At 52.5% G+C, this 63427-nt stretch overlaps 1 protein-coding gene and 1 pseudogene across 1 annotated transcript; one reads left to right on the top strand and one right to left on the bottom strand.

Annotated features, from left to right (window-relative positions):
* Nucleotides 1-14396: 14396 nt before the first annotated feature.
* LOC136570434 (serine/threonine-protein kinase pim-1-like) lies at nucleotides 14397-48219 on the bottom strand (annotated as a pseudogene).
* Nucleotides 48220-48404: 185 nt separating this feature from the next.
* LOC136570433 (olfactory receptor 14J1-like) lies at nucleotides 48405-49337 on the top strand. The gene has a single exon (XM_066570908.1). The coding sequence runs from the start codon at nucleotides 48405-48407 to the stop codon at nucleotides 49335-49337; it is 933 nt and encodes a 310-aa protein (XP_066427005.1).
* The last annotated feature ends 14090 nt before the right edge of the window (nucleotides 49338-63427 follow it).

Below are 63427 nucleotides of genomic sequence, written 5' to 3'. Positions count from 1 at the left end.
GATCCGCTGGGTAGCAGAATTCTTTACTGCTAAATGCCATTTACAGACCATTCTTTTTACTGGTGTACTGTACCCCTTAATACTAAATTAATACTAAATTTAGTTTGTGGCTAACTTTTTTCACTGAATCTATGAATAGGTTCTTACCTCGGGGTATCTCTAAATGGTCTTGTTCTCTTATTGCTTTTACTGTCTCTTTCTCTTTGACCTGATGTACCAGGCTTGCTTCAGTAGCATCACATTCAAGCACAACCAGGTTTCTCCTACAGGGCACTCTCCCAGGAATTGCTGCCTAAAAGTGGTGGTATTCTGGACTATCCAATACATTGGGGGAGGTTAACACAATTCGGGTTAGAATTGGTGTGGACTCTAGACAAGGAGCTCACTTCTTCCTCCTCAAAGAGGGGTTGGTAGCACTCACTGCACGGCTCTCTTGGGCTCCCCAGAGCACCACCAGCAATTAGAGCCATCATTACTGCTCTTCCCAAGAATCTGGTATGGGTCATCTGGCACGACCGGCCCACCCGGCCTTGCCTCTTGGGGAACTTTACCAAGAAGAAGCTTCCAAGCTCTTTAGAGTCCCTTCTCCCCGCTTCTCTGGTTAAACTTCTCTTGGTCCATTCCTTAGTAATTTTGGTTTCTCTTAGGGGAGTGGTCTGTAGAGGATTAACCTGGAGTCTTTGGAACTAAATTGGGGGAACTTAACCAGAGTTACTTATTAACAGTCTTTAACGTTTTACAAACTTATTTTAAACACAGAGCTGTCTTATAACACTTTAAGATAAGGTATGGTTCTGATACCAAACTCTTTTCTTATTCAGTTCATCAGTCTTTTGGGCTCTTCCTTTTGAGAGTCAACTTTAAGTCTTTTGGTCCTTTTATAATGGTATACTCAGGTGAATTAACTCGTGATGTGGTTGACTCCTGTCCTGAGTTAGGGGGTGAGTCATGTGGAATCTAGTCCAATGTTAGGGGGTGAAACTGACATTGAATCCGGCCCAATGCCAGAGGGTGAGTGGTGTGGAGTCCGGTCCAATCCCAGAGGGAGAGTGGTGTGGAGTCTGGTCCAATGCCAGGGGGTGAAACTGATGTTGAATCTTGGTCCAATTCCAGGGAGTGAGAGTGGTGTGGAATCTGATGATGTGGGTCCAACGTTTTCCTCTGGTCCGCAGAGTCGAATTAGCAATGAGGAGTACCTGAAAGGGGCTTTCAAATATAGGCATTAATGGTCTACTATGATTTTCTCAAAACCCAATTTCTTGGGTTAATGTTATGTATAATTTGTTAATTTCCCTTTTTCCATAGCTTGCATGTTTCTCTCATCAATTTCTGCCTACTCTGTTTTTTGCAAGGAGTTGTATTTCTGTTAGCTAACTTAACTCCCAAAGGGCTGTCTTGGGGGTATCTTTTCTAGCATGCTTTTATTCTCCCATTTTTCTCGGCATCTAACTTACTGGTTTGCTGTTCAATTTTCAAGATCTTATCTATTCATCCCCTGCCTCTGTTTCTCACTTTCACTAACAGCTGAAATACCACTTTTCTTTCAACCCCTTGCATCTAAAACAAACTTTTTCCCCACACTGCTTTTCAACACAATACACCTCCCTCCAAGGAGATGTGGTAAAACTTACAATGCACAATCCACATTACCTATACTTTAATTCGTCTACATTCACTCACTTTTATTTCTCATTCACCTTCACACATTCCTTCACACCCTCAAGACACAAAGTGGATCCTCATTGCCAGAAAATCACGGGTCCCTGTGGCCCCCCCCTCGCCTTGGGGTTGGCCTCCAGCTCTCAGTATCTCCGGGCCTTCTGGAAGGGCCCTGGCTCTGCTGCCTCCGGTGCCCGTTCACCTGTGAGGCTGCCTGCGTGTCACTCACGCTCTTACAGCTACGGCCCCCTCACACACCGGGGAACACTGGTCTGGTTTGCAGGTCACACACACTCTTTCTACTGCCCCCTTCCTACCTGCCCGGGAAGTTGAGGCTGACTTTGTTTGTGACTCACTCTCACACACACAAGACAACAATAAGGTTGTTTGACTTTCACATCACTTATTACAAGTTTAGTGCTACTGTCCAGTCCTAGTGCTATTGGATATCCTTCTACCTAGCTGTCTAACCTCAGATGTTTTTGGGTATTTTACTATACTTTTTGGTACTTTGTTGAGACAGGACTTATCTGCTCCTGTATCCAACCAAAAATTCAAATTCTTCATTTAGTGGTCCCACCTCAATATTTACCAAGGGCTTTTCTAGATGTTGCATCGGGTCCCCTAAAGTGTAAAGCCCCTGACACCCTTAATCATCACCTCTAAGAACCCTCTCCAAGGCTTCTTATTCCCTGGCTATTGCCTCATCGAGACTGAGCTTTCTACAAAACTTCCTGACGTGTCCTGCCTCTCCACAATAATAGCAGTGTCATTCACTCAAAGGGACTTGAGGTCTCTCTATCTCTCTTGTACCTGACAATCCTGGCCTATCTTTGCCTCCTCCTGGTGGTGGACCCACCCACCCCACACTTTCTTTAGCTATGGCAACCATGATCTTGGCCTTGGCCTTTGCTTTTTCTCAGTCTCTCCTTAAATACACTTTCAATGCTTCTCTTAATAACTCATTTCTGTCCTTCTCTTGCCAATCTTCATTTTTTTCTAGTTTTCTCCATATATCTGGCCAAGATTTGGTAACAAATTGGACTTTTAGTAGCACTTGACCTTCTGTGGTGTCTGGGTCTATTCTAGAGTACAATTGGAAGTTCCGCTTTGGGCGATTAAGCCAAGCAGCAGGAGCTTCATCCTTCTCTTGTGCCCCCTCAAATTCAGTATTAGTTCTAATACTAATTTGGTATTAGTTCCTTTGGGAAATGACTCTTTGATCCCTCATATTATCAAAGACCTATATTCCATCATGGCCTTCCTCCTTTCCTCCTGGTTAGGGTTCCAGCTGGGATCTGTCAGTGGCAATTTCTGTTCACCTGATGGCACTTGGGGTCCCGGACAGTTCTCTTTCTCCCAAATTCTTATGCCAGCCGCCCTAATCATCTGGACCTCTTCTGGGGAAAATGATATCTTTAGAATGGAATTCATCTCCCCCCCAAGTGTAGATATTTGGGCCTAAGAATTGATCCACTTGGTTGGCTATGCCCACTGGGTCCTCAACTAAATGCCCTAACTCTTTCTTGAATCTTCTCACCTCAGAAGCTGTTAGAGGAGCATTCACAAAGCCAACACCTCCCACTACTCCTCCCATAGGAACTTCTCTGAGGGGAAAAAGTCTCTTTGCCTTGGAGGTCTTGGATCTGGTACTACATTACGGCCCATCTTCAGACGCCATGCTACTAGTTTGAGGGATATCAGGGTTACCCTGAACTTTCTGCAGATCAGCAGGTGTATTTGGTGATAGCTGTTTACCGGGCAAGGTGACATTTGTGTCCCAACTAGGAGGAGGTAAAGGGAACTTAGTATCTGAAGATGAGGAAAAGGCAGAAGTGCTTAATGCCTATTTTGCCTCAGTTTTTAGTGGGAAGATGACTTGCCCTCAAGACACCTGCCCACCTGGGCTGGTTGATGGTGACAGGAAGCAGAATGGTCCCCCCTTTATCCAAGAGGGGGCAGTCATAGAACTATTGAAATGCTTGGATACTCATAAATCTATGGGACCAGACGGAATCCACCCCAGGGTGATGAGAGAGCTGGCAAATGAGCTTGCAAAGCCACTCTCCATCATTTACCATCAGTCCTGGCTCACTGGCGAGGTTCCGGATGACTGGAAGCTGGCCAATGTGATACCCATTCACAAAAAGGGTGCAAAGGAAGATCCTGGTAATTATAGACCAGTCAGTCTGACCTCAGTACCTGGTAAAATAATGGAACAGTTTATATTAAGTGCCATCACGCAAAATTTACAGGATGGCCAGGGTATCAGACCCAGCCAGCATGGGTTTAGGAGGGGTAGGTCATGTTTAACCAACCTGGTCACCTTTTATGACCTGGTAACCCGCCTAGTCGATGCAGGTAAGGCTGTAGATGTTGTTTACTTGGATTTCAGCAAGGCCTTTGACACTGTCTCCCACAGCATACTCCTAGACAAGCTGGCAGCCCGTGGCTTGGACAGGAGTGCTCTGTGCTGGGTCAGGAACTGGCTGCATGGCCGGGCCCAGAGAGTGTTGGTGAATGGTGCTGCATCCAGCTGGCAGCCAGTCACCAGTGGTGTTCCTCAGGGTTCTGTGCTGGGGCCAGTTCTGTTTAATGTTTTTATTGATGACATGGATGAGGGTTTAGAGTCCTTTATTAGCAAATTTGCAGATGACACTAAGCTGGGAGCGTGTGTGGATCTGTTAGAAGGACGTAGGGCTTTGCAGAGGGACTTGGAACGGTTGGAGGGATGGGCAGAATCCAATGGGATGAAGTTCAATAAGTCCAAGTGCCGAGTCCTGCACTTTGGCCACAATAACCCCCTGCAACGATATAAGCTGGGGACAGTGTGGCTGGACAGTGCTCAGGAGGAAAGGGACCTGGGGGTGCTGGTTGACAATCGGCTGAACATGAGCCAGCAGTGTGCCCAGGTGGCCAAGAAGGCCAATGGCATCCTGGCCAGTATCATGAACAGTGTGGCCAGCAGGAGCAGGGAGGTCATTCTTCCCCTGTACTCAGCACTGGTGAGGCCACACCTTGAATATTGCGTCCAATTCTGGGCCCCTCACTTTAGGAGGGACGTTGAGATGCTTGAGCGTGTCCAAAGGAGAGCAACGAGGCTGGTGAGGGGCTTGGAACACAAGCCATATGAAGAGCGACTGAGGGAGCTGGGGTTGTTCAGCCTGGAGAAAAGGAGACTCAGGGGTGACCTTATCACCCTCTTCAACTTCCTGAAGGGTAGCTGTGGTGAGCTGGGGGTCGGTCTCTTTCTCCGGGCAACAACAGACAGAACAAGAGGACACAGTCTCAAGCTGCGCCAAGGGAGATGCAAGCTAGAAATAAGGAGGAAGTATTTTACAGAAAGAGTAGTCAAATACTGGAATCATCTACCCAGGGAGGTCGTGGAGTCACCATCCCTCGAAGAGTTTAAAAAAAGATTGGATGTGGCACTTGGTGCCATGATCTAGTTGAGGTATTAGAACATGGGTTGGACTCGATGATCTTAAAGGTCTCTTCCAACCTAGAATTTCTGTGATTCTGTGATTCTGTGATTCTGTGACAGCAATAGGAGGGGGAGAAGAGTTTGGGTACATTTTAAGTGGAGCTGGAGAAGGGGTGGAGAATGCAGCAGGTGGAGTAGGCAGGCACTTGTGGTGGTGCAGAAGGAACTGGAGAAGCCAAAGGGGGTGGTGAGGGAGTGGTTACTAGGGGAGATACTGGGTCTACCATAGGGGAAGCCTAAGAGGTAGAAGGAGGAATTTGAGCAGGCGGTAATGAGATGGCAGCCGGGGGAAGAATCGGACCTGCCATTTGAGGTGCCCAAGGAAGAGGATTATAAGGTGGAGGGGCTGGAGGCAAATAATCCAGGGGGTCCCATCTTTTACCAATTCCAGCATCCTCTCCTTCATTCCCCTCTTTCTTCTTCTGTACCTTACAAATTCGCACCCTTCATCCCCAATAGCGTTCTTTAACCAGCAAGCTACATACAATAATTGCTCAGGATCGGTATCTCCTCGAGCTGTCAGACAATGACTCAGTTGTTGGCTCATCCACTTGTCCCTTGTCCCACACCAAGGCCATCCTCCTTGCACCTCTAATTCTGGCCAGACTTCTACACAATAGTGGATCATCTTCACCTTATCTAATCCCTCTGTGGCCTCTATAGAATGCCATTTCTCTAACAGTTCCCCCAAGGGGCTATTGGGAGGTATATTCCTCAGTCTCTTGCCTGTCTTTTTACTATTACACCCTCCAATTTTTCAGGTCTCAACAGAAAAAAATCCCAAAGGTGCCTCTACTGACAGGTAATCTCAAGAAAAATTTATTTGCCTGATGCTCAGGACTTTACACTGAAACAACTGCCTGATCTCTAGATTGCCTAACTTTACTAATGCCAGGTCTTATATCTATCAGGACTTGAAAACACGAAACCCTGGCGTAAGAAGCCGGTTTGTGCCTGACTCCCCTCTGTCAGGAAAAACAACTGCTGATTTCTAGTTTGCCTAACCTTCCAAATGTCAGGCCTCACCGTATCAGGACTTAAAAACAAACCCCAGCTTCCTTCACTGGGATTTGTGCCTGACCCCTTTGTCAGGACTGAATTTGCCTGCAGGGCTTGTGAGCTTGCCCGAACCCTCCTTGGGACTTGCAATCTGCCTGACTTCCCTCTGTCAGGACTTTTGGGGGTGCGTGGCACTCATACAACTATTTCCTCCGCACGCCCCGAGGGGGGGCCCTCTCTCCCCCTTAGGGGACGACTCACTCACGCTGATTCCATGCGCTTCCCCCTGTTCCCGGCCGGGCCCTTCGCAGGAGTCCGGAAACGCAGCACTGAGGGGTCCACTCTCGCTCCGAGGGCCCGGCCCTCGTCTCACTCACACACACACTCGCTCCTCTCCTACTCCCGCCACCGGATTTCTCACCAGTCCGGAGCTCCTCAGCGTCACTGGTCCCTAGCCGATCTCTCTGGTCCTGATGGCCAGCTGTCCTCGAGGTCCAAGATGGCCAGTCCCGGTGTCCTCTTCTGGCGTGGGTATCCCGGACAAACCCCCAGCTGAAATAAACAGGGCAGGAGACTTTTTCTCCTTTTAATGCCTTTATTAAAAGTGATCAGCTCAAGATTGGGAAGCTCAACAGGTCTGCAGTCTCCATCATCTCTCCCAGGGTGACTCAGAGGAGGAGGATCTGCGCAGCTTTGTCCATTAGGGGCAGAGCTGGGGGTCCAGTCCTCGTGGGAGCCTTTTGGGCATGACCCAGATGTATGATCTCTACAGCTTCTTTCTCTCTCTCTGGGTCCCGGTTTGAGAGGATTTTCTGCTCAGGGTGAGGGGCAATGAAGGTTTTCAGCATCTCTGCAGGCCCAGCACTCTGTTCCTCACATCCAGACATCAATCCAATTTCCCAGCTCTATATTGGCTCGTTGTTTTGGGGGTCTTTTCAGTAAGTTTGGATTAGTAGCCTCTCATGGCATGCTGGTCCTGAGGCTATTTTTCATGCTCCCCCGCCTAAATCTCGTCGCTTCTCCTCACTGTCTGGGGAGGTCCCCTCCCTTCACTGTCTTGGGAGAGGAGCCATTAACTTAGCCCTAGCCAGGGCCTTTACTGATACAGAAAAAAGAACCAAATAATGACAATGACTCATAATTATCATAACAAACAGGTAGCACTTTAGCAGCAACAATGGCTTGACTAGGTTTTGTAACTTTTTTCTCACAAAAAAATTGGCAGATTTTTTGCCTATAAACACTCCTGAGCCTCTTCTCCAGACTGAACAAACCCAGGTCCCTCAGCTACTCCTCATGGGCCATGTTTTCTAGAGCCTTTGTGAGCCTTGCTGCCCTTCTCTGGCCACACTCAGCCCCTCAATGTCCTTTTTCCCAAGGGGCCCAGAGCTGGACACAGCACTCGAGGTGTGGCCTCAGCAGTGCCCAGCACAGAGGGGCAGGCGCTGCCTGCTCCTGCTGCCCACACTGCTGCTGATCCAGGCCAGGTGCCATTGGCCTCTTGCCCCCTTGGGCACACTTTGGCTCACCCTGAGGCGGCTGGTGACCTGCAGGATGTGCCACTTGGCCTTGTGGAACCTCACGCCCTTGTCCTCGGCCCATTGATCGAGTCTGTCCAAGTCTCCCTGCAGAGCCTTCCCGTCCTCCAGCAGATCCACACTCCCACCCAACTGGGCATCTGCAAATTTACTGAGGGTGCTCTCAATGCCCTCCTCCAGATCATCAATAAAGATGTTAACCAGGACCGGCCCCAAAACAGAGCCCCGGAGAACACATTTCAATGCAGCTCAGTTTGCATAGTCTGCAGTTGGAGGCTGCAATGCCCCCACAACAGAAAGAGCTGCCATCCCTTGGCATTGGCCACACACACAGGTGCAGGAAAAAAACCTTTTACTAGGTGAATATGGCTGACAGAACTGAGCTCTCAGGCACACCCTCCCTTTCCCTAATGACCCTGAACTCAAGAAAAGGGATTTCACCTTCCAGCTCTTTGCACCATTGGATCCTCACACCATCAGAGCTCCACCAGCCTCTCTGATCCTTTTGCGCCTTCTCCCCACTCAAGCTGATGAGCAGCTTTGATAAGAAAAAATGCAGTTCTGCTGCCAACAAGGTGAGCCAATTTGCAAATGCAACTTACCCTGCCAAAAACAGCTACTGCCTTTTTCTTTCAGAGGTGAGTCATCAGAAGGAATGAAAATATGTTGCATTTTAAACCAAAGAGGAAAAGAAACGAAAGCACTCACAGAGGATTTGGTAAAGCCAAGAGATGCCAGTGTGGCTTATCCTGTTGGCTGCTCAGTTATTGCAGCCCTTTGCTACTTTACCATTTGTCTTGTTTGGAGATTGTGCTCAGATCATTCAGTTATGGGTGCAGGAGAAATTTAAAAAATCATAGCTGATTGCAAAATAATACAACTTAGGAAAATTTAAATAGATTGTGAAGTATTTACATCAGGGTGATGACAGTTACCACATAGAGACCAAAATAAGCCCTTTTAACAAAACTTCATTTCTATCCTTGTTCGTCAAGCCCTACTATCCATTTCTTTGGCTGATGTAGTATAATGTCAAAATACTCTTCAATATCTTGTATTGTTTATACTTTGCAACACTTCTGTTGTGTTTTCTAAAAGCCCTGGGTATGTTTTAGATTGAAAAAAGATCTATTATTTTGGTAGCAACACTGCAGTTCTGTGTTTCCTTTTGGTACTCAGCTGAAGAAATAAAGAAAAAAAAGAGCAGAAAAACTTGCAGAGGTGGATAGTAGATCACAAGGAGCACAGGTACAGGAGATGAGTACATTACTACTGCCACTGCTTAAGAGCATCTCTCACAAAAAGCAGACTGGCTACACTGTCCCAACTCCATCATTTCAACTCGCCGTGACTTGTTTCTTGCTTTGCAAAGCTGAGCTGATCCATTTTTACCTAATATGAATAACAACTAGTAATACACACTTACAGTTCTCTTGTATTACTGCAACAGCACTAGGTGCCCTTCGAATTTTTTAGGGCAATTGTAATGCCACCCCTGAATTTAAACAGGTTCAAGATATTATTTGTAGCTTATTCTTGAAGGTAATTTGTAGCAAAAGTCAAAAAATTATTGCAGATGTTCAGTAACTGGACTGTTACGTGTATGAGATGCACACGATGATTTAAGTACTGCTTCATTCTGTGTGACTCCAGGCTTTGAAAAAGAGTAATCCCACTTGGCATTTGGACTCCCTTTGGTATCAGGAATTATGGATCCAGAGTAACTTGTTAGAAGCTTGTGAAAAAATGTCTCTGAAGTTTACAGCAGAGCTGAAGTGTACAGAAGGATGAGAATTCAATGAATAATTCAATGAATACTAAGTTTGAAAAGCATATCCAGTTATCCTACTGGCTATGTCCAGTTACTATCCACTGTTACAGTACAGTAACAGTGCACAATATTACCAGGAAAATTGTGAATGTCATCTTCAGACCGATCTATTAACACATTTATTTTTGATCAAAGTTATTTCTACAAATTACCAAGCTGTTTTGCCTTTTTGAGGCTCTCGCTTTTTTTGTGTTAAGTATTTACATGTATAACACAGGTGGATCCTCTGTCTTGGTTTGGAAAGACAGGTGTTTGCTAAGGAAGGCAGGAGCCTTTCTTGAAATGGAAAAATGTAAATCCCTTCCTTCTGAATTGTCATAAATTTTAAATTAAGGGGGGGGGGGTCTCAGGAAAAAATATGGGAGCAGGAATAACAGTTCTTTATTAGGAAAGAAAAAAAAAGATAAAATAAACAATGCAGTAAACCAAAACAGCACTGACAGAGTCAGAATACAACCTGACACCTGTGGGTCAGGGTGTTGGTAGCAGTCCAATTGGAATTGTGGCTGCAGCCCTCCTGGAGTGTCAGGTGTGGTTCTGTTGGAGCAGGGATCCTGTAGAAAGGTGTAGTCTTCCTCTGAAGATCCACTGGAAGAGGCAGCTGCTGTTCCTCTGGGAAATCCAGAGGAGAAGCTGTGCTGGTGTTCCAGAATGTCAAGATTATATCTGGGTAGGAATGCTTGGCTCCTCCCTCTGGGCGGAGCATCTCCCAATGGGATGCTGTAGTTCTTATCAGCCATGCAGTGACATTCAATAGCCCATTATCAGCAGATATCTCCCCTGGAGGGAGGATTGGCTGTGGAAGAGATAAGGAAAACTGCCCAATTAACAGAAGACAACTGGCATACAGGTGGCAAATAGAATACATACTGCTTGGCAATCTTGTATATCCTGAATCTGATCAAGGAACCAAAAAGGAGCTTTTAGATTTTCTAAGCTGAGGTCTGTCTTGCCTGTTTCTGAAGCTGCAGTCCAAGAGCAGTGACAGAAAGGTTGCTGCTCTGGGAGCATGCTTCTAGCTTGAATTTAGGCCTGAAGGCATTGTACCAATTTACAGCTCTTACAAGAGCTCTGTCACTGCACAGAATTTCCATAGGCATTACAACACAAAGAACTCCCTTTCCCCCCACAAGCTCTTGATGCAGCTTTCTGTACCACCCTGGTTATGTCCTCAGGGAGGGGCCTTTCTGCAAAAGGAGAAGGAGACTCTTTAGCATAATTGTGTTTTCTGTGGAGTGTTTTATCATAGTCTATTAATATTCCCTTTTCCTCAGTTCCATAGCTGCTTACTAGTTTCTAACTCATTGATTTTATTAAACCAACTAAGCATGCTGCTGTATTCTATTCTACTCTCCCTGTATTCTTTTCTACTCTCCCTATGGAGGAAAAAAAATTGCCCATAAAACCTATATGCAACAACTGCCTCAATCCAATGAAATGCAAGAGGAAACAAATGCCCAAAGAGCAGAAATCCCCAAACATGTCACATCCAGTCACGGAGAAACTCGTGGGACAGAGCCATGTGGCTGGAGTATGTGTATTGCACCCTGTATTGTTAATTGACTGATGTTGAGTATTTCAGCAGGTAACTTCCAGGGCTTCCAGGACTGTCCTGGTGGCTGTGATCCCAAATTACTCATCCGTAGCAAGTGAACAAGAACAGCCTCTAGGAACAAGGGCGTTTCTGAGGCTCTTGCTTGCTGTGGCGGCAGGGTGGCCGTGGTAAGGGTGCCACAACCTTCCTGAAGAGCCTCCTAAGAAGGACAGCTCAGGGGCACAGGCACATCCTCCTCCCAGACCAGCGTGTGATGTTCAGCTTCCTTCTTCAGGTGACACGGAGAAAAAAGGCTGGAGCTCTGCATGGCATTCCACAGAGAAGAAGCCTTTATTAAGAGCAGGGCACTCTGCAGAGGGAGCCAGGGACAGAAACTCTCTGAACCACGGAAAAACAGGATTATATAGGGAAGGCAAGGGGCGAGACAAAACTGGTAACCAATGCGATAAGGACTCAGGGGCAGAACACAAAGGGAAGGACCAATGAGTACTGGGGGATCAACATAAAGTTGCAAAGGCAGCTGGGGGTCATATTTGCTCGCCCAAACTAAAAAGTCAGTGGGTCAGGAGTTGGCCCTCCAGGGGAGCACAGCAAGCTCTTCCCTGGCTGGATCTCTGGCCCCCACAACTCCCCCTTCTTTATTTAATAAAAAATCTTCTCCTAGAGACCTTGCGAGTAACTTCTTAGAACAGCTGAACATGTATAAGAAAATAACAACATTTAAAAGGACCCAAAAAATATTTCTTAGGAGATCTCGGGATCTCTAGCTGGTCAGAGTGACCCTGATATACGTTAGGAAGTCTCTTCTCCCAGCCCAGCGCTCAAAGAAGGAGTCAGAGCTCTTCCATTCTTGGTCTCAAGGTTGTTTATTGTATCTTATCTATAAAATTCTTTCTCCTGTCCTGACGAGGTCCGCTCAGCAAGACAGTCAGAGGCATTCTGCCTGCCCCGAGGCGGTGTTATCTTTTTATACTAAAAACTACATGTATGATATTTACAATTATTTTCCAATACCTATCACCTATGTTAGACTGTGAGCTTCTACTCTAGACCAATCTAAAAGTGTCAACATCACAGCAGAAGATGGAGGCCAAGAAGAAGAAGGAGAAAGGCTGGACACGCCCCGATTGCTCCATCTTGCCCCCTGAATCCCCATTCTAGAAACCCCAAAAATCTATTTTTCACCCCATGATAAATTCATTTTCATTCTACTTAAAACTTTTATGGCTCACAATTCTTCATATAAGATTGGTAATCGTTTTATCCAAGGGCTAAATCAAAGGCACAGGGGTCTTGGGCTCTGTGCCAAGGTCTCTGAGCCCCCTGGACAGGGGCTCGAGTCCTCCAGGGCAGCCAGAGGAATTTCCTGGGTTCTGACAAGTAGCCCTGTTGCAGTCCCTGCATACAAGAGTTTACTGGATCACTTTGATGCCAGGGAGCACCAAGAACTTGAACCTTCCTGGAGTCCAGACCTGCCTGCCTATCACGGAGCAGAGGGAAAAGATGAAGAACCTGGGTGGTGGTTGAGCCAAATTGGCATTTTGCCATTTCTGATTTCCTCCCAGCCTTTTGCAGCAGGGCGACAACCCCATTGCTGCAAAGCACTTCCTTTTGCAAGGCACATGCAGACCTCACTGGAAGGGGCTCTTGAAGGAGCTGCTGCAGTTGGCAACAGGAGCTGTTGTTGAATTTTTCATGTTGCTTAACCCCCACTGCCAAATGCCATCAAGAGGCTGAGGAAGGACACAAAAAGATTACCCTGGAGAAAGGGAGGCCAAAAGCTTGGAAAAGGAGGAAAGAAACGCTCCAATGATGACAATGACAAAAAAACCCCAAACAAATTTATTTTGACAGCAAATGAACACCGGCCGCCCTCCAGCCCTCCCAGGCTGGCAGGCCGAGCGGTGCCGTTCCCATGGCATGAGGTGCTGGCAGCCTGCGGAGAGAAACCAGAGAGCCACGGTCAGTGGCAGCAGGCTCCCGTCCCCCTGTCCCGCCATGGCCTGTGCCCGGGCCAGGCTGCTGGCTCTGCTCAGAGCCCAAACCTCCCGACCCATTCTCTGTTTTTAGAGAAGGGCAGTGGGGCAGGCCACGTTCCACCTCCTCTGCTTAATCATGGCACAGCAACCTCCTCAGCAGCTGCAAGAGCGGGATGCCCGTGTGCCCGCTGCCGTCTGCCCGGAGCCCTTCTGCCAGCCGAGCTGTGGAGCCGGGTGCCCACCTCTGGAGAGCTGCTGCCAGGAGAGGAGCCGATCCCAAACCAGGTCCTCGTCCTTCTGGAAGGGGCTGTCCCCGCAGACCGTGGCCCCTGGGGCAGCGCTGGCACTGGACGCGCTCCACGGACGCTGCAGGCGCTTCCCCGTCCGGTCTGGGCACCAGGTGTAATCCTCCTGGGAAAACAAAAGAACAATTGCATGAAAGCCAATTCAAAACAAGACCTGGAAACAAGAAAAAGCACAAAACCTGTCACCGTTTCACAGGCCTGAGGAGGGTCTGACCACTCCATGTGAGAATTAAACCTGTCCAGGGGTGGGGAAAATCCCCACCTTTCCTGCCCGTAAACGCACCTCTTCCTCAAGGGCCTGCAGAGCAGACCAGCTGGGGCACGGCTTCAGAACCCGTCCCCCCCTCTGCCGCCCCCCATCCACGTGGATGGATGCTTTTGTCAGGTTGGCTGCCCTCGCCTCAGCCCGTGCCAGGCTGGCTGGCAGAAGCTGTCAGCAAGGCCAGGAGCCGGCTCCCCTTCCACAACATCCGTCCCCTGTCCCGCCAAAAAGCAGCTCGGCGGCCGGCAGAAAAATTAATATTCCCCAGCACCGCCGAGCAGGGAACCTCCGGCACGTGGCCAGGCCAAGCCCTGCCGTGCCTGGAAGCACCAGCATCCCCCCGCCCCTGCGCCGGCTGGGGACTCATCTTGATTTCATCGGAGTGCAGAGCGTGTCCTTCAGGCAGGGGCCGCAGACAAAACCAATTGGCTCTGCCCCGCCAGTGGCCAGCTCCAGGATGGTGTTCCCAGCTCCACGTCGTGCTCCAGAAGAACACGCCAGCTGTGCCTCGGCTTGCGGGGACATCACGATGCCATTGAGCTGCAGGGGGATGTTTCCTCTGTCCCAATCCGTGTCACCTTCACTGCACTGCGACCACTTCTCCAATAGGACGGGCAGTACGGAGCCGCTCCCTCCACAGCTCGCGGGGACCAGCGGAAGCAGCATCTCCTCGGCTGCGCTCTCTCCTCTGCGCCGCGGCCGCAGGGAAACGCTCCGGGGTTTTCTTCCAGTGCCACGAGACGCGTGCCGCTGCTGCTTGCTGGGCTCCTGGATCCTACTGTGCTCAGGGATGCATCTCTGCTGTCTCCTGGGCCAGGCAGGGCTCCTGCAGCCAAGAATGCTCAAAAAGGTCCTCCAAGCATGGCCTGTGTATGGGGTCCATGGATAAACACCACCTGATGAGGTGCTGGCACTCTGCGGAGAGAAACCAGAAGGCTCCTGTCCATGCTCTCCCACATTCCACAGTGCCCAGGCAACACCAGGAGTGCTCAGAGCTGCACCCAAAAGCTTCCTATTGATCCTCTCTTGCGGAGGACACCAGCACAGAGGCACAGGTGCCACCTCCTCCTGCCAAGCCCAGGAGATCCACCTCCTCACCAGCTACAAGAGCAGGATGCTTATGTGCCAGCTGCCCCTCCCAACCCCGTTCTTCCCCTCGTGCCTTGAAGGCACATCCCCACCTTGAGACACCCGGGGCGGGAAGACGAGCTGGCCCCGGACAATGTCCTCGTTGGTGCGGAAAGGAAGGTGCCCGCAGACCAGCTCATAGAGCAGGATGCCCAGGGACCAGATAGTGGCTGGCTGGCCATGGTAGCAGCCAAAGCGGATCCACTCCGGTGGGCTGTACTCCGGCGTTCCTATGGGACACGGGCGCAGCTCATCAGGCCCATGCTGCTCCCTCCTGCCATCCTTCCCTCCCTCCCAGCCAGCTCCCGTTCCACAACAGCCAGCCCCTGCCCTGCCAAAAAGCAACTTGGCTGCAGCTGGCTGAAGAAGGATTCCCCCTCTTTCCTTCCCCCCTCTTCCCCCTCTGCCAGCAAAGCGGGGAACTCAGCTGCCCGGCTGGGCCCCGGCTTGGGCTCACCTGACATCCGGGTGTAGAACGTGTCCTGGAGGATCGTGCCGCAGCCGAAGTTGATGAGCTTCGCCTCGCCCGTGGCCAGGTCGACGAGGACGTTCTCGGCCTTGATGTCGCGGTGCAGGACGCCGCGGCTGCTGCAGTGCTGCACGGCCTCCAGCACCTGTCGGAACAGCCCCCGCGCCACGGGCTCCGTCAGGAACCGCCACTTGTGTGCAGGAAGTACCAGGGGTCCTCACTGCGCTGCGGACGCTCCATGACCAGGGCGAAGCCCTTGGGCACGTCGAACCAGTCCAGGAGCCGCACGACGCCGTGGAGCCAGGCCACGACACCATCCACAGCAGCGCCAGCACCAGGGGCACAAGGGCGCCGTTGCGCTGCGGGGGGACCGCGATGCCGTCAGCGGGGCCGATGCTGCGCCGCGCCTCAGGCAGCCCCTGCCCGGCCCCGCGGCGGCTCGCCATGGCCCGGCCCGGGGCGCTGCGCGGCCCCCGCTCACTCCACGCTCGCTGCCCTCGCAGCGTTCCGGCTGCCACCCTGCCAGGCCTCGCCTCAGCCCCGCCCGGCCCGCCCCGCTGGCTCCTCCCTGCCGGCTCCTCCCGCTGGCCCCGCTCACTCACCAGCCGCGCCCACTCCGAGATGCGCTCCGGGACACTCGCTTGATGTCCACCTGCGAGCCAAGGTGAGCAGTGGGCTGAGCTCCTCGCCCACCGCCCGCTGCCCGCCGCCTGCCGCTGCCCTGCGAGCCGGCCCCGTCTCTTACCGGGGCGCCGTCGGCGAGCCGGGTCCCGGAGTAAACGCTGCCGCAGCCGCCACTGCCCAGCACCAGGCCCTGCCGGTAGAGCTGCTCCAGGGGAGGCTTCTCCGCCCGTGCGGGGGGCACCGCGCTGCTGCTCTTCTGCCCGGGGCACCCGCCCGCCCGGCGCGCTGCTGCTTGCCGAGCCGCCCCGGGCTGCGGCGGCTCGGGGCCGGCGGCCCAGCTGGCGAGCAGCGGAGCTCGGAGCGGGGAAGCTGCTGGCCACGCTCTCGGCCATGGGGCGGGAGCCGGGCGGCAGCGGAGCGGCTGCGGGCGGAACCGCGGATGGGGCTTTGTTCAGGGCCGGGGCCTCGGCCGGGGCTGGGCCAGAGCCCGCGCCAGGCCGAGCCAAAAGACCACGATGCTCCGCCAGCACCAGAGCAAGCAGCTCTTCCTGCGGCGCCACAGCCGGTACGGAGAGAGCCCAGCCCAGGCGGAACCACGGCGGGCCGGGCAGGGGCGGGGACGGGGCGGCCCTGCCAAGGGGCACCTTGCGGGACGCAGCATCAGCCAGGCTGGGAGAGGCAGAACATGGACGGCACAGCCCGGGATGGGACGGGACGGGAATACAGTGAGTGGGAGGGAGAAGGGGATGCGAAGCAAGGGAAAAGTCGAGCTGAAAACCGATCAAGAGAAGCGCTGCTGCTGCTGCTGCTGCTGCTGCTGCTGCTGCTGCTGCTGCTGCTGCTGCTGCTGCATCTGCTGCTGCTTCTGCTGCTGCTGCAGAGCCGCCGGAGCTCGCGGCCGTTCCTCCGTTGCCCCGCGAACCCAACGGAGGAGCCGCCACGCGCCCCAAGGAACGAAAGAGAGAAACAAACAAATCACACCCCAAAGTCATTCCTATTAGAGAAGTAACCAAAGAAAACAGTGTGGCAATAAAGAAGAGTGTTGGCTTGTGGCTTCTTTCTTCTTTGCGTGAGACAAAACATTTCATGGGTGTGATAAACGAGTTCACTGGATTTAAGGATCATACAATTATTATTTTTTTATTATTATAATTATGCAAGCAAGAATAAGCAAAGTCCAGCGCTGGGCAGCCGGGAGTCTCCGCTCCTCTAAGTTCGCACCGTTCCTATCCCCAAGGTTCGCCTTTTATTGCCTTCTTCTCCCGGGTTCAGGGATGATGTGGTCTGTCTTTTGCGCTTCCCCATTCAGTTGCTAGGGGGTCTTTTTCTGCCTTCTGGTGGTCGTGGGATGAAGGCTCCAAGTCCTCCTCTTTTAACCGCTGAGTGAACTTTTCCTTATAAGGCATACCTATACAGTGGAATTTTCAGAACACTATACGATTCCTGCAAGCCTAAGCAATTCTTGTGAGTTTAAGGATTGTTGTTACAGCCTTCTTCTGTGCCCTCTGGGTGAACTTTTCCTTATAAGGTATATCTTTACCATGGAATTCCCAAAGCACTATATGATTCCTGCAAGCCAAGCAACCATGTGTGGCTGCACATTTAAGAATCAAGCGGTTTTAGCTATTTAGTTATTGCTTTTATATTGTATAATTATTTAGCTATTGATTTAATTAATGAACAAACGTACTGCTCCTTATTACATTCAATTTGTGTTGAATTGGGGCTGGGTTGGGAATTGTTGTTTTGGGGAGAGTTGATGGGTGTTTGTTGTGGGTCCTGGGGAGGGGAAGTCCAGGGTTTGGTGGGGGTGATAGTTGAAGGGAGGCGGGAGGTGATTGGACAGGGGACTTGAGCAATCATTCGACACCCAGAGAAAATGATTGGTCCAGAATGAATATTGATAAGGATCAACGAGAACACCGGAAAACAACCAGTCAACATGCGGATCCAAACCCCACCAATCCTGGACCCGAGAGGGGTTATAAAATGAGGGTTTGGTTGTGTTGGGGTTCCTCTCCTTCTGAGGGAGGTACTATATGGGGGGGAACCCAGTGTGTTTGGGACATGTTGTTATCTTTGGGTTGTTGCGTGGGAGTTTGGGCTTATCTCAAACTCCCTGTCCTCTGTAGTTTGTTTTGATAAATGAGAGCCTATTTCCTTCTCAAAATCAGGCCTCATTCGAATTCACAACAGCATGGTTTTTCACCAGCACTGAGTGGGTTCTTCCTTGTCATGGTTGGGCCTTGCCAGGGTTTCTACTGCCCTCTTCCATCACCAGTGGCTTCTTTCCCAACCCCAAGTCTGTACACAAGTCCCAGGTGCTGGCGAGAGGGCAGTGGTCACCCCGTGTGCCACTGGGGCAGCCCCCGCATGCCCAGGGATGCTGGGGCCAGGCTCTGGGAGCAGCAGCATCCCCCTGCTGAACTCCATCTCTATTCCATAGGAACACGGTCATACAGCCCCCCAGAATGGACCCACTTTGGCTGGTACTATGGCAAGCCAGCTACCATCTGGTCCCTGGGCATCCTGCTGCACCAGATGGTCTGCGGGGAGCACCCTTTCAGGAGGGGCCAGAACATCAGCTGGGACCATCAGCTCTCGCTGCCACAAGGGCTCTCTCAAGGTGGATCCTCATCTCTGGGCACAGGGGGAATCCCAGTGCTGGGAGACAGCAGCGGGCTCGTGGCCATCCCGCTCTGGCAGCTGCTGAGGAGGTGGCACATGTCCTGCTCTCCTGCTCTCCTCCAAAACAGGGAATTGATGGGAAAGTTTAGGCCCAGCTCTGAGCACATCCAGCAAGGCTGGGCATGGGAATAGTGGGGCAAAGCCAACAGGAGCCTTCTCAACTGCCCGGCGGTTTCTGGTTTCTGTGCCCAGAGTGCCAAGATCTGATCTTGTGTTTATCCACGCTGGACGTGGAAAGGCCCTCATTGGAAGAGCTGCTCTGTCATCCTGGGATGCAGGATATTCATCTGCCCTAGAAGAAGGGAGAGAGCCACAGGCACACTTTGATGCAGGGCCCTGGTAAGTTACAGCCCCACACATGCCTTGGCAATCAGAAGCAAAGGAACCCAGACTTTTTTGTGCTGCCCGTGTCACTGCCCAGGGCTCATCAGATGGGCACACACAGCCCTTGTGCTGGAGCTGAGCTGCTCTGCCCAGCACTGGTGGCTGCCATCTGAGCTGGTTTTGCTTGTCCTGGTTCCCTGACAGCTGGGGCCCTGGGCAGAACCCTGAGAGCCTGGTCTCAGCCCAGGGAAGGAGAAGGAGCCCCTGGAGAAGCTGTACCAGGTGGGGCTGCTGCTGCTGGAGACAGCGAGGACGACACCAAGGATGACAACCTCTTCCTGGACCTGGCCACTGACCAGCTGAAGATGATGGACTTGGATTCTGGCACCTTCTTCAAAACCAGGCTCCACAGGAAATTCGCAGATGAGTCCACACACAGGGGGATGCTTCCCAATTTGGGCATTGCACAGCCTGGCCAGGAACCAAAGGTTCCCCCTTTGCTGGGGCGGGTGCAGCTGATCCTTCAGCCGCTGCCCAGCTGCTTTTGGCAGGGCTGGGGCATGGGCTGGGGTGGGTACAAAATGGGAGTGGGCTCCTGGCCCTGCCAACAGCACCCAGCACCCACCGTGCCCCGGGCTGGGGCTGGGGCTGGGGCAGCCAGCCCAACACAAACAAAGCCCCATGGTGGGAGCAGAGGTGGGACTCCAGAAGCTGTGCAGGGGCTGCTTTGCTGTGCAGGCAAGGAAGGGCTTGGGCTGCTCCACTGCCCTTGTTTGCTTTGGGGTCACTGTTATTGTGGGGGGCAGTGCAGGGGGAAGGGAGAAAGCCTGGGCTTCCCTCACCCGTGGGTGGGTTTTTCCCTGGCATGCAGGGATTGGGCCTTCCTCAAGCCCCTGGTAGAGATAAGATTTTTTACCTTTTTTCTTTTTTGCCCCATTGTCTGTAATCTATTTTCAATAATTTGATGTTTCTTTTTCTAGAGGAAGCATTCAAGGGGGGGATGGCATGAGGTGGGTCCCCGTCTGCTTGGCAGGGTGGGATCAGAGCTTTTGGGAGATGGCAGCGAGCACAGGAGCATCCTGCTCTGGGCAGCTGCTGAGGGCTGGATGTGCCCTGGCTGCCTGCAGGCTGGGCACATGTCCTGCCCTCCTGCTCTGTGCCAAAGGCCGCAGGGATGGGCAGCTCTGGGCACCGCTCTGAGCACAGCCAGCATGGCCTGGGCACCACGGGTGGCTGGGACAAGGGCACAGGAGCCTTCAGCTGACGGGCGGTTTCTGCTTTCTCTCCTTGCAGCCAGGCTCTGCGGGTGCTGAGGCTGCTCTGGGCTCTGCCAGGGCTCTGCTGGAGCTCAGCACCGGGCCGGAATCAGCCAAAGAAGAAATGGTGTGACCTGCAGCACAGACTTGCTTGAGCATTTTGGCAGCACAGCCCAAGTTTGCAGAGTGTACAGCTCCAAGGGAAAACATGACACCCCCCAGAAAATAAACTTGTTCAGTAACTTCTGAAATGAAATCAATCTGGGATGACCCCAAATGACATTTTTTAGCTTGCTCAAGTTGTAGCTCAGCCCTTCTCTGAACTGTTCTCTCCCCCACCTGCCTTTTACTTCCCAACTGCTCCCTCTTTTCCCCCAGTGAGTTCCCAGCCCATTGCAGTCTCCATCACACTGTTGCCTTCCTTGGTGCCCCTCACCATGAGGAAGGCAGAGCCCCAGGTTTAGGGACTCATCCTGTCACTGCCTGAGGAGCAGCAATGTCTCAGAGGTCCGGTGGGATTTTAGCGTCATTCAGAGCTGCTCTCCAGCCCTCAGCTCTCCTCACTGCTGAGCTCCCTCTCCCTTTTCCTTGTCCTTGCAGCAGGATGAGCTCTGTGCATCCCCTTGAGCCTCCCCACTCTTCCCAGCCCACGCACCCACCTCAGTTAGGCTGAAGCTGAAGCTTCTCTGTCTCCTGTGGCACACCAGCCCAGTGCAATGTGCGGGGAGCCCCAGCCCCAGAGCACAGCACACAACAGTGCAGTCTGGGCTGCAGCAGCTGCCCTGCAGCCCTGGCTTGGCTGTTTGTGGCAAGGGAATGCTCCCTGTGTCCAGCTGTCCCTGCAGCATGGCCCCAGGGCAGAGCCCAGCCGGGCTCCCACTGCAGCCCCTGGAGCTTGGGGCAGACAGTGCTCCCAGAGCTGAGGTTCCTGGGGAGCACCCGGAGCTGTGCCTTGCACTCTGTTGCCGTGTGTCACAGTGCAGGCTGGCTCGGGCTGTGTGAATGTACCAGGCCTGGTTTGACTGCCAGGGGCCTCGCCCAGTCACATCTCACCCAGGGCTGCAGCATTTCACTGGCCAGATTCTGACAGGGCATAGAGATCAGAGCAATGAAATTATCCAGACTGGGTTTCTCAAAGGCCCTTTAGAAGGAAGGGCTTGAGAATAAACGCTCTCTGTTTGCCACATGAACATCGGGGTGAGTGCTCTCTCTGTCTCCAACCCACTCCCCCTCCAGCCCACGTGACAGCCACCCACTCCTTCACACAGCCCCCTCGTGCCTTCCCACTGCCGTGTCCTGTCAGGGCTTCCCAGCCCCTCATCCCTTCATGGCCCCGTCCCTCAGGGGCTGCCCCAACCCGGCCAAGCTGCCCGGCAGCAGCGCCGCAGCCCCACAGCAGCTCCAGAGGAGCCCCATCCAGAGGCACCCGGGAGCCCTCAGCAATGCAGCCAGCAGCACGCGGGCAGGAGGACACAGAGGGCGCTTCCTGCCTGGCACAGGGCTTGTGGCCATCTCCAGGCACCGCTCTCACAGCGATCCCCGCAGCTCCGGGCCCCGCCCAGCCGCTCTGTCACCAGCACAAAAGCTTCCACAGAACCATCAAAGGCCAAGGGGCTTCTGGCCATTTTCCCTGCTACACTGCACGCCTGGGCAGCTGGCCCAGCCCAGGCACCCTTGTCCCCCTCATCACCTAAGCCCTGCAGAGCCTGGGTAGCAAAAGAAAGCTCCTGGGAGTCTGTGTATTCTAACAAACTCTATATTGATATACTAAAGAACAACCAAAAAGAAGAAAAGAACAATCTGAAAGGAATGGAAAATTCCCCCTGGCTCAGGTGGTCCCAGCAGACAGAGCCTCTGGGATCAGCTCTCTGCAGAGCTGCAGCAGCGCAGCCAGCCGAGCACCGAGAGACCAGGCGGAGTGCTCCATGCCCTGCGGAGCTGATCTTGCAGCCTCTGGAAGACGGAATATGGCTCACTCTGCAGAGCCTGGAGGACATCCAATGTTGCAAGTGCCACGTCTGACACGGCACTGCTGGTGTCCTCTTTCAGGTGTTGAAGGGCTGAAAGAGAGAGGGACAGAGCCATGGTCAGATGCCGCATCTGCGGGGAGCCGAGGAGAGCGCCCTGGCAGGGCCATGGCAGCCGGCTCTAGCCATGGCCAGGAGGGAGCAGGGACCAAGGGGACCAGCCCGAAGCTGCTGGCCACGAATGCCCCGGGTGGCCCTGAAATCTCTGTGTGCTCTGCCCACGCCGGCCCTGGTGCGCACAGGGAGCAGAGCCCTCGGCAGCCGGGGCAGGGCTTGCAGCTCCCCCGGCAGCCCCTGCTGGCCTCACTCACCATTGCAGATGAGCCGGAGCTCTTCCTTCTTCCCCCTCAGGTGCCGCGCGGCCATCCCTGTGAACACAGAGCCTGTGAGGGCGCCAGCGGCACAGCTCCCTGCCAGTGGCGCTGCCGGCGCTGTGGCCACACAGGCTGCTGGCCCGGCAGGGCTCAGCACGGCCCTTGGCGCACGCTGCCGCCCCAGGGCACGGCTGCCAGAGGGCAGCAGCAGCAACGCCCAGGCCAGCCGGGGCTCCACAGCGCCGGGCCCGGCTGGCGCTGCCGGGGCAGCAGGCGGGGCTGGGGCAGAGCTGCGGCGGGCCAGGCCCGGGAGGGAGCCCGGGCTCGTGGCTCACCCGTGAACCTGATGGCCGCCGCTCGCAGGGACTCCTGTGGGCTCTGCAGGTAGCGCAGGGCTCGGCGCAGGTGTTTGGCCGCTCTGCTGCTGTCCTCTGCCAGCTGGAGAGAGCGGCAGGAGGGAAGGCTTGGTGCGGGCTCAGCCCCTGGGCCGGGCGCTGCCTGCACCGCCCTCAGGGGGCTTCTCTGGGCTGAGGCTGGGACTTCCAGGCCCTCCTTACCAGGCACTCACTCAACTTCCACAGATTCTGGCTCTTCAGCAGTCTTTCAAGATCCTTCCTCTTAAGGAACTTGGCCACACAAAGCAGCATTTTCCCAGAAGCCTGGAGAGCAGCAGAGACGCGGAGATGGCCCCACAGCCCAGGGCGCAGGACCCACGTCCCTGTGCCAAGGCCTGCAGGAGGCTGCAGCCCGGCTGGCGCCAGGCAAGGAGGCAGCCGAGCCCCCTGCCAGGGGGACAGCAGCAGCCCACGAGTCCTCACCTGTGCCACAAGCCGATTGTCATCATGGCAGTGGAAAAGAGGGGCAGCAGGCTCTGGCCCAGGAGTGTCTTCAGGGCCTTTTTTTCCCTTTCCTGTGGAAGAGTCACCAACGTTCGGAAGAGCAGGATGGAGATCAGCTGAACTTGCCAATTGTTCTGTATGGAAGCAAGAAAAAAAGACCTCAGCATTGCGGCTGCACGGGGCTCAGCTTGGCGCAGGCCTGCAAATGCACAGGACACAGTGTGCGGGCAGCAGCCAGTGGCCGTGGCTGGGGGCAGTGAGCCTTACGTGGTCAAAGAGTGGCAGGAGCGCCTCAAGCAGCTGCAGTGTGATGGGGCCGGGCATCAGTGTGTCCTTGTCCAAGATGATAAAGCTGAGTAGCATGACTGTCATGAAAACTATCTCTCCATCTGCATCCCACAGGAAATGCACAAGACTTTCAGTCAGGCTCCACATTTTTCTGGTCTGTGCGGAGCACAAGTTTGTGAAATGCCATCCTGCTGCCGCAGGGCCCAGAGGCCAAAGGCCTGTCCCGAAGCACGCGGGCAGCTGAACTGGGAGGCAGGAGAGCTGGGAGCAGCTGCCCCAGCGCCCAAAGCCCTGCCAAGCCCAAGCGACTGCATTCCCCAGCTCAGCCTCAGCCGCTGCCCCTTTCTCACCATGAAGGGCTCCTCAATGAGCTCGAGAAGGGCCCTGAGCGCCAGGCAACGCCTCTCTCTGCACTCGCTCTGCAGCTGCCTTGACAAGATTGGCAGGACTCTGTTAGCACCCGTTGACTCAAGTCCAGGAACTGGAGGACCTGAAAGGCACAGGGCAGTGAGAGGGGAGCTGGCCGGCAGCAGCCCGGAGCCGCACAGGCCTGGGCCCGGGCAGCAGCACAGGGCGCGGGCACCGTCCCAGGCAGCTGCGGCCCCCAGACGGCAGAGAGCTGGCAGGCAGCTCAGCCAGGCAGCGCTGGCCATCAGGCTCACCTCCACAAGGAAGGCCAGGCCGGGCAGCTCCCAGCGTGGCTCCTGTGTGCTGAGCAGCCGCAGCAGGTAGCGAGCGATGCGGGAGCACAAGGGGATGGAGACACAGCACATCTCCCTGGCAGGAGAAAAAGGAGCCAAGCCTGTGGGCCAGGGGGACAAAGCTCTGCCAGGACTGACAGCCAGAGCTCTGCTCTTTCCCCAGCATCCTGCAAGGGGCTCTGGGCTATTTAGGAGGCAGCTCCTGCTGGGCACCCTCCTCTGCCAGACTTTTCCAGTCTGCTTGGCCATCCCTCGGTGACAAGGCCCTCTGGCCCATGACTCGGGGACTGTGTGGAGCTCCCTGGGCCCGGAGCACAAATGTCAGAGGCTGTGGGGAGAAGGGGCTCTCACCTGGCCAGCAGAGCCACGGCATAGTGGTGGGTGTCAGCACACAACAGCGTGTCCCAGCCATGTTTGCGTTCAATTGCCACCACCACATCCTCGTGCTGCATGCAGCAGAGCAGGGACTTCAGGGTCCGCACTGCAAACCTGCGTGCACAGCAAAGGCCAGGTGACGCTGGGAGTGCTGGCTCCTGGCCAGGGACACAGCAGGGACAGGAGGAGTGGGATGGAGCACCTGTTGGGGCTGGTGGCAAGGCCGTATTCCTCCTGGCATCCCTTCCACAAGGCATCGACCTCCTCTGGCATATCCAGAGTGCTGAAGAACACTTGGGAGAGCAGATGCACAAAGAGGCGGGGGAAATAGACCGTCACCATATGTGGGACACAGGGCACCTGGAGGATCTTCCACATCACCACGGTTGCCTGCAAAGGACAAAGCCCCCCGAGACAGCGCTCAGTGCCCACGTGTCCGTGTGGCAGGGCCCGAGCTTGGCAGGGAGAGGCCCGGGGAGACCTTGGCAGGGGGAGCACGGGGCCTGCTGGACCTGGAGCTGCCCCTGGGCCGGGTTTCAGCCCAGCGCCTGCGGCAGGGAGATGCAGTGGGGGAAGGGGGATGGAGAGCTGCTGGAGAGGCAGCCTTGGGGCCAGCAAAGGCCAGTTAGAGAAACTCACAGCCAGGACAAAGACACCCGTTCTGTCCCCGTCGGAGGTGCACATGCTGTGCTTGGGCCAGCTGCCCAGCACGTGCAGGAGGATCAGCAGCGCCGGCTCTGCAGTCCTGGGCGAGCACATGATGCTCTTCCACATGGTGAAAGCAGCTCTGTGGGGTTAGAGCTCTGTCTCAGGGGGGTCTCAGACACAGCACGGGGGCCTGGGCAGCAGTGGGGAGCTGAGCTGGCTGCCAGCTCTGCCTCTGCCCACTGCCACTGGCCAGCAGCACCCAGGCAGCCCAGGCCTGTGGGGACAGGCCCCTGAGGGGCAGCGAGGGAGCATGGCAGCAGGCTCGAGGCCTGACGTGCCAGGGCTTGCAAAGGGAGCAGCCAGAGGGCCCTGGAACTCTCTGTTGCTCGGACACCTGGGCCAGGCTGTACAGGCTGATGGGCTGGGGAGCCCTGAGCCCTCTGGGCAGGTGGGCCCCATACCTGTCACAGGACGGGGCCACACGCAGGAGCGTCACGACTACGTCAGCGGGCTGTGCTTCCGTCAGATCCCGCAGGCTCCTGTTCAGCCTGTGCTCAGCAAACTGATTGGCCAAGAGCCACTGGTGGATGTACCTGACCAGGGCAGGCACCTGGAGAAGGCACGGAGACACTTGGAAAGCGGCCAGAGGGAGGAATGTGCCCAGCCTCTCCAGACAAGTGCTTCCCTTGCCACCACGCTGCCATGGCCTCCAAGAGTTCCAGTGAGCAGCAGGCATGGCTTGGGAGAGCAAGCAATTCCTGGGAGGATCAAAGCCTGGCCACAGGCTGCTTACTTGCTTTGGGTTGGAAAAGCCCTCCTCTACCAGCATATCCAGCAGAGCAGCACTGGTCTTGGTTTTGAGGATGTGCGAATAGGCTCCGAGCCCAGTGCCCATGGGGCTGGACTCTTCCGCCCGGATTTTCTTGATGAATTTGCAAAGCAGCTGTAGGAGAAGGGCAAGAAGCCAGGGATGTTGCAGGGAATGCTGCAAGCGTGGTGCCAGCACGCCCAGCCCAGGTGGGGATGGCTGCAGGTACCTGCGCTGTTCTGCGGAAGAGGCCACGGGCGGGCTCCTGCTCTTGTGTGCACTCCAGGGCTGCACCTGGCAAAGAGCGAGCACAGCCAGAGCTGAGGGGCTGCGGGAGAGGCCGGAGAACACGGCCCAGCCCTGCGCTCCCCAGGCAGGGAGAGCCCCGGGATGCCCCGGGGGATGGAGCATGGCCCTTGCGGCGTGTCTGCCCGGCCCCTTTTCTGTCCTGTCCATGGGCATGGCCCAGGGGATGGGATGGGATGGGATGGGATGGGATGGGATGGGATGGGATGGGATGGGATGGAATGCAAAGGTGCCAAGCTGGCTGCAGGCACCAAGCCTGTGGCCCAGCTCTGGCACTCACCCTCCTGCGGCAGCTCAAACGGCACCACCTCTTTGGTTTCCCATGCTGGGACAGCTGCAGGGCCTTCTTCCTCCTCTTCCCCCCAGGCCACCTTGGGCGCTCTCAGGGCTCTCTGCTCCATGTTAGTGGCTGGATTTGTGGCTACTTGCAGGAGAGATGCCTGGAAAAAGCTCCGAGTCAGCAAGTCCTGCAGTTGTGCCTGGAAGGCACCTTTAAGACAGAAGCCTGGGGAAGGCTACAGGACAGCAAGTCCTGCACTCTGGTCTCCAGGGCTCCTGCCACAAGGACAGGAGATTCCTGTCAAGGATTGTGGTGGGGCCTCGAGGGCACTGGTGGCAGGGATGGGAGATGCCTCTGGGGCACCAAGTGCCACGCTCTGCCCTTGAGAGCAGCTGCAGAAGAGAAGCCTCGGCAAGGCCACGGGTCACCAAGTCCCGTGGTCTGGCGTCGAGCTCAGCTGCAGGAATAACGCCTGGGAAAGGCTGTGGGTCAGACAGGAACGAGTGCGCAGTGTGGGGGCTCCTCACGGCACCGCTCTGTCCCGTTCTGCCCCGTTGCCTGTTCCCAGCAGCCGGGCAAGCTTCTATTTCCCACGTGTCACAAAGGGGCCTTGGACACCGGGTTCCGTTCCATGGCATGGTGACCGTGCTGCAGCGTGCCAGCCAGGGCCCTTGCACACACTGCCTTCTGCCCTGGGGCCACCCCCAGCCCAGCCCAAGTGGCCCAGCTTGGAAGGAATCCCTGGCCCCAGGTGTCTAAGACAGCCCAACAGGGTCTTTAGCAAGGGCTCAGAGCATCAGCAAACGCTGCCCAGCTCTGCGGGCTTAGGGCAGCAGAAGGAGCCCCAGGGCTGCCAATGCAGCCGCGCTAGGAAGGGCACAGGACCTTCCACAGAAGCTGGCACGGCCTCCTTGGGACACGTCCCAGCTGGTGGCCATCCTAAACCCACGGGTGTGACACGGACAGGGAACGTGTGGGCCAGGGCACGAATGCTGCTCTGACCCCTGGGGCCCGGGCAGCGCTGACATCAGCAGCTGTGGCAGAGTCCCTGCCCAAGCAGAGCTGCCACCCCCCGAGCCCTGGCAGCGCTGGTGCCCATCTCCTGCCCCAGAGACCTGTGCCCCCGGGGGGCTTCTGTGCCACAGGGAGCCAAAGCCCACCTGCATTGGGGGCTGGGCTCCTTCCTGCAGGGGCTGTTGGCAGCAGCACCTGGAGCAACTGCTGGCAGCACTTGGTCTCTTACTCCATGCTGAAATTATTTTCTCATTGAAGTCATTTCCTTCAGCACAGAAACACCTTAGTGGCAAAGGCACAGAAGAACCTGGCATTTAAGAATCCTCAGTTCAGGAAATCTTTACTTCCCATTGCCCAACTCAAGTAGTTCTAAAAAGTTGCAAACTTCCGAAATTCATTGGGATGGCCTGAGAAGATGAAGAGTTGGAATTTTGCTTCCCTTCTCAAAGCAGCAACTCATTTGCCTTAGCATCATCCACTGAGAGTTACTTCACAGAACATAACACTACACAGAGGCAAACAAAAGGCCATTCTTTGGTTTGCAAACAGTTTCCTATGAAGGGATGATAATATCCTAATTCTCTTAAGGAATAAAAGCTCTCAAGAAATTACAGTCCACTCAGTGTTACAAAAGTAGACCAAGCAAATGAGTAGATGGCAAAAGGGCTAATCCTCTCCCTGGTACAGATATCTAAGTGGCCAGTAAAGTACAGCTCTCCCCTCTTGTTCCCTGCAGGAGAATCAGGACCATGAAGAGTAAAAGTCACAGATATTCTTTCTGCCCTCTGTAACCAAAGCTGTGCCAAAGCACAGATGCTGCCTTCAGACTGACTCAAATTCCAGCCTAGACCTCTCACCTTCCAGACAACGCCTCCCCCAACACCCACCAACACCAACCCCCCAAACTCCCACACAGAAGCCCTCAACACCCCACCAGGACCCCCAGCTGTCCCTGTCCCTCCGCAGAGCTTTCCCAGCCTCCAGCAGACGCCCTGGCTCCCTGCACGTGCCGTGGGCTGGCACTCAGGAGGATCTGCTCCAAGGCCTTCCCCGGTGGCAGCTCAGGCTGCCAGGCCTGTGGTTCCTGGATCACCCTTCCCACCGAGCCTTCCTGGGCACGGCTGTTCCATGGGCACCTCTGCGCTCAGCTCGCACTGCTCCACTCAGCCAGGGCTGCTGGGAAAGGATCCAGAGCAGCCTGGCCAGCTCTTTCTCCAGCTCCCTCTTTACTCTCCGGGGAGGCAGAACATCCCACAGCAAAGCAACTGGTGACACAAGGAGCAGGGGGCCTCAGGTGCCTTTGGCAATGGAACAAGACCTTGGTTTGACATAAGTAAGCACAAGCAAGTCACATTAGTAAACAAGTGCTTAGCACAGACAGAAATAAGTCCTTAGCACCAGCTAGCATAAGAAAAACCTGGCAGGCCTAACTTGACAAGAGAGTGACTTGACAAAAGCTTTAGACATAGTCTGCCAGAAGAACTAAGGGCAAGTGGGGAATCAGCCCAGTGCAGGGAAGCCATGAGGAAGACTATGTGCTGCTTTAGGGCATCAAGAGCGCTCCTGGCCAGTGCCTGGACATCAGCTTCAAGTCTAGGAATCTGACACAATGTACTTCTAACCCCTTGCCTATCGAATCATCTCAGCAGTTTAAAAATGGATGGTATTTTTGATACAATTCCTACATCAACCCGCTGAAATTTATACGTGGCAGAGAAACATTTTAGTGGGGTGCAGACACCTGTCCTCCTGCCAAGTCAATAAAAGTGCTTTTGGCAGACAATGCATTTGTCTGCTGATTTCTTTGAATGAGGAAGAGCCCTCAGGACTGCTATATCCCGAGGGAGCACCCTTGGCCTTGACCTTTAGGCACCTGCACAAGCTTAAAATCAGCTGCCTCAGCTTCCAGGACCTCTCTTAGCCAGCATCCTGACGTGGGTGCAGGGCTGCTGTGAGGCACTGCTGGGACCCAGCAGGACAGGAACGGCTGTCTCATGTCCACGTAGCACCCCTGACACAGCCAGGGCCATCCCAAAACCAGACAAACGCTCACGTGTCAGCAGAGGGGAGCAAGGAGCACTGGGCTACTCTCAGGAATCTCAGCTGGGCTCGCTCCACAACACGCCCCCATTTGGAGGCCTGCTGATGCCCAGCTGCCAGAAATGCCCACCTTGCTCTCTCCAAGATGCACAGGGAGAGCCAATGAGCAGGATGCCTTGGGAGGCAAACCTTCCAAGCCTTTTCTGAGGCCAGGGACACACCAAGATCAGCCAAGGCTCTCCACGCTGCCTGGCCCACACAGCCCAGCTCTGTGCCAGCCCTGGGCCACAGCAGCTTCCACCAAGCAGGAGGCAAATGCACATTGCCAAGAGTTGAAACACAGCAGACAGGGAAGATGTGAAAAGTGTGTGCATAAAGGCCTTTTAATTCACAGCTCTCAAAGAGAGCTTTGGGGCTCATGGCTGGACAGAGATGCTCCTGCTCACACCTCTGTCCAAAGGGAGGAACACACCCTGCTGCAGGTGCTTGGGTTGGTCTCTGCAGGTCCAGGCAGATGCCAAACCTGCTCTTCACAGCCTTCTCCCTTGCCCTGCGCCTCTGCCAAGTGCAAGGGGCCTCAAGGACTGAAAGGAGCACAGAGAGCCAAAGGGGGACACTTGCACCTACCTCACTGGGAGCTCCCTGGGAAGCACTTTCCTTGAGAAGCAAGCCCCTTTCCTCCAAAGGCATTTCCCCAAATGTGTAGCTTTCCTGGGGAACACCAACACACTCTTTAGAAAAGCTGGCAAGGCTGAATGACTCCAGGTCCTTTCAGGACAGGCACTCCAGCTCTAGCTCGTATTCCCCCAAGTGTGTGTCCAGGGGGAGGTTCAGATGTGCAGCCCCAGGCCCTCTACAAACACAAGCTGCCCGCTGCCTCTTCACCTGCCTCAGCTCCTGCCTGCGCTCACAGCAGCAAAACCAGGCTGTTCACAGCCAGAGCCCAGAGCCCTGTCCCTGCAGGACGCTCTTGCCAGCACCTTCCAGGACTCTGCTGTGCACACAGCGCTTTTCATGCCCGCTCTCAACAGGCTTTGGAACACAGAGCACAACCTGGCTGGCTCTGCCACCAGCACACCCCAAACACAGGCAGAGGAAGAAGCAGCAGGGGCTGTTTTGCAGCCATGCCCAAGAGAAACTGGAAGGGTGCCCTCCCTCTGGTCTCACTTGGTTGGCTTTCTGACTGGGTCTGAGCCTGCAGCTGCCATTCCTTGGTTGTGGGGACCAGAACCACACCCGGGATCCCGGCACTGTCTGACAGCGCTCCGGGCACTGGCACGGTCACGCGTCCGAGTCTCGGGCACCGTGCTGCTGTTTCATTTGCTCTTAGGCACACCCAAAGCTCTCTGTTAAGCCCAGATGATCTCTGCTTCTGCCCTCTTCCTGATCCAGGGCAGGGATGGAGCACTGCCGTGGTTTCTGGAAGCTGTTCCTGAAACCTTCCAGCATTCCAAGCTCCTTTACCCTCCATGGATGCTTGCCTTGGAATCCCTCACAGCTGGGTTCAGAGCATCCTCAGGTTGGTTTTTCCAATGTCCAGGGGCTCCAGGGTGCTCAGCAACATCTCTACCTCCACAGTGTTGTGGAACTGGACCTTCAGCACAGGGACCTTTCCAGCCTCATCTGCCCTCGTTCCTCTGTGTCTGTGCACAAAACACGGCGTGGAGGAGAACGGCAGGAGGGGCCTGAGTGTCCCGGGGCCCTGGATCTGCATCGCTCCAGCTCCACAGAGATGCAGGTAAAGCGAAGAAGCTAAACTGTTTATTAATGCAAGGCAAAGCAAAGGGATGAGCTGGAAGGGAGAAAGGGGATGTGCAGGTGTGGAAGGGCTCTGCAGCCACGGGATGGAGGTTCTCTGGCTGGCACACCCTTGGTGGCCGAGGGCACACTCGAGAGTGGCCGCCCCCTGATCTCTGCCGAGACCGTCCAGGGTGGCGGTAATCGCTACGGCGTGGGTGACACAGCAGGAGCACGGCACGAGAAATCAGAGGCAAAGGAAACAAGGAAGAATCACTTGTCTGAGTTTCCAAGGAAGGTTTACTCCCAAAAGGAGTCAGGTGCAAGTCACAAAGCAAATGGGTCCGACTAGCATTTTTAAAGAGGGGATCATGCAAGGGGTGGATACAACTCTCACCCAATGAGGGGATCTTAGGGGAGGAACAGATCACTCAGCAACTCCAATAAGGATCATTCAGGGGAGGGAAGAAGCCTCACAAAGCAATCAACCATCGAGACATTGCTGACACAGAACATTTGAGAATACAAGGGGAGTGACTACAGAGACTGACAAGAGTAAGGGGTAGCACAACTGAGATTGACAAGGGCTTCTAAGGGAATGAGGGGAGGAGCAGGGAGACTGACACACTGATGGGCAGACAAGTGGCAGAAAACTTTGTGGTGAACAACTTAGGACTGAACCATTAGGGGGAACAAAATGGGGTACATGGGAGAAACCATTATAACTGACTAACACAGGAAATCTATCTTTTGAATTAAAACAACTGTAAAACACCAACTATCACAGGCAGGGTCTGAGGGCTGGAGAGAGGGAGCTGTCAACAGGGAGGGAGAAGGCAGGAGCTATGGGAGCTTCCCCAGGCTCAGCTGTGCCAATCATCAGCTGTGCCTGCAGCTCCAGCTGGTCTCCTCTGGTCTCCAGGTGGTCTCACCTTCCAAGGGATCTGGAGGTCCTCAAGAGACACTTGTTCTTCTGAGCCAGCAGATGGAAGTTGTTCTGCAGCTCTTCCCTCGAACATCACCTGAACAAATGTGCTTATGTGGGAGGGGCTGTTGTCTTCACTCAGGGCTTGAAGGGCTGGAAGAGAGAGGAACAGAGCCATGGTCAGAACCCGGATCTGCAGGAATCCATGGAGACCTTTCTGCCAGGGCCATCCCACCCAGCTCTTGCCATGGCCACAAGAGAGGAGGGGCCAAGGGGATCAGCTGCAAGGTGCTGGCCATGAATCCCCTCACCCATGTCCCTGGAATCTCTGTGTGCTCTGCCCACGCCACCCCTGGTCCACACAAGGAGCGAAGCCACCGCAGCCGGGGCAGGGATTGCAGCTCCCTGCCCAGGAACTGCAGCTCTCCTGGCCAGCCCCCGCTGACAGCCCACTGCCCTCATCAGCCTCACAGAGGGCCTGGAGCTCTTCCTTCTGCCCCATCAGGAGCACCCCGGCCATCCCTGGAACACAGGCTAACCATAACTAAGGCTGCTGTGGCTGTTATCCAGTTTGCTTTATGGCTTAAATGAGGTGAGGAATTCATGGATCTTTAACTTCTGCTGGAAGGCAGGCACATGGATTCAGAGCTATCACACACTAACTGTATGTTTTTGGGGTTACTTTAATAATGGTACCCACTGTAAGGAGATTACATCAGAGGAAATTTTCTCCCAACCCTTCACCCAGCTCTTTGGGTCTGCCTCACCAGTTTTCAAAGGGCTCAGATCCACTCTAAATGCTAATGATATCATACAGTGGTTGGTGTTGCTGATTGGCCTGTTCTATTTAGCATTCAGAGATAAGGGAAGATTAACCTGGATAACCACCCTGGCACCAGCCCCAGAGACAAGGGATGCTGCAGCCCCAGAGCCTGACCCTGCCCCACAGCCCAGCTCAGAAATGAACCACCCAGACTGGGTGGGGGCTCTGGTGAAGGAGATGGGCCAGATGCTGAAGGAGCACATTTCCCCAGCTGGTGAGAAACCCTCCCCCTGCCCCAAAGAGGGAGAGTCTGATGGTGCAGCAGTGAACCCACAGATGTTACAACCATCCAGGTTCCAGCTGAACTGCAAGGGCAGTCACAGCCAGCAGCAGTCGCCCCTGTGGAAACAAGGAGGTCTAAGATGAAATCAGATCACCCTAGAAAAGGCTAAGAATGGAGGGCCCTCACAACCCGCAGGGGAGCCAATGGTTGAGATCATCACTGAGTCCCTGATGTACAAAAGTCTCTGTAATCTGCACAAAGACATTGTATGACGGGGACGTGAGGCTTATACAACCTGGTTACTCCGGGTCTGGGACCTTATGGGTACAGGCCTGCAACTGGATGGTGGTGAGGCAAGGAATTTGGGACCCTTGACCCAAGACTCAGGTATGAATCAGATTTTTGTAAGGGAGCTAGGGTCCCTTTGTCTCTGGGAGCAGCTTTTATTGAGTGTGAGAGAGAGGTTTGTCCCCAGGGAGAGAATGCAGGAGCAGCACCATAGAATGTGCTGGAAGATCCTCGAGGAAGGGATCCAACAGCTGAGAGAAGTGGCAGTGTTGGAGGTACTCTTTGGGAGGGATGGACAGCATGATAATGACCCTGACAAGGTCAGTGCACAGGGCAAATGCTGTGGAGTCTGGCAAATCTGGGGCCATCTCAATACACCACCTTCAGTGCAATGATTAATGCCGATAACAACCGAGAGACAGTGGGCTCTGTCACCAACAAGCTTAGAAATTGTGAGAGTGTGATCAATGGCCCCATGCAGGCTCCTGTCTCTGCTGTGATCAAGGCCCTAAAGAGGAGATGAGGTGTCGCTATAGAGCACGACATGGCAAAAGCACCAGGACTCAGATCAGAAGGCTGTATAAGAGAGATTTATTAAAGCAACAGGTTGCCTTTATAGCTTTACAAGATTATTATATTTACTTAACAAACACATACACTGCCCATTGGTCATGAAAAAGAAAGTTCTAAACAGGTGAAAAGGAGCCGCGTCACTCTGTGAGCCAACTAAAGTCCATATCTTGTAACTTTCTCTCTTTCTTCACGTTGCCATGCTGATAGCCTTGGTACCTTCCTTGAGAGAGATATGGGGCTTTCCTTATCTTCAGGAAGCCTTCGCTGGCTTACAGCAACAGCACAAAAATGTCTTTCCTACAAGTCCCCCTTTTTGTATTTGACCCACAAAAACAACTGCTAAGGACTTCTGCAGGGCCCTTGCAAAAATCCAAGCAGACAGAGGATCCATTCTTCATTCACTTACAACTAACAAACTTCTACCCAATCCACAACACACACCCTCACAGTCTTAACACTCATATACAAACAAGGCACATAAAAATAGGTCTTCAAATACCAATACAGACCTCGCAACTTCCAGATGACACATTTGTAGCAGAATGACACCTTCACCTCTAGTCAAATAACTTTCACCCACACAGAGTCAGAGACCAAGTCATCTGCCTAGTCACCACTTAGGACCAAGTAGCATCCACTTAACTTTACAACTGGTTGCTGCTGTCATAATGGGCAACCAACCTAGTTGCTCAAAGTTTGGAGATCAGCTACTAATTCAACCCCTCTGCAAAGGCAACACTTCTCCCTTAGGTGCATCAAATTCCCCTGTTTTTGGCATTGTCAGTGCCCTGCAAAAGGAAATGGTACAAGACACATTTCTCAGTACTACCAACCTCTCTGTAAGACAATTCAAGGAAAAGAAGCAAAAGTAACACCCAGTAACTTAAATTTTGTATTTTCAGGGTAAGCCTATAACTCCCTTTACTCTGTCTTGAATTACCATCTTTACCACACATTCCTTGAGGGTCCATGCTTCCATGCACCTAATAACCAATGCAATTGCCTACTCATTTTGCTTCCGCTGTAGAACCACCCATCCTGTCCTTTTCTGTGTGCTCCAAATAAGGTTTAACACAATGGGCAGAGACCCAACGAGAGCCATTTCCCGTTAAAACACATGCATATCCTCTTCTCCATGTTACTAATTCCACTGGGCCAGTCTACTTTCCCGTGATTAAATCTTTTACCCATCCATTAATACCTTTCTGAAAGTTTGGCTGTTTTGAATTCAAAGACAAAAAATGGTAGAATATAGGAGACAATTCTAAGTCAGGTAAAGGATGTAGAAAGTTTAAGACATAAATGGTTTTATCTAATCTCACTTGAGGTGACTCCCTCTGCATTCCCCCTTTTTTTTTGTACCTGTCGTTTCAACACACCATGAGCACGTTCAATAATTGCTTGGCCTGTCGAATACCAGTGGAATGATCAACACCCCAGGCACGAAAAAACACTTGCAATTTCTTTGAAACATACGCCGGGCCATTGTCTGTCTTTACATGTGATGGAACGCCTAAGATGGAAAAGGCGTGGCAAAAATGACGAATAACACCTCAAGCTGTTTCACCTGCCAATGCTGAAGCAACCATGGCATGAGAAAAAGCATCAATTTTAACATGAACATACTTTAGACTGCCAAATTCAGGCATTTTTGTAACATCTGTTTGCCATCCTTGCAAAGGGAGTAAGCCTCTAGGATTAGTGCTGTAATATTGTGAAACATGAGCCATATGACAATCAGGGCAAGAAGAAATAATTGACTTTGCTTCGCTGTGTGATAACTTAAATTGCTGCCGTGGTGCTTGAGCACCCTGATGAAAAAATTGGTGAGATAGAACAGCTTGCTGTAACACATTAGGCACCGTTTTTACTGCTGAGGCAGCCACAAGGGAATCCACATAGGCGCTACCTTCAACAAAGAATCCAGGTAGCAATGTATGGCTATGGATATGCATAATAAAATAAGAATGCTTTCAATTACGAATAACAGTCCACAATTTTAACAACATAACAAATAATGGTTTCTCCTTTACATTATACAACACAGCTTGATCCAAGTGTTTCACTCAATTAGCAACATAAACAGAATCAGCAACTATATTGATGGAATTAGGAAATAAGGTAAAGGCCAAAAGTACAGCACCAAGTTCAACTAATTAAAAGACCCTTGTTCAACCATTGCTTCATATTCCCAGCAGTCATTTTTCTTCCAGGCTACAGCAGTTTTTCCAGTTTTCCCTGATCTATCTGTAAAAACTGTTGCACCTTCCATTGGCACAGAAGAGCAAAATTGTTTCCCCTGAAAGGGAATCTTCTTAGTGAAATCCAAAATAGGATGAGAAGGTAAATGATATGCTATTTGACCTGTAAAGGAAGATAAGGCAGATTGCAGCTCATGATTGTTTTGAAAACACCACTCAAAATACCATTGTTGTACCGGTGTGACAATAGTTACAGGAGCACGGCCTAAGATCTCATGGCAGCGTCTGCGACCTTTGATAATGATGTCTGAAAAAAGCTCATACAGGCCTGGAGCTGTTTTTCGGGACCTGTAAGACAAAAAATATCCACTCCAAAATATGCAATTTGTCTTCCCATTTATCATTCCATTGAGACAACAATCTGCATGGTATTTCATCATCTCTCAAAATAAATAATTGCACACCAAGAGAAACTCTATCCTGGTAACAAATTTAGATGTCAAGGACAATTCAACAACTTCTACAGCCTTTTTTGCTGCAGCAGTCAAATGTCTCTCATCGGTAGAGGAAGTTATCCCGGATAGTAAGTCATACAAAGGTTGCAGTTGATGATTAGTTATCCCCAAGTATGGCCTAAGCCAATCTATTGCACCAACTAATTTCTGTACATCAACAGCAGTTTTAATATCAATGTCCAATTTTACAGGTTGAGGCACAATTTGTGTATTGGTGATTATCAACCCCAAATATTTCCAAGGCATCTGCCTTTGAACTTTCTCCGGGGCGATAACCAAACCAACTGGAGCGTACACATCGTCCAGCAGTTTGAGGGCATTGTGTCTTCACATGCCCCGATTCTTCACAAGCAGAACATCTGGGTGAAGACTTCAGGACTTCAGCCAAAGCAGCCATTTTATGCTCAACCGAACCAACCTTTGAGCAAGCAACTACAAGATGAGACAGTGGGGGATCTCCCACTAAAGAATCAATAATTCACCTGCAGTCTTTGTTTGCGTTGTCCCAGCTGTCTGCATAAAATTTGCCTGAGCTTATCTTCTTCTACTTGCTTCTCAAGGGCTGCAGCAACCCTCTCCACAAACTGCAGCAAAGGTTCCTTCACCCCTTGCTGGATGGTAATAAACCTTGGTTTAGGAGCTGCCATTTCCATTGTTTTGAGTAAAGCACTCATGTGTGGTGTTTGTGAGGTCCCGAGGTGAGAGATGAGAATTTGACTCCATGTTCTCAGAGGGCTGATCTATTATTTTATGACATTATGTTTTATGAAAAGAAATTATATACTAAAACTATACTAAACTATAGAGAAAGGAAACATCAGAAGGCTAGAAAAGAATGATTATAAAACCCCATGACTCCCCAGAGCCTCGACAGAGCTGGACCATGATTGGTCATTAAATTAAAACAATTCACATGGAACCAATCAAACATTCGCCTATTGGTAAACAATGTTCAAGCCACATTCCAAAGCAGCAAACACAGGAGCATCAATCAGATACTTATTGTTTTCATTCCTCTCTGAGGCTTCTCAGCTTCCCAGGAGAAAATCCTGGGCAAAGAGGATTTTTCAGAAAATATCATGGTGACACTCATACCCAGCTGCTGGGCCTGTGCCAGAACCAAGGGGTCCCATCTTGCCTGCAAATCCGGGTTAGAGAACGGTCCATTGCCCAGCAAGGCATCAGCTCCCACAGCGTGACCTGGATCCTGCTGGGGTAACTGCACATTGTCCAATGCTGCTCTTTCAACCATTTGTTTCCAGGTAGCTTGAAACATACCATACTGCACTGGCTGAAACAGAATCGTAGCAAGGTGAGCAATATCATGAGGTGCAAGTACATCAGCATTTAGAACACGAATCACTTGCATCACCTGTGAAGCGTTAACACCATACTGATCTACTTTTGACTGGAGATCCCTCCATGCAAAAACCTGATGGCTATCTTCTTGTCCTGAATTAGGAACAGCTTTGAAAACAGGAAAAGCCACAGGCCCACCAGAAGCAGCAGAAGCCATCTCCATCCTTTTAGGTGCACCTATTTTCTCTAACAAATTCCAATCTCCCACTTCAGCTGCTTTCATTCTCACATGCTCCCAGAATTGCAAAGGGTGTCAAGGAGTCACAGCCACCTGGCAGGGAGGCAGAGTCCAAGAAACAGCAGGCCTGGATCTGCTCCGAGGGCTAACAGAAACAGATTCCTGCGTCTTTTTAGGTGTACTTATAACCGGCAGTTCACCGTCAGAACTATCACTAGAGAAAGAAGGACACAATGTTAAAAATTGCTTGTGTTCAACCAGTTCAGGAGGGAGGGGCAGGCCAGATGGCTCAGCTGGGGCTGGAGTGGAGGACGAGGCCTCGAAGGAGGGCAGAAGAGGGGCGGACGGCTCAAGGGAAAGCTGGGGGTGGTGGGGAGCAATTGATCCACGGGAGGGTGAGAGGGGAGCAGGGGAGCAAACGGCCCAGGGAGAGACAGAAGGGCCAATGACCCAGCCTGTTTTTCACTTGGCTTCTTCTGGAACTTCATTTTGCCTAATTGCTGTGCAGGCACAAGATACTTTGGTTTGGTACTCAGTTCAACCAACTGCTGAGCAGTTTAACACAGGTTTAACATACACTCAGCAGTCTGTTGGAGATGAGTACCAAGGAGCAGTCTCAGCCTGCCGTTTGATTGTCACGATAGCAAACCCTGGGGGAACCTCCCCAGCAACTGCAGCAGGCTCTTCAGGGGGAGATACATGGACAGGCTCAGCCTCAACTTCCTCCTGTTCCTCTACTTCAGTTTCTTGCTCTAATTCCTCTTCCTCCAATTCCTCCCCTCTATCTTGTTCTGCTTTCCATTCCTTTGTTATAAATGATCAATCAAAAAGCCAAATTTATGAAAATGCAAAAAAGATTTTATTTTTTTTTTTTCCATGACCAAAATACGGTCCTCAAAAACCCCACAGCCAAAGAGAAAGTGTCGAGCCCAGGGTTGGCGCTGGGTGAACCTGGATCTGACCTCTATCGCATCAGACCTTCCCCTGTTCACAAGCACCACTTCTTGCGGGGCTGTTTTATACAGTTTGTTATGCCTGAGGCAGAGGAGTCCCAATTTCTTTTGTAAGTGCATATTCAAGTTTCACTGTGCAGAGCTGGACAATCGCTGTTTCCTGGTCAATAGCCAGCGTTAATTGCGTCCAGGGAAGTCGTCTATTCGGATGTATTTTTCTGGCAACTTCTGCTATCTCGATCGATTGTATCAGTTGGGCAATGATCGTCCTCGGGCACATTCCGATCACTCGGGATAGCAGCAATCATCGCGTTGGACACGTCTATTCATAAGTTAACTGGGTATTGTTCTCCTGCTGCCTTCAGGAACCTTGAGATTCCAAGTAGACGTCTGCCTCTGGGCTGCTGGTGGTCAGAGACTCGTTTGGATTTCACAGTCTTATAAAATACGTTCTCTCTATAAGCGTGAATTATTCCATAACATATATTACACCTTCAACGCCTCATACAACAGTCTCCAGGTAGCAGCCAAATCAACAACTGTCTTATACCCCTTAGATATCTCTTCCCATAGTCTCTTCCCAACCTTTTTCCATGCCCGGACACTGAAGGCAGTGTCAGCATCAGCTTCAAAGTCCTGTGATTTACACCTTGTCAGTAAACTACCAAGAGCATAATCAGAAGCTTGAACATTTTTCCTTTTCAATAAAGCCTTCCACGTGGACAAAACAGCCTTTTTCTCATTTAATAAATTATTTCCCATTATTTTTCCCAGTCACTTAGCTCGAATCCGATGTCTGAATTAGGTCCGGACCTCCGCAACGTCCTTGCTGCCTTCACTCGTTTTTAGGGTACCTTTCAACTTTTTCTCTCTTTTGTCTTTCCTTTTTTACAGTCCTGTTGCAATCATGGCAGGGCCACCAGATGTTGATCTAGAGTACGACACAGCACAAAGTGCCAGGACTCCATCAGAAGGGTGCAAGAGAGATTTATTATAGCAACATGTTGCTGTTATACTCTGTCAAGATATTTACATTTACTGAACAGACACATTCACTGCCCATTGGTCATAAGAAAGAAACAAAGTTCTCAGTAGGTGAACAAGGATCCATGTCACTTTGAGAGCCAACTAAAGTCCCTATCTTCTAACTCTCTCTCTTTCTCCATGTTGTCATGGTGATAGCCTTGGTACCTTCCTCCAGAGAGATACGGGGCTTTCCTGATCTTCAGGAAGCCTTTGCTGGCTCACAAGAACAGCACAGACATATGTGGGAGTTCCACTAAAGTGAAGGCAGCCCACACCTCCCATGACCGAGCTGCCAGGTGTGATCTGTCAGATCCCCTTGAAGGAACCTCTACCATGTATGCCCAGGAAAGAAATAATAACCAGGGCTAGAGGGGTCCTGCCTCTAGCCAGGGAGAGGCACAGCAAAACCGGATTTTCTGGATGGTGTGGATCCGATGGCCTGGCACATCAGAGCCACAAAAATACAACGCCTTAGTTGATACTGGTGTGCAGTGTACCCTAATGCCCTCGGGACATGGTGGGGCAGAACCTGTTTCCATTGCTGGGGTGACGGGGGGATCACAGCAATTGACCCTGTTGGGAGCCCAGGTGAGCCTGACTGGGAAGGAGTGGCAGAAACATCCTATTGTTACTGGCCCAGAGGCCCCACGTATTCTGGGCATACACTTCTTCCAGAATGGCTTCACAAACACCCCAAGGGACTCCGGTGGCCTTTTGGAATAGCTGCTGTAGAGGCAGAGAACATTAAGCAGTTGAACACCTTGCCTGGACTATCAGAAAACTCATCTGCAGTAGGACTCCTGAGGGTGGAAGAGCAATGAGTACCAATTGTCACCTCGACGGTGCACCACTGGCAGTGTTGAACAAATTGAGATGCCGTGATCTGTAGCAGGCTCCGAGCCTGCTAGGGCTCGACGGAGGGAAGAGGCTTAAAGATAGGAAAATGCCAAGTCAAGGTGAAATAGGAACGAATTGAGATGCCGTGATCCCCATCCACAGAATGATCCGTGAGCTGGAGAGCCAAGGGGTGCTCAGCAAATCCCACTCACCCTTCAACAGCCCCATCTGGCCTGTGCACAATCTGACAGAGAATGGAGATTGACTGTGGACTATCATGCCTTGAATGAAGTGACTCCACCGCTGAGCGCTGCTGTGCCGGACATGCTGGAACTCCAGTACGAGCTGGAGTCCAAGGCAGCAAAGTGCTTTGCCACTATAGACATTGCTAACGTGTTTTTCTCCATTCTGCTGGCAGCAGAATGCAGGCCTCAGTTTGCTTTCACCTGGAGGGGTGTGCAGTACACCTGGAACCGACTGCCCCAGGGGCGGAAGCACAGCCCCACCATCTGCCATGGACTGATCCAGGCTGCGCTGGAAAAGGGTGAGGCTCCAGAACACCTGCAATACATCGAGGACATCATTGTGTGGGGGAACATGGCAATGGAAGTGTTTGAGAAAGGAGAGAGGATCATCCCGATTCTGCTGGAAGCTCGCTTCACCATCAAGAAGAGCAAAGTCAAAGGACCCGCCCGAGAGATCCAGCTTCTGGGAGTGAAGTGGCAAGATGGATGGCATCAGATTCCCACTGAGGTAATCAGTAAGATCACAACAATGTCTCCACCGACCAGCAAGAAGGAAACACAAGCTTTCTTAGCCATAGGTTTTTGGAGAATGCACATTCCTGAGTACAGCCAGATTGTGAGCCCTCTCCACCTGGTCCCCTGCAAGAAGAACGAGTTCCACTGGGGCCCTGAACAGCAACCAGCCTTTGCTCAGATCAAGCAGGAGATCGCTCATGCAGTAGCCCTTGGCCCAGTCAGGACAGGAGCAGAGGTGAAGAACGTGCTCTACTCTGCAGCCAGGAACAATGGCTTGTCCTGGAGCCTTTGGCAGAAGGTGCCTGGGGAGACTCAAGGCCGATCACTGGGATTCTGGAGCCAATGTTACAGAGGATCCAAAGCCAACTACACTCCCACTGAGAAGGAAATCTTGGCTGCCTTTGAAGGAGTTCAAGGGACCTCGGAGGTGATTGGCACAGAAGCACAACTCCTCCTGGCACCCCGACTACCGGTGCTGGGGGGGATGTTTAAAAGAAAGGTTCTCTGTAGCCACCACACCACTGACACCACATGGGGCAAATGGATTGCTCTGATCACACAGCGTGCCTGTATTGGAAACCTGAATCGCCTTGGGATTTTGGAGATAAATACAAACTGGCTGGAAGGTGAAAACTTTGGTCTCACTGACAAAGAGGAGCAGGTACAAGTGACACGGGCTGAGGAAGCTCCACCGTACAACCAACTACCAGCAGAGCAAACACGCTACGCTCTTTTCACTGACGATTCCTGACACATTGTAGGGATGAACTGGAAATGGAAAGCAGCTGTATGGAGCCCCACACGACAGATTGCACAAGCTACCAAAGGAGAAGGTGGATCAAGTCAATTTACTGAACTCAAAGCCATTCAGATGGCCCTGGACATTGCTGAAAGAGAGAAGGGGCCAAAACGATACCTTTTATATCGATTCATGGATGATAGCCAGTGATCTGTGAGGTTGGCTGGAAAGGTGGAAAAAGTCCAACTGGCAGCATAGAGGAAAATCAATCTGGGCTGCTGATGAATGGGAAGACATTGCTTCTTGGTTGGAGAAGCTACCTGTGAAAGTCTGCCATTGAGATGCCCATGTCCCCAAGAGTCGGGCTAGTGAGGAACACCAAAACAACGAGCGGGTAGGTCAGGCTGCACAGACAGAGGTGCCAAAGATAGACTTAGATTGGCAACATACGGGGGAGTTGTTCCCAGCTCAATGGGCCCATGATGCCTCAGGTCATCAGGGCAGAGATGCCACCTGTAAGTGGGCACGAGACCGGGGGGTGGATCTAACCATGGACAGTATTTCTCAGGTTATCCATGACTGTGAGACGTGTGCTGCCATCAAGCAGGCCCAGCAGGTGAAGCCCCTGTCATATGGTGGGCGGTGGTCCAAGTACAAGTATGGGGAGGCCTGGCAGATTGACTCCATCCCACTGCCACAGACACGCCAGGGCAAGTGCTACGTGCTGACCATGGTGGAAGCCACCACGGGATGGCTGGAGACCGACCCTGTGCCTCACACCACTGCCCAGAACACCATCCTGGGCCTGGAAAAGCAAGCCCTGTGGAGACGTGGTGTGGGAGGATCTTCATCCACTCGTCCCAGGTGTCCATGGGGTTGGGTTTCTTACCTACATACGGGCAGTCGTTTGGTGACAGGGGGACTCCCACCAGGCATGTTAAGAGCGGACCGTCTACGCTTCCAATGGCCATGCAAAGATTGTCTTGCTTTAATGACTTCACCAAAGTGACCCAGATGTTTTGTTTGGCTGAGGGACGATCCAGCCGGTGGTCACTTGGATACAGATGAGGGCGCTGATAAAGACGATGACAACGATGGCACTGGTACTGCTGTGGGGTGCCCTGGAGGGTGTCACAGAAAGAATCATACTTCTTCTTTCCCACTGGGTAGTTTTCACTTGTGTACGGTAAAAACACACATTAGTTGACTTATTTTAAGACATTCTTAAATATTTTTAAGTTCCCCCTATAGTTCTTCCCAACTCCTCCCAATCACACCCTTCTCTTTTGTTAAGGGAAGTTTGAGGGAGGGAAAAAGGAGCAGTTTCAAGAGGGGAAAGAGGGGGGGGTAGGGATAAAGGGTCACTGGTAGAGGGATGGTGGAAAAGGCAGGGGTGTGTCTGCATTTGAGATTGACATGGATGTTGTCAGTGGGATGTATCTACGTGCGATGAGTGTCCTTGCCACAATGTTTGGATATATGAATTTCTTTTTTCTCCATCTCCAAGAGAAAGCTGCTTCTGTGGCATGGTGGGAGAGGGAGCTGACTTTGTGTTCATTCGAGGGGTCGTCTTCAGATCTGTGGTCTACTGATAAATCTTCTGGGAATCCACCGGGGTCCTGTATCTGTAGAAACACAAGCATATCCTCTCCCCCACATAGCGAGAGGGTATGGCCCTTCAATAATTTTAGATTCATGATTCTGGTCAAGTACTGGAGGTCTTTCTTTGAGGTGTGTGTACATGTTGTTATGAAAGTGCCTTAAGACAGAGGGGTTTGGTCCTTTTTGAGAGCAATTCATGAAATTCATAGCATAAAGTACTTTGCACAGTCTGTCTTGTATAGAGAGAGCCGGGGGCTATGTACAAATCACAAACGGGACGGGGCTGCTGAGGAACGTGCCTTGAGCTGTTTTATTTTCCAGCATCAGTCTCATCACATGGTTATGAGAATGGGAAGATGCCAGCAGCTCATGTCCTCAGCAGCAGACAAAGAACTCAATGTTACAACTTACTTTAAAAGTATTTTGACCAATCCCACAAAGCAAAAGCATATTGACAGTAGTTCTATCCAACCACAATAAGCACAGGTACCTTTGGTTAAAACAATGCTTGCTTATTTTGAATACAATACCTGCTTGTAAGCCTTAAAACACAATGCACAGAGCTCCATTATTAAGCTTCAAACTTCCTAATATCTTGCTAGAAAAACTCTTCTGTAGCTTAGAGAGTTTTTCTAGACAAGCGTTAATACACAGACCATTGTTCTATTTGTCCTTGCTTTACGACTTTTTAAATATTTTTTCTGCTGACCAATCTCATGGCTACTGCTTAGCTCTAATCACAGTCCTGCTGTCTCTGAGGCCTGCCTTTTGCGGCTTCCCCAAAAACCCTCTGATTTTGTGGATTCCCACACTGAACACAAGTTCAGCTATTTTAAATCAAATGCTCATTGATGTAGATAGTATTAGACATGGCACACTGCAAAATAGAGCTGCTATAGATTTTTTGCTGTTAGCACATGGGCACAGGTGTGAGGATTTTGAAGGAATGTGTTGTATGAATCTCTCTGGCCAGTCTACATCCATTCACAGGAAACTCATACAACTACAAGACAACATGAAGAAATTGACTCTGAATGATTGGGGCTTGGATGAATGGTTTGAGGGATGGGGAAGAACTGGATGATTGAAAGATACCTTAAAGGAGCTTTGTTATTACTAGTAGTTATTATTATATTGCGTTGAGCTATTCCATGCATAGTGATATTGGTGACCCACTTGATAGAAAATACAGTGAAAAGGGTTTGGCTGGTGCAAGAAGAAGAAAGGGGAGTTGTAGCAATGTATCTGAACAACTTAGGCCACACTGTGCACCAGCCATATTGCTTGTAGTTCTTCTTATCAGAGCCCTCTGGAATTCAGCAAGGTTACTAAGACATAAACTGTGCTAAATGAAGAAAGAAAATGCTGAGAAACAGAATACCAAGAGCACAAGAACTAGATAACAGAGGGCTGTGAACCACCTGGACTGTAACCAATCACATACCCAGAGAAATGAGTGCAGAACACAAGGACAAGAGAGAGGCACCAATGAGGAGCTGCGTGATCAGTGTATGCAGTAGAGTTAGAATGCATAAATAAGTGCATAATGTAAACAATCAATGGCTTCAGCTTAATCATATTGGTTAGTTGTATGGGAGTCCTGTTTTCCCACCAAGGGTGCCTGGGAAGGAGGGATGGTTCTTTTCCATAAAAAGGAAAGCACGGAGGCAGGAGCAGGAGACAAGTGACCCTTGCAGGCCGGGGCCTCATGGCCTCCTTGTCCCTGCTCAGCAGCCTGGCAGGGGCTGCCCCATGCTCCTGCCCTTGGCATTGCACATCCCCACATGCCAGAGCCCATCCCGGCAAGAGCCCTGAGCAAGGAGGGAGGGACAGGATCTGCCTGGCCAGGCCCTGGGGCTCAGGCCTTGGCCCTTGGCATTCCTCAAACACATCCAGCTTTGCTCAGCACCAGAGACACCTTGGCCTTGTTTGTCCCCAGCTGTCATCACTGCCTCCAGGGTTGTGTTCTAACTGGAACCTGGGGACACTTTCCCAGTGGTGTTCCTCTATGGGACCCATTAAAACTTCAGGAAACTTCAGTGTTTCAATTTAACTTTGAATTATTGAGAAGTTTTTTGAGCACTCTCTCAGGGACTGAGTCTGATGTAAACAACACCAAATCCCCAAGAGGCTCACTAAAGTCCTTGTGCTGTGTCTGTGCTGCTGAGCTTTAAAGGAACAGCTCTTCCCAGGGCCAGCTCCTCTCCCAGCCCAGCAGGGCTGAGGGCTCTGCCTGCAGGCACTGAGGGGACAGGAGCCAGGCAGAGACAGGCTGAAGGCAATCAGGATTGGGAAGACATTGAGCTGAGACTTCACTTGGGGAAAGATCTTCACAGCCCTGTGCATGGTGAGTGTGTGGGTGCAGGGCAATGTCCCCTGTGCTCCTGGAGGGATCTCCTGAAGCCAGCACACACCAGAGCCTGGGGGATGTGTCAGGAGGACTCTCCCAGTTTCTCTGTGGCACAGGAGGAGGAGGAGGAGGAGGAGGAGGAGGTAATGGAAACTCAGCTGTGCATAGGAGAGCAGGGGCTGAGACTCTTAAACCATCACCCTGAGGATTCTTGGGCACTTCAGCAAGTGCCTGCACCTGCCCAGCCTCCAGATCCATGCAGCATCGCCTTTCCATGGTGCCCAGGCTGGGGGAGCTGTTCTTTAATCCCTGTAGGGCCGAGCAGCTGCAGGGCAGGGCTGGCCCAGGGGCTGGGCTGGGCTCTGGCAGCTCTGGCAGGGAAGGAGCCCGGGGCCACAGGAGCAGCTGGGGCTGGGACAGCTCCAGCAGCAGAGCCGTGGGCCGGGAGGGAGGGAGGCAGTGCTGAGGGCAGCCCTGCTGCAGGGCAGGTGTGGCACCTGCCGGGCCTGCCCTGCAGGACAGACACTGCCCTGAGCAGCACAGCTCTTGTGTCCCCTCGCAGCCAGCACAGCCCTCAGCCCGGGGGCTTGGGGCCCTCAGTCCCTCCTGGGCCGGCAGAGCAGCCCCAGAGATGAAGGGCATCTCTCCAGCCATGTGCCCATACCCTGCTGACCAGGGCCTGAGGGCCACTGTCCTGCCCTGCTGCTGCCTGGCAGGGGCTGGGCAGGGCTGGGCAGGGAAAGGCAGGGAAAGGCTTTTCCTCAGGCCCGGCTCTCTCTATCTCTCCCCTTGCCTTGCCCAGGTGCTGCTGGCATTGCTGAGGGGCTCTCTGCAATGGCAGTTCCAGCTGCAGGGCCAGGCCCAGCCCTTGGGCTCCTCCTGTGCAGGCTGAGCACAGCAATGGGGTGTCCCAGCTCCCTGTGCCCGGGGAGCTCTGGGCAGGGCAGCCTGGGAGGCTGGCAATGAGCCCACTCTCCTGACTCTGGGAAAGGCAGGAGCCACTTTGTGTGCCAGGGATCCCTCTGCTCTCAGCAGTGTCTCCTGGCTGTCCAGGGTAACACAGGAGTGGATCTCAGAAAGGTGCAAGTGCAGGGCAGCTGGAACAGGAGAGAGGGACAGAGCAGCTCCCCTCAGTCTGCACTAAGCCTCAGACAACCCTCCTGCCTCCCTGGACTCTCTGTTCTTCCCCAGTGCAGCAGAATCTCTCGTTCTGCCTCCAGCAATCCCCATCCCTTCACCCAGGCAGCTCTGCAGCCTTACTGGAAGATTTTTTTTCCAAGTTGAACACCAGGACTGGCCCCTGCTCTGACTGTTCCCCTGCACTGACTGGAGGTCAGTGCTGACTCCCAGGCGTCCTGCAGCTGAAGGTCCAGCTCCTCACACAACATTGGCCAGCAGCAATCAGGGCTCCAGCAAGAAAGGTGAAGGAAGATCTGCTAGACATAGACAAGGGGGAGGTGTTTAGTGGGAGGAAAGGGTCTGTAAGAAAGGGCTTTGACTTTTCTGTGAGAAATGTCCCCTAGATATCCCTGTATTCTTTCCTTCTCTAGGTTGAAATGTGCAGCCCCAGCAAATGTCCAACAGCAGCTCCATCAGGCACTTCCTCCTGCTGGCATTGGCAGACACGCGGCAGCTGCAGCTCCTGCACTTCTGCCTCTTGCTGGGCATCTCCCTGGCTGCCCTCCTGGGCAACGGCCTCATCATCAGCGCCGTAGCCTGCGGCCACCACCTGCACACGCCCATGTTCTTCTTCCTGCTCAACCTGGCCCTCAGCGACCTGGGCTCCATCTGCACCACTGTCCCCAAAGCCATGCACAATTCCCTCTGGCACACCAGCACCATCTCCTACTCAGGATGTGCTGCTCAGGTGTTTCTGTTTGCCTTTTTCATTTCAGCAGAGTATTTCCTCCTGACCATCATGTGCTACGACCGCTACGTGTCCATCTGCAAACCCCTGCACTACGGGACCCTCCTGGGCAGCAGAGCTTGTGCCCACATGGCAGCAGCTGCCTGGGCCAGTGCCTTTCTCAATGCTCTGCTGCACACAGCCAATACATTTTCCCTGCCCCTGTGCCATGGCAATGCCCTAGGACAGTTCTTCTGTGATATCCCCCAGATCCTCAAGCTCTCCTGCTCCAAATCCTACCTCAGGGAACTTAAGGTTTCTGTTTTCACTGTCTCTATAGCTTTTGGCTGTTTTGTGTTCATTTTTTTCTCCTATGTGCAGATCATCAGGGCCGTGCTGAGGATCCCCTGTGAGCAGGGACGGCACAAAGCCTTTTCCACCTGCCTCCCTCACCTGGCCGTGGTCTCCCTGTTCCTCAGCACCATCATGTTTGCTCACCTGAAGCCCCCCTCCATCTCCTCCCCATCCCTGGATCTGGCAGTGTCAGTTCTGTACTCGGTGGTGCCTCCGGCTCTGAACCCCCTCATTTACAGCCTGAGGAACCAGGAGCTCAAGGCTGCAGTGTGCAAAATGACGACTGGATGCTTTCAGAAACATTAAGCCACTTGCAAATTTCTCCAAGTCGCTCATAATAAAAGTCATCTTTGATAGTACTTGGATCTGGAGGTTTGTTCTTTTCATTCCTTTGTTTTCTTTTTAATATGGTCCAAAGTAAATGCTACTGGTTTTGCCATTTCTCATTTTGTTTATCTCCATATTATTCTAAGGGCCCAGACTGTGTCAATGAGGAGTTTTGCTCTCAGTGGCTTTAAATGAACTAAAGGATCTCCCAGCACAGTTTTCACTGGAGATCCCCCTTTTGTTGCCTTCTCTGGAGCTGCAGCAGCAATGTCTGTGTGCAGAGCTGGGGCAGATCAGGGCTGGCCCAGCAGCTGTGCCCAGCAGCAGCAGCAGCACTTGGTGTTGCCAGTGCTGCTGCCGTGGCCCTGCCCCGCTGCCCTGGTGGCCCTGGTGTTGCTGCAGGGCCTGAGTGCTCTCGGGGCCAGGCACAGCCCTGGGGGTGGCAGTGCCGGGGCTGTAGCAGGGACAGGCCATGGGCACTGCTGGGGCAGCACTGACGCCTCAGCCCAGGGCCTGGGGGCTCCAGGCTCCTTGCCAGGCTCTCTCAAGAACACGGCCAGGCCAATGCTCAGCACAGAAAAGCCCCGCGAGCAGCCCCAGGCTGGCCGTGGGCAGGCTGGGGGCAAACAGCATGGCTGGGGCTCTGCAAGGGCCCTGGGGCAGACGGGAAGGAGCAGCAGAGCAGGGGCTGATCCATCCCCAGTGCGCTGCACAGCCCAGGGCAGCGTCCCAGAGCCTCCTCATGCAGCTGCCAACAACATCCCCCCTCTGCAGCCCTGGCCTCTCCCCCAGCTCACACAGGTGCCCCATCCTTGCAGGCACAGACACGGCAGCACTGGCTCAGCAGCCCCTGTTTGCATTGCACACAGCAGGGGCAGCACCCCCATGCTGTTGCTGTGGGGACATGAACCTGAGGGAGCACAAATGCCATCAGCCCCTGGGGCCAGCAAGGCCTGCGGGACACCAGGGAAACCACTCAGCTTTGTCCTGGCCTCTGCAGTCAGCCAGAAAGTTTGTTCCCATCAGCTGGGAGTTTCCTGTGCCTCTGCAGACGCTGTTGCTCAGAGCCAGGGCTGCCTGGCAGCCACCCCCAAACTGCCCTGAGCATTTCCTTGGCTTCACCTTTGCTTTCTTTCCTCTTTCCTGATCCAGATTTCTTCCTATTGCCCATCACTGTCCCCTCCCCTGCAAACAGCCCATCCCTGTTTGCCCTTTCCTCTCTGGCCCCACTCCCCATTGCAGTTCCTGACTTGGCCCCATGGGAACATCCCTTGGGCAGCAGGATCATCCTACAAGTGCTGCAGGAATTGTCTGCAGGCTCCTGCAGTGCCTGCTGCTGCTCCCTTGCCAGAGGCACCCCAGGCCAGGGGGGCACATCTGGGCTGCTGTGTCTGGCTCTGGGGCTCCCTGTTCTGGGCAGTGAGGAGGGGCTGCAGAGGCTCTGCAGGACTGACAGGATGGGCTTTGGGGCTGCCAGGAGAAGCTGAGGGACCTGGGCTGCTGGAGCTTCTGAAGAGGAGGCCCAGGGCTCCTCCTGTGACTGCTCCAAGGGTGGTTCCAGAGAATCACAGAATAAGCAAGGTTGGAAAAGACCTTGGAGATCATCAAGTCCAACCTGAGCCCTGACACCACCTTGTCTCCCCGAGCCTCCTCTTCTCCAGGATAAACAACCCCAGCTCCCTCAGCCACTCCTCACAGGACTTGTGTTCCAGACCCCTCCCCAGCCTTGTTGCCCTTCTCTGGACACGCTCCAGCCCCCCCATGGCTTTCCTAAATTGGGGGCCCAGACCTGGACACAGCACTCGAGCTGTGGCCTCACCAGTGCCGAGTGCAGGGGCAAGAATCCCTGCCCTGCTCCTGCTGGCCACACCATTCCTGATCCAGGCCAGGAGCCATTGGCCTTCTTGCCCACCTGGGCACACTGCTGCCTCATGTCCAGCCTGCTGTCCATCAGTGCCCCCAGGTCCCTTTCTGCCTGGCCGCTCTCCAGCCACTCTGTCCCCAGCCTGTAGCACTGCAGGGGTTGTTGTGGCCAAAGTGCAGGAGCCAGCACTTGGTCTTGTTCAACCTCACCTTGTTGGATTTGGGCCCTGGATCCAGCGTGTCCAGGTCCCTCTGCAGAGCCCTCCTAGCCTCCAGCAGATCCACACTCACACCCAGCTTGGTGTCATCTGCAGATTTGCTGATGCTGGACTCAGTCCCCTCATGCAGATCATCAGTGCAGACATTGAAATCCACGCTGGCTGGCTCTGATCCCTGGGGGCCATCCTGTGGGTGCCCTGTGATGGCACTCAAGGTGATCTGTTCCATAATCTTGGAACAGCCCTCCTCCATTGATTAAAATCAATGAGTTAGAAAGTAGTAAGTAGCTATGGAACTGAGGAAAAGGGAATATTAATAGACTATGATAAAACACTCCACAGAAAACACAATTATGCTAAAGAGTATCCTTCTCATTTTGCAGAAAGGCCCCTCACCGAGGACATAACCAGGGTGGTACAGAAAGCTGCATCAAGAGCTTGTGGGGGGAAAGGGAGTTCTTTGTGTTGTAATGCCTATGGAAATTCTGTGCAGTGACAGAGCTCTTGTAAGAGCTGTAAATTGGTACAATGCCTTCAGGCCTAAATTCAAGCTAGAAGCATGCTCCCAGAGCAGCAACCTTTCTGTCACTGCTCTTGGACTGCAGCTTCAGAAACAGGCAAGTGAGACCTCAGCTTAGAAAATCTAAAAGCTCCTTTTCGGTTCCTTGATCAGATTCAGGATATACTAGATTGCCAAGCAGTATGGATTCTATTTGCCACCTGTATGCCAGTTGTCTTCTGTTAATTGGGCAGTTTTCCTTATCTCTTCCACAGCCAATCCTCCCTCCAGGGGAGACATCTGCTGATAATGGGCTATTGAATGTCACTGCATGGCTGATAAGAACTACAGCATCCCATTGGGAGATGCTCCGCCCAGAGGGAGGAGCCAAGCATTCCTACCGAGATATAATCTTGAAATTCTGGAACACCAGCACAGCTTCTCCTCTGGATTTCCCAGAGGAACAGCAGCTGCCTCTTCCACTGGATCTTCAGAAGAAGACTACACCTTTCTACAGGATCCCTGCTCCAACAGAACCACACCTGACACTCCAGGAGGGCTGCAGCCACAATTCCAATTGGACTGCTACCAACACCCTGACCCACAGGGTGTCAGGCTGTATTCTGACTCTGTCAGTGCTGTTTTGGTTTACTGCATTGTTTATTTTATCTTTTTATTTTCTTCCCTAATAAGGAACTGTTATTCTTGATTTTTACCTGAGAGCCCCCCTTAATTTAAAATTCATGACAATTCAGAAGGAAGGGATTTACATTTTTCCATTTCATGAAAGGCTCCCGCCTTCCTTAGCAAACACCTGTCTTTCCAAACCAAGACAGAGGAGCCATCTGTGTTATACATGTAAATACTTAACACGAAAAAAGCAAGAGCCTCAAAAAGGCAAAACAGCTTGGTAATTTGTAGAAATAACTTTGATCAAAAATAAAATGTGTTAATCGATCGGTCTGAAGATGGCATTCACAATTTTCCTGGTGATATTGTGCACTGTACTGTAACAGTGGATAGTAACTGGACATAGCCAGTAGGATAACTGGATATGCTTTTCAAACTTAGTATTCATTGAATTATTCATTGAATTCTCATCCTTCTGTACACTTCAGCTCTGCTGTAAACTTCAGGACATTTTTTCACAAGCTTCTAACAAGTTACTCTGGATCCATAATTCCTGAGACCAAAGGGAGCCCAAATGCCAAGTGGGATTACTCTTTCTCAAAGCCTGGAGTCACACAGAATGAAGCAGTACTTAAATCATCGTGTGCGTCCCATACACATAACAGTCCAGTTGCTGACCATCTGCAATAATTTTTTGACTTTTGCTACAAATTACCTTCAAGAATAAGCTACAAATAATATCTTGAACCTGTTTAAATTCAGGGATGGCATTACAATTGCCCTAAAAAATTCAAAGGGGACCTAGTGCTGTTGCAGTAATACAAGAGAACTGTAAGTGTGTATGACTAGTTGTTATTCATATTAGGTAAAAATGGATCAGCTCAGCTTTGCAAAGCAAGAAACAAGTCACGGAGAGTTGAAATGATGGAGTTGGGACAGTGTAGCCAGTCTGCTTTTTGTGAGAGATGCTCTTAAGCAGTGGCAGTAGTAAGGTACTCATCTCCTGTACCTTTGCTCCTTGTGATCTACTATCCACCTCTGCAATTTTTTCTGCTCTGTTTTTTTTCTTTATTTCTTCAGCTGAGTACCAAAAGGAAACACAGAACTGCAAAGTTGCTACCAAAATAATAGATCTTTTTTTCAAACAAAAAATACCCAGAGCTTTTAGGAAACACAACAGAAGTGTTGCAAAGCATGAACAATACAAGATATTGAAGAGTATTTTGACGTTATACTACATCAGCCAAAGAAATGGATAGTAGGGCTTGAGGAACAAGGATAGAAATGAAGTTTTGTTAAAAGGGCTTATTTTGGTCTCTGTGTGGTAACTGCCATCACCCTGATGTAAATACTTCACAATCTATTTAAATTTTCCTAAGTTGTATTATTTTGCAATCAGCTATGATTTTTTAAATGTCTCCTGCACCCATAACTGAATGATCTGAGCACAATCTCCAAACAAGACAAATAGTAAAGTAGCAAAGGGCTGCAATAACTGAGCAGCCAACAGGATAAGCCACACTGGCGTCTCCTGGCTTTACCAAATCCTCTGTGAGTGCTTTCGTTTCTTTTCCTCTTTGGTTTAAAATGCAACATATTTTCATTCCTTCTGATGACTCACCTCTGAAAGAAAAAGGCAGTAGCTGTGTTTGGCAGGGTAAGTTGCATTTGCAAATTGGCTCACCTTTTTGGCAGCAGAACTGCATTTTTTCTTATCAAAGCTGCTCATCAGCTTGAGTGGGGAGAAGGTGCAAAAGGATCAGAGAGGCTGGTGGAGCTCGGATGGTGTGAGGATCCAATGGTGCAAAGAGCTGGGAGGTGAAATCCCTTTTCTTGAGTTCAGGGTCATTAGGGAAAGGGAGGGTGTGCCTGAGAGCTCAGTTCTGTCAGCCATATTCCCCTAGTAAAAGGTTTTTTTCCTGCACCTGTGTGTGTGGCCAATGCCAAGGGATGGCAGCTCTTTCTGTTGTGGGGGCATTGCAGCCTCCAACTGCAGACCATGCAACCTGAGCTGCATTGAAATGTGTTCTCCAGTGCTCCGTTTTGGGGCTGGTCCTGGTTAACATCTTTATTGATGATCTGGAGGTGGGCATTGAGAGCACCCTCAGTAAATTTGCAGATGCCCAGTTGGGTGGGAGTGTGGATCTGCTGGAGGACAGGAAGGCTCTGCAGTGAGACTTGGACAGACTCGATCAATGGGCCGAGGACAAAGGCGTGAGGTTCCACAAGGCCAAGTGGCACATCCTGCAGGTCACCAGCCGCCTCAGGGTGAGCCAAAGTGTGCCCAAGGGGGCAAGAGGCCAATGGCACCTGGCCTGGATCAGCAGCAGTGTGGGCAGCAGGAGCAGGCAGCGCCTGCCCCTCTGTGCTGGGCACTGCTGAGGCCACACCTCGAGTGCTGTGTCCAGCTCTGGGCCCCTTGGGAAAAAGGACATTGAGGGGCTGAGTGCGGCCAGAGAAGGGCAGCAAGGCTCACAAAGGCTCTAGAAAACATGGCCCATGAGGAGTAGCTGAGGGAGCTGGGTTTGTTCAGTCTGGAGAAGAGGCTCAGGAGGGACCTCACCGCTCTCTCCAACTCCCTGACAGGAGAGTGCACTGGGGGGGGGCTGTTCTCTTCTGCTGGGTCTGCACTGAGAACCAGAGGAAGTGGCCTCACCTTGAGAGGAAATTCAGGTTAGATTTTAGAAAAAAAAAAATTCACTGTTCAGGTGTTCGGGCCTGGGAATAGGTTGACCAGAGAGGTGGTGTGAAATACAAAGCTGTGTTTCGTGTCAGGTACAAACAGGTGACGTGTGTATTTGTGAATGCGAAATGTGTGGACCCCGACAATGGGAGAGCTCTGAATTCTAATAATAACTGAGGAAAATTAAGCATGGAAAAAGGCCTTTGAACCTATCTTTTGTTTGCAATTAACCCTGGTTGATTTTGGAGCATTGGAATTAAGGTGTTAAGGATGTTGCTTTTTGCTTGCAGTTAATCCACAAAGAGTCTGCAATAATAACCTTTTGAAGTATAATTTTAGAATATTACTTGTATCCTTGAAACTATAGCTTTGGAATATATATAAAGGAAATATGCTTATCTCACGCCTTATGGAAGCAGAGAAAAACAGCTTGAGAAAGGAAGATGAACATCACCTCAAGGATTTATGGTTTCGACCAAAGGGAAGCTGGACATCACTGTTGTTAGATTTATATTCTCTGCAATTAAAAGGTGGACCCACATCTGGGGAGCTGGACTCCACCAGATGGGATTCGTCTTTCTTCTTTCGGAAACTGAAAGAAGAAAGATGATCCCGCCACCATCTGGGATCCTCCTTTTGAGATACATCCTGAGAAACTAAGATCACAATAGTGTATAGAATTGTGATGGAATAATTTGGAATAAAAATTGCTGATGAGTAAAAAATTGGAAATAGAAACTGCTGAAAAAAATGATGGGTACCCCTACAAATACCTGTAACCCTCAATTATCTGTGTGCAGTTGGAGGGAAAACTTCCCCCACTGTACCCAGCGCTGTATTGCTCATACTTTACCATATTAAATAATAAATTGATTGCTGCTTGAATGTTGGCCTAGTCAAGCTTCTTATTCATAACGCTAACTAATAATATTTGAAGTATTTTGGTGCCATTTTTATCATCTTTTTCTTCGATAGGGTCAAGGAGGGGGCACTTTGGGGGCCGTGGAGACATTTCTGGGGCACATTTGGGGCAGTTTTGGGTCTGGGGAGGGAATTCAGAGAGAACTTGAGGGTCTGGAGGACACTTGGGGGAGCCGGGTGGGCACTTGGAGGGGCACTCAGGGATTCTGAGGGACAGTTCGGGGTCCGGGGCAGCATTTGGGGGTCCAGGGGGGCCCTTGGACGTCAGGGAGGGGAATTTGGGGCCCTGCGGGGTCCGGGCGGGCCCTTGGGGGGACTCGAACGGGGCTCTCTGGGGCGCGGGGGCTGATGGGAGTTGTAGGCGCGGGTCTAATACGGTTTACCAGGGCCGCGGAGCATCACGGGAGTTCTGGGCGCAGCTGCAATGGCTCTCGGAGGGGCGCGGGGCATGACGGGAGATGAAGTCCCGGCTGGAACAGCGCTGGACATGCGCCGTGGAGCATGATGGGAGCTGTAGTCCCGGAAGTGGTAGAAACGCGATGTTTGGGGGTCCAGGAAGGCTCTTGGGGGACACTTTTGCCTCCGAGCCGCGACTTGAGGTCCTCGGGAGGGGAACGTAAACGGTTGGGGAGCCCTTGGCGGGACTTCGGAGAGCTCTAACCAGGTTCTTTAGGGCGCGGGTCAGGGCAGGAGTTTTAGGCGCGGGACTGTGTTCTGAGGGGCTCTGGGGCCGTAGGGGATGAGAGGAGATGAATTCCCAGAAGTGGCTGTGCCGGGCATCTGTGGGGTTGGGAGCACTCTGGGGATCCGGGGACGCTTTTGGGGGGTCCCGAATGTGCGCTGAGAGGGAACTGAGGGATCCTGGAGGGTCTGGGGGACACTTATGGGACAGATGGGGGCGGATCCCGGGGTTCTGTGGAGCGCGGGGCGTGACGGGCATTGTAGTCCCAGCTGCAATGGGGCTCAATGGGGCCGCGTGGCATAACAGGAGTTGTAGTCAAAAATTAAAGATGGCGTCCATCCTAGGCACCACCCCCAGGACCCCTATCTCCGGCCGTGATAGGCTGCTGGAAGTGATTGGCGTGAGACTCAGCAAATGGGATGCGGTGGAGGTGGGAACAGCAAATTCACCTTTCTCCAGTCCCTCCCATTACAGGCCAGTTCATCCTCAGTACAGACCAGTACAACCCCAGTACACCCCAGTCCCTCTGAATACCCCTGAGTCTATGCCCAGTCCCTTCCAGTTCCCCACCAATGTCATCCACAGGATGCCCCAGTGTCCCCAGTCTTCTCTGCAATGTCCCCACTATCCCCAGTTTGACCCAGTATCCCTCAGTATCGCTCCCAGTATGTCCCAGTGTATCCCCACAGTCCATCCCAGTCCACCCAGATTCCCCCTCAGCATTCCCCGTGTCCCCAGGTTATCCCAGTCCTCCCCAGTATCACTCCCAGTATGTCCCAGTGTCTCCCACAGCATTCCCAGTGTTCCCCAGTATGTCCCAGTCCTCCCCAGTTTTTCCAAGGACAGTTTAATTTCAAACTCATGGAACAAAAGGTCCATTGTGAAACAGCAGAACCCCATTGCTTTGGTTTAGAGCAAATTTGGGAGTCAATCTCTCAAGGGGCTCTAGTAGGAAAGTAAATTTAATCGGCTCTTCCCTCCAGCCAGTCCGGGAGAAAATACTTTTTTCAAGAAGAGTGGAAAAAAAATGTTTATTAAACAATAAAACTTAAACAATATTGATTAATAAAACTTTTTGCTGCTCTAAAAGAGATGACAAACTGAGAAAGTCCCTTGCCCGGGTTGCAGTTCAGCTCATTTAGTCTCTGATCAGTCCCTCCAGTGCTGGAAATGCCACGGCCCAGGCCCTGCCTGGTGGGCTACTGGTGCAGCTGCTGGTGCTCTGCTGGGTGTTCAGTTTAGAGCAGGTTTCAAGAGGTCTAAAGAAAAGGGGAAAAAACACAGTCCAGGGAACTTCTTTGCTTCAGCTAGCTAAACTAACTAAAGATAAAAAAGAGCTCTCTCTCGCTGTCGGTTTATTTGCAGACTACACAGTCTAGGAGCAGGAATGTGGAGGAGTGAGAGCAGTGTCTGGAAAAAAAACTGTGCACTTCTCTCTCTCCTTTGCTCTTTGCAACAAGTTTTAAAGGTGCAAAACTTATTATTCAGCATAACAGGACGAGACGACTGGGGATAAAAGCATCATATAGTCAACCCAGGACACCCATGGAACCAAAATCCATTTTGGCACATTGAACCAATGGTCCATTGTGATACTGCAGATCCAAGGAGACCATTGTGACCCTGAGAAACCTCTTGGAACCACGGGGCCATTGTGACACAGCAAGGCCTGGTGGAACCATGGGTCCATTGTGACACTACTGAACCTCACAGAACCAAGGTGACCGTGTTCTACTGCAGAGCCTCATGGAACAAAGGGTCCATGGTGACACTGCAGAACCAAGGAGACTGCTGTGGGCAGTGTGAGAGCTCCTGGAACCAGAAGTCCATTGTGACACAGCAAGGCCTCAAGGAACAAAGCATCCCTTGTTAAACTGTGTGGCCTCATGGAACCATGAGCCATTGTGACACAGCGTGGCAACATGGAGCCAAGGGGCCACTGTGACACTGCGGATCCAAGGAGACCATTGGGACTGAGGAACCCCATGGAACCAGGAGTCCATTGTTCCACTGTGGGACGCTGTGCAACCAAGGGGAGCACAGTGACATTGCGGGGCTCATGGAGCAATGGAGACTGTTCTGACACTTTGGGACCCCCTGGAACCAAGGGGCCATTAGAGCATGGCCGGGCCTGGTGGAATCAAGGGGACTGCAGTGAACACTGTGGGTGTCCATGGGATGAAGGGTCCATTCTGACACCGTGGAACCAAGGATACCATTGTGACACTCTGGGCATCATGGAACCAAAGGTCCATTGTGACACGGCAGGGCCTCATGGAACCATGGAGGCCATTTTTACACTTGGAGGCCTTGTGGAAGCAAAGGGCCATTGTGATATTTCAGAGCCTTGTGCAGCCAAGGTGACCATAGTGACACTGTGGGGCTCCGTGAAACCAATGCTCTGTTGTGACACTGCAAGGCCTTATGGGATCATGGTGACACTACAGGCCCCATGGAACCAATGGGCCATTGTGACACTGCAAGGCCTCATGGAAGCAATGAACCATTGTGACACTATGGAGTCTTGGCAGGCCAAGGGGCAGCTGTCACACTGTGTGGCACCATGGAACCAAGGAGTCCATTGTGACACTCCAGGGCCCCATGGAACTAAGGATCCATGGAACAGTGCAGGACCCCATGGAACCAAAGGTCCATTGGGACATTTTGGGGCCTCATGGGATCCTGGAGTCCATCATGATGCTTGGAGGCCTCGTTGAATCCAGGGGATCTGCAGGGCCTCATGGAACCAAGGAGACCCTTCTGACATTGTGAGTCCCCATGGAACCAAGGGTCCATTGTGACACTGTGGCACCAGGGAGACCCCTGTGACACTGCAAGGCCTCATGGAAGCAAGGGACCATTGTGACACTCTGGAGCCCCATGGAAACAAGAGGCCAATGTGACACATCTGGGCCTCATGGAACCAAGGATCCAATATGACACCACCACTGTGACCCTGCAGGGCCCCATGGATCCAAGGGAACAGGGAACAGGTCTGGTTGGCTTGGCCTGACTGGTCCAACTGCCCTTGGCATGTCGAGGGTCTCTTCTCATGTACCCCTGAAACCCTGGGGCTCTGGCCTTTCCTTCAAATGGAAAAGAACTGCCCTTCTCATTCATGCATCCATGGCTAAAACAGAATTCCCCCTCCAAAATTCCTCATATCCAGGGATTGCTCCCGGACAAAGGCTGCCATTACCAACAAGTCTGGCTGACCTTGTCTTCCTGAGAGCTGGGTCTCACCTGCCTTCAAACACTGGGGCTCTGTGCTTTCCTTCCTATGGAAAAGAACAATCCCTCCGGCACAGGCACCCGTGGCCAAAACTGGTACTGGTCCTCCAAAATTCCTACATACAAGGGTTTTTTCTCCTAGACAAGATCTCCCAGTACAGACAGGTCTAGCTGGCCTTCGCTTCTGGTGGTTGCCTCTATTCTGCCCTGAAACACTGGGGCTCTGCCCTTTCCATCCTAAGGGAAAAGAACCATCCTTCTTCTCCAGGTGCTCATGGCTGAAATTGGGATTCCTCCTCCAAAAGTCCTATATCCAGTGATGGCTCCTACACAAAAGCTGCCATTACAGACAGGTCTGGCTGGCCTTGGTCTCTGGTGCCTGCAGTTCATCAGCCCCTGAAGCACTGGGGCTCTGTGCTTTCCTTCCTATGGTAAAGAATCTTCTTATTCCTCCACGGCCAAAATTGCTACTCTTCCTAAAATGTTCACTATACGAAGGGTTTCTCCCAGACAAAACCGGCCAGCTCTGGCTGGTGTTGTGGGCTCTGATGGCCACCTGTCATCTACCCCTGAAACACTGGGGCTCTCTGCCTTCCTTCCAATGGAAATAGAACAGTCTTGTCCCAGGGCCGTGGCCAAATTTGAGATTTAGCCCCTACATTCCATATATCCAAGGATAGCTCCCAACCAAAAGCTGCCAGGAGAGACGGGTTTGGCTGGCTTGGCCTCCCAAGGGCTGCTTCTCATCTACCATCAAACCCTGGGGCTCTCTGCTTTCCTTCAGATGGAAAAGAAACAGCCTTTTCATCAAGGGACCAGTGGCCAAAACTTCTATTCTACCTCCCAAATTCTGTGTATCCAAGGAATTCTCTCAGCCACAAGCTGCAATTCCATAAAGGTCTGGCTTGCCTTGGTCCTTGGTGGCTGCTGCTCATCTGCCCCGGAAACACTGGGCCTCTGCTTTCCTTCCAATGGAAAAGAATCGTTGTTCACATCAAAGTGCCCATGGGCAAATCTGGAATTTGGCCTAAAATAATCTATCTATCTATCTATCTATCCAAGGATTGCTCCATGGCAAAAGCAGCCAGGACACACAGGTCTGACTGGTCTTGTCCTGAGGTGATTTTCTTAGACTATGAGCAGAATGTTTTCATTTGCCAACACCTTGGAGAGGACCCAGAGATTTCCAATGTGGGTATTGGAGGCCTCAAGCACATGAGCACAATATAGGGACAAAGGGGCTCTGTACTCAGTGGGGTGGAGACTGAGGACAGCAGAGGAGAGGCCTGGGAGGGATTGAAGGGTGGTTTCAGAGATGGTGGATCCTTTTGACATAGTAGAGAACAGACAGAGAAAGAAAGAATTAATGCAAAGGGCAGATAGGGAGGGCCAGACAGGACACAAAGAGAAAGGAATTTCCCTCTCAGGGCAAGGCTGTGGTGCAACACATCCCCCAGAAGGAGCCTGGGCCAGGCCAAGGCTCTGTGTGGGCAGGCAGAGGCAGGCAGGAGGCAGAGCTGTCAGCAAAGGAAGGGCCCAGCCAGGTGGGGCAGGCGGGGGATGCCGACAGCCTGCAGGGACACAGGCGCAGGGCAGGGACACCGTAGGACAGCCTGGGCTGCACAGGGCACAGGCATGGGCAGCAGCTGCAAGACAGCCCTGCCAGAGCCAACTTGGGCAGCACTTTGGCCATGGCTGCTGGGCCTGGGCCTGAGGCAGGAGCAGGAGACAAGTGACCCTTGCAGGCCTGGGGCCTCATGGCCTCCTTGTCCCTGCTCAGCAGCCTGGCACGGGCCGCCCCATGCTCCTGCCCTTGGCATTGCACATCCTCACATGCCAGTGCCCATCCCGGCAAGAGCCCTGAGCAAGGAGGGAGGGACAGGATCTGCCTGGCCAGGCCCTGGGGCTCAGGCCTTGGCCCTTTGCATTCCTCAAACACATCCAGCTTTGCTCAGCACCAGAGGCACCTTGGCCTTGTTTGTCCCCAGCTGTCATCACTGCCTCCAGTGTTCTGCTCTAACTGCAACCTGGGGACTCTTTCTCAGTCATGTCCCTCGGTGGAACCCATTGAAACTTCCTAAACTTCAGAGTTTCAATTTAACTTTGAGTTCTTGAGAAGTTTTCTGAAGACTCTCTCAGGGACTGAGTCTGATGTAAACAACCCCAAATCCCCGAGAGGCTCATTAAAGTCCTTGTGCTGTGTCTGTGCTGCTGAGCTTTAAAGGAACAGCTCTTCCCAGGGCCAGCTCCTCTCCCAGCCCAGCAGGGCTGAGGGCTCTGCCTGCAGGCACTGAGGGCACAGGAGCCAGGCAGAGACAGGCTGAAGGCAATCAGGATTGGGAAGACATTGAGCTGAGACTTCACCTGGGGAAAGATCTTCACAGCCCTGTGCATGGTGAGTGTGTGGGTGCAGGGCAATGTCCCCTGTGCTCCTGGAGGGATCTCCTGAACCCAGCACACCCCAGAGCCTGGGGGATGTGTCAGGAGGACTCTCCCAGTTTCTCTGTGGCACAGGAGGAGCAGGAGGAGGAGGAGGAGGAGGATGTGCTGCAGAGCGGGGCTGCCCTGGGCACCGTCAGAGGGACAGGGCAGGACGGCTCCTGCTGCCAGGGACGGCTGCAGGGGCTGAAGCTGGGGCTGCAGCCAGGGCTGCCCAGGGCTGTCCTGCAGAGCAGCTCCTGCAGCCCTCAGGGCTCTTGGCCAGCCCAGGGCATGTGCCACCTGCCAGGGGCAGCTCTCAGCCTGCCTGGCAGCTCCCCATGGACGCTGCAGGGGAGAAGCTCCAGGTGCAAGGAGCCACCCCCAGCAGGGCAGATTCCTCCTGCTCTGGAGATGGTGCTGCATGGCCAGGGCTGCTCTCAGCTTTCTCCTAAAGGGAAGGGAAAGGGGCTGCCAGCTTTGGCTGTGTCACTGAGCCTCCTGCACTGTCAGCCTGGGCATCAGCAGATGGGCCTCAGATCTCCCTCAGAAAGTGCCTCCTCAGCCTCCTCTCCCTACAGACAGCAGCAGCAGCACCTTGGCTTGCAGCATCTCTGTTTGTCTGGCCTGCCCTTAAGGCCCTGCTGCCAGGGAGATGCCCCTGGGCAGTGCCCTGTGCTGGGAGGGGTCTGCAGGGCAGAGCTGAGCCCCCAGGGCTGGGCTGGGCTCTGGCAGCACTGGCAGGGACAAGGCTTGGATAGAGAGAAACAGCTCCCAGCAGGCACAACTCCAGGTAGCAGAGAGCCAGAGCAACCCTTGGTATCCCTCCATGTCCAGCTGCACAGGGAAAGAGAGAAGAGTTGGAGAGATTGATTTTGAAACTGGATTCTTCAAATAGGCCGCATTATTTTTAAATGCAGTTTT

This window comes from Molothrus aeneus, unplaced genomic scaffold, assembly GCF_037042795.1.
Source record: "Molothrus aeneus isolate 106 unplaced genomic scaffold, BPBGC_Maene_1.0 scaffold_34, whole genome shotgun sequence".
Lineage (NCBI taxonomy): Eukaryota > Metazoa > Chordata > Aves > Passeriformes > Icteridae > Molothrus > Molothrus aeneus.
The sequence above is the reverse complement of the archived record's forward strand: the minus strand, read 5'-3'. Positions and strand labels throughout refer to the sequence as shown.

Excerpts from the sequence above, each read along its gene's own strand:
- LOC136570433 (XM_066570908.1), top strand. The coding sequence starts at position 48,405 with ATGTCCAACAGCAGCTCCATCAGGCACTTCCTCCTGCTGGCATTGGCA.